The 58,203-nt window shown below is 39.1% G+C and overlaps 1 protein-coding gene and 1 long non-coding RNA gene across 2 annotated transcripts; both read left to right on the top strand.

The window, feature by feature from the left end:
* Positions 1–24,193: 24,193 nt before the first annotated feature.
* On the top strand, positions 24,194–24,951 carry LOC117944930. The gene is made up of 2 exons (XR_004656699.1): positions 24,194–24,280; positions 24,891–24,951. It is a non-coding gene; the product is annotated as an uncharacterized LOC117944930 (long non-coding RNA).
* A 6,019-nt stretch (positions 24,952–30,970) lies between these two features.
* On the top strand, positions 30,971–46,669 carry muc15 (mucin 15, cell surface associated). The gene is made up of 5 exons (XM_034872122.1): positions 30,971–31,195; positions 37,331–37,492; positions 37,550–38,237; positions 42,847–43,017; positions 46,247–46,669. Exons 2-5 carry the CDS (start codon positions 37,352–37,354, stop codon positions 46,360–46,362), a joined length of 1,116 nt encoding a protein of 371 aa, XP_034728013.1. The 5' UTR covers positions 30,971–31,195; positions 37,331–37,351; the 3' UTR covers positions 46,363–46,669.
* Positions 46,670–58,203: the final 11,534 nt, after the last annotated feature.

Here is a 58,203-nt window from a genome sequence, read left to right as displayed (position 1 = left end):
AAACGACTAGCTAACTTACTTTAAATGTGAAGAACTATAGACCAAAAATAATCTTAAGTGAACTGACAACATGAGTTAAACGACTTACAGTTCTCAAAGACTCTCACACACAATCTCAGCTGGTTATCCTCCGGACAGCTTGTCCCCTTTTCATTTCTCTCACTCTTTTCTCCGTGTGGCGCGCGCACCCGCTCGCGGTGTGTCGCGCGTGTATGCGCTATTGTCCGACATGACAACCTCTTGTAAAAACTAAAGTAACGAGCCAATTTTGTAAAATGTAAGGAGTAGAAAGTACCGATATTTGTGTAAAAATGTAAGGAGTAGAAGTAAAAAGTCGCCACAAAAATAAATAGTAAAGTAAAGTAGAAATATCAGAAAAATCTACTTGAATACAGTAACGAAGTATTTGTACTTCGTTACTTCCCATCTCTGTATCTCAGTTACCTTGAACAACAAGTACGGTGTGAGCTGAAGGACAGCGAGGCGACGCTCACCCAATGTGACTCTGAGGAAAGAGTTCACTTTATCATCTGAGAGGACTTGCTGGCCAGTCTCCTCGATCAGCTCCAACAACAGAGAGAGGGCAGCAGTTGGAGCAATGAGAAAGAGCTGACGCAGAAGGAGACGTGTGAGTTGAAAGTTCAGCTTGCTGAACGTGTCCCCTCCCCAACCAGGGAAACAGAGCATCTGAAATTCCAGCTGGAAAAAATCAGCAACCGGCTGCGAAAAGCCCAAAAAGATCTGGACCTGCAGTACTTCTTTACTGAAGACCTGAAGGTTGAATTGTAGCAGATGGAGGGAGAGAAGGTGGCCCTGAAAAAGGAAGTGGAGAATCAGAAGACGGAGCTTTGTAAAGAGAGACAGAAGCTCAAGGTAAGTAAGACCAATGTGGAGTTAGAGTTGGAGAGCTTTCTGGAGATGGAAAGGGTTCAAGCTCAGGAGCTGAAGGACAAATTGAGCAAGATGGAGGAAGCTCTCCTAGAACAGGAGAAAGAGGCAAAGGAGATAGGGGAAAGATCCCAGGCTTCCCATAGAGCGCAGCTGGATTAGGCTCTGGCTGAACGTGTCCACTCCCCCTCCAGGGAAACAGAGCGTCTGATATACCAGCTGGAAAAAGCGCAAAAAGATCTGGACCTGGAGACCTTCAGTACTGAAGCCCTGAAAGTCGATCTAAAGCAGATGAAGGGAGAGATGCAGGCCCTTAAAAATATTGTGGCAACTCAGAAGTTGAAGCTTCGAGAAGAGAGACAGATCCTCATGGTAGGTATGACCACCAACGTGAGGTTGGAGAGCCATCTGGAGATGGAGAGGGCTCAAGCTCAGGACCTGAAGGATAAATTGAGCAATTTGGAGGAAGCTCTCCTAAAACAAGATGAGGAGGAAAAGGAGATTCTGGAAAAGATCCCGGGTTTCCCATAGAGCCCAGCTGGAGATGCAGAAGCAGGACAACAAGAACTTCATGGATGCTCTTGAGAAAAAGTATGAACATCAGCTGGAGAGTCATTTCCACCAGTGGAAGGAAGACAAATCATCCCTTCTTCAGGCCACAGAAAGCCTTAAGCTGACTCAGCAGGAAAAAGAGCAGGAGTGGGAGAGGACTGAGAGCACCTTGAGGTCCCAGCTGGTAGAGCTTCAGAGCCAGATAATGCAAAAGCCAAAGAAGAAGTGGTACAAAAAGCTTCTGCCTGGCTGAGGAAGAGAAAATGCATTTGTACTGGTATAGTATCTGTCTGTCTGTCTGTCTGTGTGGGTCTGTCTGTCCGTTTGTGTGGGTCTGTTTGTCTGTCTGTCTGTGTGTGGGTCTGTCTGTCTATGTGTGTGTGGGTCTGTCTGTCTTTGTGTTAGTGGCTCTGTCTTACCATCTTTCTGTGTGTTTGTGTCTGGCTCTGTCTATCTTTGTGTGTGTGTGTGTGTGTGTATTTGTGTTGGTCTGTCAAGAACTGCCACCGGACAGCCCTTTGTTTTCAGGGGCAGAGAGAGGAGCCGAATGTGTAAGCCTCCTCCGCCAGTACATAGCCTCTCCAATACCAAGACCTCGTACACGCCTCCCCGTGGCGCACATGGTCACACTTGTCCCTTGTGGTTCCAGGCTAAGTTGTACAGGATCTCGGAGCAGCACTGGGCCCCAGAGACGCGGCATGCAGGCCCATCAGTGGGTAGAAACTTCCTGATGCCCGTCAACCACCTTCCCAGATATGGTTAAATAGCCCCAGCTTTGGGTAAATAGTGATGCCCCAACATCAGTGCAGGTGGAAGATGTTGGTGTGAGAACCACCACAACGTCTTGGAAGGAGGAAGAAGGCACCCCCACAGCCACGTGGGTTAAATCGGGAGGGTACAGTGGCTAGGGGATTAAACCCTCTGGCGATGTGAGAAAACTGAAACTATTTTTCACGACTTTATAATAACAACTGCATACACACAAACACTAGCTATAAAAACTGTATTTGTTGGTGCGACGGCCCTGGGCCTGTCCTACATGTGTACTGTGGTTTGTCTTGTTAACTTGCAGGTTTAGCGGAGGCAATAAAGAGATGACTGTGATCACCTGGCTGGTCCTCCCAGACTATTTAACCCCGCCTGCCCCGAGACCGGGCAGCCGCATTCTCCCGACGGCACAGCACCATGTTTTCTTTCTGTTTGAGTTTCCCCTTTGTTAACTACTAACAACATGCAGCTCACATTCTCCATAACATCCATCCACCTTCATTCATCACTGACACTGACATCACACCGCATCATGCTCTTGTTTGTATCATCATTTAATAAATGTCACTTTATTATTGTTAAGTTGCTGTGCATCTCCGTCTTTTGTTGTGGCCTCTGAGCCGGTCGTAACAAGTTGGAGGCTCGTTTGCTGTGAGTATAAAACCAGGACCTTGTTTGGGGCTTTATTTAATTAATCCTTGTTAGTTGCGGTTGAGGTAATTTGTTTAAGTTGAGCTGGTCTATCGTTGTTTAAATGTTAAGTTGCACTACAGTCATGTTTAGTATAGTTTGATGTATAAACCAGGGAAACGCAAACGCTCATTTGCATCCCAAACCCCCAAAATATAAATTTGCTCAAATAATTGTATATGTTAATTATAATATACTAAATATAGTTTTTTGTCCGGAGGTACATCTTGGTCATCCCCAAAAAAAAATTAACCCTGCTGTTGTCCAAAAAGTTTCTAATACAGAAATTTGGGTTTCCTTTAGCCAAACTGTAAAACAAAACGTAGATGGTTTAATACAACGCACATCACAAGTTAAATAACTGATCAGTACACTATTTTCATTGAATTTGGATGTTTTCATTTCATAGTTTTTTAAGAATAAAAAAAATAAAATAAGAACACTGAAAAAGTCACAGAAATGTAGGAAAAAAAAAACCAAAAAAACATAAAGACATTGTAAAAAGTGAGAACGAATTTTGGGAAAAGTTAGAAAACGTCAAAAAGTGACAACAAATGTCGGCAAAAGCTTCAAAAACTTGGTCGAAACAACAAAAATGTCCCAAAAAAATCGACAAAGTACTTTGGCAAAGGTGACAAAAGTGTTTTAAAAAGGTTTTGACTTAAAACTTTGACCCCGAAAAACTAAATCTTGGTCTATGGGCAGACAACACAAGGGTTGAATTAACAACACAGGGGCATTTGTTTCAGGACATTTTGCAGATTTACTATGAGTCTCATGTAACTTTAGACTTTAGGACAAAACAGCTTTATTTAGGGTCACAAGTTTTATGAAGAAGAAATGCTTTAGAATCTACACTGGTTATTGTCAAATTAGCTTCAAACTTGAATTTTTTGGTAAATATCAATTATCAGTTGACTTCTTTATTTTGGTAATAATCAATAAATCCAATGATTTTAATCAGGGTTCGTACACCTATTCCAAGGTCTAATTCAAGCACTTTTCAAGCACTTTCAAGGTCCATTTTAAAAGCTTTCTAAGTAGACTTTGCTTGCTATCTGACCTTTGATCAGGTCCAAGGTTTGATCAAAATCTGAGACAGTGAAGACAACAACCTGTAATTCCAATTTAACCTAGAAGACTGACAACACAAAGTAGTGTTGTGTCATCTTCTAAATAATGGCCAAGATTGAACAATTGTTTTCAGGAGTTTTGGCATTCTCAGCGCTGATGACACACAAAATAAGTTTATTCATAAAAACAAAGAAGCTTTGGGTGCTTATGTATGAAGTGGATGATGACAAATATAAGAGAAACCGATCAGTGAGTCAGAATTAACTCATGAACACATTTTTACAATCATTAGCATAAAACATAGGTTGAATATGAGTGGTAATGAACAACACTCAACCATCTTTGATTTTATGGATCCAGTGTTGGGCATATAGGCATTTTTCACAATGTGTTGGGTGAATATTAAGAAATAAGTCAGAATGTAAAACACACATCTCCAAAGTGAAGAATGGAATAGGAATTGTTTAACTGACAGATAATTCATTTCACCACAGTGACTCAGTCTGGGACAAGTTTATACGAACCATAGAATCACTTGGACACAAAAGACCTAAACACCACAGTGCATTAAGGGCTGTGTGTACATTTACAAGTTGTGATAGGGACAGGTATGGAAATCCCCAAAGTTATACAATATGTCCAGACCTGCAGACCAAATCTAAGTCAGGCTGCTTTCATCGAGGCTTGACGTAAACAAACATGGACATTGATTTTTTTTTTCTTTTCTACAAATCAGGTTCGAAAGACAATCAAAGATGATTGGAAATCATTTCACATTAAAGTACATGTGTCTCTGAATGGCCTTGGAATTCAAAATGTTGGACAGCTGTTCTGTGACTGCAGCAGTAAACATGGCTGCACATCACTGTCCTTCGCCACTGCTGATTCTGCCCGATGTGACAGAGGAGCAATGCAACTTAATGTTATGGCCTCCAGTGCGGGAGGATACAGCTGTATTCCTTATCTTTGCCTGCAGCTCTGTCTTTATTTTATTTTTTGTTAGCATACTGTGCACACTCATGTTGTCACCACAGCATACATTGGAGAAAGCCTAATGATGCCTGTACCCAGAAAATGGACAATGGACACAAATAACAGCGTGCTCTTAAGATTAGATTTGATCTTCCTCCTGAACATGAGGTTTAACATTCACAAAAGTGCTAAGAGAGTGTGGGCACCTGAGTAGAAAACCTTGGAAAATCTGCTTTAAAAAACAAAGCACTCATTAAAGAAGTTATTAATTATTACTTCTTTGACACAGTTTTGTTTAAACCCACAACCTGGAAGCTTTAAAGGAATACTTTGAAAAACATGATTTGACAGATTTGATTTCTTAACAGTAGTTAAATGATAAGATTGATAGCATTTCCAGATGTCTGTGCATCAAGTCTGGAGCTGACCTGGGAGGCGAGCATATGTACTGGAGGACACAGCTTGCCTGGCTTTGTCCAAAGATAAAAGAAGTATGCCTACCAGCCTCTATATCTCACTGACCAACGTGTTGCATCTTGCGCTTTTAAATCTAAAAGGAAGTTTTGTTCACAAACAATACAGTAGGTAAAGCATCTCCCATTCTCTGAAATGTTAACGTTTGACTGAATTTTCAATATTGTACCCTAAGTTATTGTTTTACCAACAAAACTGGGTATAAAATGTACAGGCCCTTGAGCAATAGTTTAATTACGTTTGTCCACATACTCCAAAACTTCTCATTTAGCAAATGTGTTTTAAGGTAAAACATTATGTTACTGTGAAATGGAAAAGAAAATCTCAACCATAATTTGCACAGTCAAAGTTTTCTGAAGTCAAACATATGCACGTGGCTCCAACAGTTCAAAACATGCCTCAGCAGGTTGGTTTCATTAGATCTCTTTCAACAGTAGGCTATGGCTCCCATCCATCTCATATATCTGAACACAGAACTTTGTTATACAGACAATATTTCATTTCCAGAACAAAAGTACAATATCAATCCTCCAGATCAATGAGGTTGTTGTCCAGAACACTTCTTTAAAATTTCCCATCCTTACCAAAGGCTCCATCAGGGAAAGGGCACATTGTGTGAGGAGATGAGCAGCAGAATAAAAATCAGCCAGTACTCCTCAACCTCCTGAACCATGCCTGTTTCTTTTATTTTCCATGTTCAGTTGGTGCTTGAACCTGCTCTGCTCTGACAGGGATTGTACTCGACTGTGTCCATCTCACTTCAGGTGGTGACCTCACGAAGCACTGTTACCATTTAGCTTTTATGGGCCGTGTACAGCCAGGCTGGGGGGTCAGCAGGCCAGCAGGTGCTGAACTGCCAACCTGGCCTCCGGAGTTGGCAGCTGTTCTGTGCACAATTTCTAAATTCAATTTACTGTAAACACACCAATGGTGTTATTCTTGACCTTGAAAACAGTGGTTGTAAAAAGTCTTAACCTTCAAGATAACTAAAGATTACGTAGTGATGAGACAGCTTTAGAACAGCCAGTTTTGAGCTTGTCTGAACCCTTGCTTTGTTTTTTGTGCTCCAAGCGTCTATGAGGAACATAAACATTGCCACAATGACATGGATAGTTTGCAATTAATTTACACTTTCATCTGGGCAATGAGCAGTGCTTCTTTGAAGTGGCCCAATCTCCTAAACTGGGTGCTTACGTAAAGAGGAGCTCAGTTCAAGGTAATGGTGGATCTCACACGTAATATTAAGACTATGTCATAAAGTTTAGTTTTTTAGGGTTATGGAATTCTTGAATAATGGCTCCTATAATAGTTTTAATGATTTTGTAGATAAACAAGAAGGATTTTGACTACAAGGCCCCTGCTAACTGTTAATGAGTATAAAGTCAGGTAATCATATGCAAATCTGTCTGTCTGCTTATCTGAATCAGATCATAAGCAACCATGACAATACTAACTTTGGTCCTCCCCTTTATTTATATAGTGGGCATGTATTCACATATGTGCTAAAATAAAGGATTAACTGTTGGCAAAGAAAACATGACCTGGATACTGTCAAAGGAGTCATTTCCCAGCCAGTGTTAGTGGAAGGAGGACGAGAGTTAGTGCTGAAAGTCCTGAAAGAAACCATGGCTTATGCTTTTATTACCACGGCGCAGGGGTCTGCAGCATGTAATTACACAAGAACTCTTATTAGCCTCAGTAAAAGGTTACAGATGTTGGGACTTTGTGCAAAGAGCTTAAACTTTACTGTAACACCTCTGACTAGTTAACATCTACCTGAGAGAGTGCACTTGCGGCTTGCATCGCTAATTGAGATAACTCCTTGAATTACAACCAAAATGTGATTTGGAAGAACAAAAGAAAAGATTTTCACATGTATTTTCTCCTTTGATTAATTGTTGCTGCGGGCCGACTGAGTGCCTCTTCACAGCTTGAGAAGATGGTTTAAAAATCGCTCCGACCCTAGAACAGAATCAGAAATAGTTTCACACCAGGTGCGAGTGGAATTATTGTCGAGCTACTAATAAAACACTGCAGCTAGTAAAACACTTTGATTGAGAGCTTTCTATTCTGTGGGTACACACTTTATATACTCCCATTCAAACACAGCACAATGGAGTTGTTGACTGCCTCTTGATACTCTGCCACACAGTCACTTATTTTAGTTCAGTGTGCACGCATGCTTTCCGCATGCTGTAAGCAATTTGTGTGGTAGTTGGCAGGACAGCCGAACCGGTGCGGTAATCTCTGGACCGTGCTGCTACATGACTGGTGACTGAGTCTCTGTGAGGATCCTGACTGTCTGCCTGGGTGCCAGGCCACAGGAATGTGCCCATCCTCCCCACTGTCTGCCTGTGAACGACACCCTTAATGCCCACATTGTATTCAACGGAGACAGAAATTTCTGCTGCATTAAAGACCCCCCTTTCACTCATATTATTCTGGCGGATGTGCTTGACGTAGGCAGGACATTGGTCCTGATGTGTCATCACTTTTTTAGGGCCCCTTCGGCTTTACTTTGCAATATATTTGAGCCAGTTAACTGTTTACTAGTCTACATTGCCGCCAGAGGTTTCCGCTGGATGTCCCTCACCTTCCACTTTCTTTGTGTTGGCATTGTAAACTAGTCGCTTCGGGAAACATCCTCCAAGCTAGAACCGACTATCAAATTTGATTTGTCTTTTTTGTGAGTAAAATTGTCATCACACTCAACAGCCATTTTAATTACAGAGCTTGCCGCCCTACGTGCACTTTCCACCAAAACAAGTTCCTTCCCGTGGCTATGTTCCAGAGGCATCGTACTTGCGTCCAGCGCTTAGCTCCACCCAAGAAGATTGTGATTGGTTCAAAGAAATACCAATAAACCATAAACCAGAGCGAGGTTTTCACCTATCACGGAATGCTCTGTGGACTCGCCAGACTCTCCTCTACAGTCCTGTGGTCTGGCAATTCAAGACTAACCTAGCCCCCCCCACCCCATTTAAATTTCCATTTCCAGCCCTGTCAAGCTTTCTGTTTTCGCACAGCATGACACACAATGCGGTTTACAATGATAACACTGGATTTCCCATCAAATTTTTTAGTCATGTTTTAAACAATGGGTCCTTGAGGGAGACTTCACAGTTCTACATTTTGCCAGCTTAAATGACAGTTATTGGAGATTTTATCAGCTATCTACCTCCACGCATTAAGCCGGCAGGCTTTTTTAATTTTTCCAGCTGATATGTTTTAAAATGGCAATCCTGTTGTGAGGGGGTTTAAGTGTGCACTTGTTGGCTGCATGTATTGTGCTAAAAGACGAAAGCCAAAGCTGCACGTCCCAGGCAAAGGGTCAGCACCATCAAAGAAGCATTATTCTTGTGTTGCAGTGTAGAGCTAGTTAGTCCTAAATGTCTGATATGTAAAAATGTAAGATCAAACTGTGATTGTGTTCCAACACAACCCTGTTTGGCTGCTTATCTTACAGACTTGGACAAATACTTAAAGAAAAAGTAAAAAGGTTAAACTTACTCTTTATTTTTATTTCAGTTTTAATGCTACAAGAGAAAGGGCTTTCATACATTTTTGACCACCTGTTTTTGGCAAATTTATCGCTATTTCTGATTGTAGGTCATATTTGATCAAATCAACAGAGTTGGATTCATTCCTTTAACTATTTCTTTTTTTTTCTATTTTTGGAAAGGCTGAAAAAAGACCATCCTCACACTTTAAATATCAAGTCAACTTTACTTCCGCTCCATGCACACCACTGCAACATGCACAAATCCAAGCTTCACAGTTGGCTGTGCCCAGTCCTGGCTGCTAAGCTATGATTGGACAACAGCTGTCAGTGATTGGTCAAAGAAGCACTTTTGCAGCATTTGGCCAATTAAAGTTGAACACGGATTTAAACATCTGTGTTGCAGCTCTCAGGATTTCTCAGAGCCCACTTCAAAACAATATCCACGACAACTTGTTTTTAATTGAACGGTCAGTAGGTAATTTCCTATTAGAACGTTATTTTAGGTATAATACCTCATTCCTTATGTTGTTTTATTTGTTTTGCATGTTAAAGGCAATAGTATGTTGAAGAACTTGTGGAAAAATACCTTATAAAGTTAGTCATTTTACTGGACAGAGTAGGTTGTAGCTGGACATGTCAAAATATTATTAATGGAGAATGAGCTAATTTAGTAGGCACATATTCCTTAAAGTGAACCTTGAGGTATAGATCAAATATTACAGCAAGGTTAGCCAGTGGCCTTTTTGTTCCACATTGCTGTAAATCTACAAAAACTGGCAATAGCTTTGATCCTTTTTAACTTCTTTTACCTAATAAATGCTATTAGGAGCTCAAACGTAGAAAAATCATGAAAATCTCTAACAGTTGCTGGAGGCAAGTGACAGATGTTCCATTACACCCAAAGCAATACATTTCACTGGGAACACACTGAACCACAGAGTGCCTTTACAATGTTATCATAGTATTATTGGGTTATTTAAATAAACATCGTAAAGTTCTAACTCTAGTTAAACACCAGCTAAGACATTTATTTTACCCATTCCAGCTGGAGTAACCTGAATGATAGTTTTTTTTTTTTTTGAGGGCTTCATTTACACAATTTCCTTTAAGGTCTATGGATTGTATGTGTATTTTTAGATGAAACCATGTATTAATTAAAAATATGCAATGGTGGCAATACATGTGTGTTTGGCCTATTGGTAAAAATTCTGGACCTATATCATGTAAGGAAAGGCAAGGAGAGGCAATTTATTTACATGGCACACTTATTACACAAAGGAAATTCAGAGTGTGTTACACAAGCATACACATACAAAGCAAATACACCATAAAATCCAACAATTAAAAACTAAGTGAACAAACAGTAAATTTAAAAGACTTTCAAATCATAGAGGAGAAATTGCCATCTCTAAATGACCTCAGGTAAAGCAAGTTTTAAGTCTTTTTGCTTTTCTATAATGAAAGTAAGTCCCTGATACCTGCTTTTTTTCCCAAGTGAGCTGAGGCAAGACCAAAAGGTGACGTGAAAACCTGCAGACAACAAATTGGTCGAAGAGAATTGTCACTAATCACCAAGGGTGTAGCACAAAATTCTTGGCCCTGCAGAAAGGCATTTTCTATGGGCCCCTCCCCATGTCCACAGCTATTCATTCTAGCATAATTTAGGGCCCTCCTTACATGAGGGCCCTAAAACTCAGTCCCCTTTTCCCCCCGAGTCTGACGCCCCTGCTAATCACTGCGTCATCATTGCTAGCGACAGACAACCCGTTCTCACGCCGAACGCGTAAAACACGGACGTTTGGACAGTGGCTGTCAGTGTCTGATGCAACGAATAAAGCACCTTTCGGCGTGTGTGTACAACGTACTGGGGAGAGCAGCATCTAGACTGGGTGTAGCTAAGAGTGTGTAAGGGGGAAATTCCGCATTGGTCGGCGGGGTGGATTGGATTTTCACCCTAGAGAGCGGGGTTTGTTTCCTGCGTGGGACCTTAACCGCCCTTTTATTGCCGCGTGTAAAGCACACCCATGACTTTTTTGTAAACCCAACCGTCCTGTTCCCGCGAGTCATGGAACCCTAAGCCCAATCACAAGCTTTTCTTAACCTAACAGCGTCAAAATGGAACCTAATTGTCCCGACCAAGCGTGTTTAGATAAAGAGAGTTGAATGACACTAAAGGACATTTTTAGTGTCATTAACAACAACAAAGGCACCTGACCAAGCGTCCCTATTTTACGAGATGGAAGCGAGAAAGTGTTGAGACAGACGGGAGTGTCCTGAATAAACCTGCCATTTTTGAATAGTTAAGCCAGCGGTGGTTGTTTCGTTGCCTCCAGTTTCTTTTGAAACAAAATGTGCCTTCTGGCTGTGGCAACAACCACATGCCGAGAACCAGAAACAACACACCTTCCACGTTCTATGTATGTGTCGCGTTAGTTCACGGCAATTTCTACGACAGTAGCTACGACAGTCGCTATGACGACCAGCCACGCTTGCCTCACGCATGAAGCGGTACTAAACCTCCAATCATTTGGATGGCTCGTAACAGAGCAGCGTGTCACACATGTGACGTATTGATTTCACACCTGTTCTTTGTTACCTGTTGAGGCATGTGTGAAAAGCCACGTGCAGAAACTGCTTAGCTAAATATTACTTATTTTTAAGTTGGTCCAGAGTTTTTTGCCCCTAACTCATTTCCGTCTGATCCTTGTTTGGATCCCTGAAAGTCTTTCTGACAGTGATTGCATTTGGCCCAAGTGCTTTCTGTCCACATTTGCATGTGCACCACATTGCATCAACATTTTATTCTCTCCAAACCAAACAATTGTGACAGCTTGTCAAGAAGCAATGACAGGTATGTTTAGTCAAGATAAACAGTCCCATCTCAGGAAAGAAAAAAATGCCTGCACACTAACAAAAACAGCGGAAAACGGTCTGCTGATGCAAAAAGAATCAATGAGTTATATCATATGTGACAAAAACCATGGGGCCATCTTGAGCACAATTTATAGACCACGTCAAGGTTGGTAGTTGCTTTCTGCAAACCAAACGGCAGTGCAGTCAATAAGTGCAGTATCATTTTGACATACTTATTTACCAGATTATTTACAGGGAAAAGAAACTGGTTCACTCAGCTTGAGTTAAGTATTTTTTATGCACATAGAAAACCAGACAGTGACGTCTGTAAAGAATATAAAAACCTGCCGAATATATCAAAAACCTCATACAAGTGAAACATTTCCAGCACAGATTGGACATACTGGGCGTCCAAGAAATGTCGAAGCAACATTGGAATTAAATCCCTTGAATTCCTTTGTGCATCTTTCAAGATATGTTCTCACTGGTGGTGTGTGATGTGTTATTTCTGTGCTTGTCTCGCTCTTCGTGTGTGAGTCTGGATTTCAGGGCGGCAGACGTTTAAGCTCATGACTGGACAGTGATGTCATCTCTTTGGAAGGCCGCAGTTTTTCTGTGGAAGGTTGGGGCTTCCAACACCAGTTAACTTTCTTTTAGTCTTCGCATATTCAGTTTCGGTTAACAAAGTATTAATATTCACAGCTCTGCACGGAAAGGTTGATATGCATGTGTGTCAATATAAAAATATTAAGAAACTGAAAAATACCAAAGACTGCAGCTATCAAATTATACAAAAAAAAAAAGTTACCTGCTAAAGTGCCATTTATTCATTCTGTACTTTTAGCACTAAACAAATATAATTTTGATACTTCATAAATCTGCTTGAGATTCTGATTAAGTACCTCCCAGTATGTCAGATATTTCCCAGAGAGCAGCCATAATCTTTCAAGATGTAAGGGATTTATGTGGTTTTACCTCATCGCACAGTCATGCTGCAAACATACGGTTCCATCTCATGTCAAGTGGGTTTTATTGGGTCTGGAAGACTTCTGCAGGTCACTGGAGTAAATTACACACACTGTAATGTTCATTTGCAGAAACACAAAATAAGCATGTATCAGTAAATCAGCAATGTTTCTTTGTGCAGCAATGAAACTGGAGCAGTACATGTGAGGATGAGGTGTGTAGCGTGTACAGAGCAGACTTCTCTTAGTACACCTTAACACTCAACCTTTCCTAAGCACGTGTTTGAATCAGCACTGCTATCCTCTCTCTAAGCACAACATGACATTGTAACTTTGCATAAACATACACGCCCACTTTTCTTTTTTATGGGCATCTCCACCTTTAATGATAGGACAGCTCAGGCATGAAAGGGAACCGAGAGGGGGAAGACATGGTGAAAACCTGTACAGGTTGGATTCAAACGCTGGATTTTCTGCATCAAGGAATAGACTGTTCTTATGTAGTGCCTTTCTAGTTTTAACGAGCACTACTTTTACATAGTAATAGCGATTACTGTGTGCTGTGAATTCTGCAGTGAGTACAGGAACCATTCACACTGCCAAACAAGGTGCCCCTGCTCATCAGATAAATACATACAGAACTACGGGGTCAGTGACATGGAACTGTAGGACCAGGGATCGAACCCTCTACCTTCCGATTGGCAGGTGACCGCTCTATCCACTGAGCCTCCGCCACCCCACATGCGATATGTTCTCTACCAACTTAAGAGTTGTTTGTATTGCATTTAACGCATTTTATCGCTTCTTGGTGTGTTGTCGCCAAAGAAACCAACGGTTGAGTTTAGTAAACTTGACAAGCGGGACAAGAAGGAAATGTGAGATGCGGGGCTCCTGGGTGAAAGTCCTGTGTTTTACCCAACCTCCTTACCTGGATTTTCACCCTTTCATTCTACTCGCTACGAGGTGAATTCACACGCTATCATGTCATGTAAGTCAATGGATGCCAAACGGCGTTGATAAAAAATGAAAATACGCTAAAAAGCGAGAATGCGTCTTGATAACACTTGATTAGTATGCCAACAATGGCATGAGAATTTCATGAGATCAGTCTGCTAAGCAGCAAAAGGCCACTGCCTTTATACTGTACTCCTCTTATTTAGCCTTGAACTGCAAGATCCTTAAATTCACACAAAGAAAACCCCAAGGAATGGTTTCTTCCCGTGATGTCAGTGATGACATCTTCAAAAACATAAAAACACCATGCTTCTGGGTGACTACTCCCCAAACATTTTTGCATTATGGACCAAAAACAAAAAGGTGAGTATGAAGAAACAAATGACTGACTACTCAAACCTGTAGTTTAATATATCTAACTAATACTTCTCAGTAGTTATGTGTCAAATGAATACCATACACAATAACTAAAGCAACACGTGAAATAAATATGGAGAAGTGTCACCAGGGGACAAAAGGTGAGTACGTCACCCACTTTGTCACACAAGGTGTTGGCAGAATCTGCTCTTCATCTTTCTTCACAGAAGGTTCATCGACCTCCGTCATACGACATTCAGAACAATATAACTCTTGTGAGTTTTGTCCTCGAAGTCGTCTCGAACACTAACAAACAGAATATAAACACTAAGAAGTCTGTCAACAAACTGAGTGGTTTGTATTTCTTTACAATAACTGTGAGATTACAGAGGGTTTCCAACAGTGTAACAGTGGGATTGTTTAACCACGGAAGTTATTCCATCTTTCAAGGTTTTTGTTTCAGTGCTACACAAATATCTGTGTTTTTGTTTAACCTACTGTGTGTGTGTGTGTGCGTGTATGTGTGTGTGTGTGTGTACGGTAAAACAGCAAGTGTTGAGCATTATTAGGGTTATATAATATAAATATTGCTATATAGTTATTTGACATATTGCATGGTGGTCATAGTATGTAGAACAAACCGGTTCAGTAACCTGACCTTTACATGTACACTCCCTGGCCACTTTATTAGACACACCTTGCCAGTACCAGTTTGGGCCTTCCTTCAGAACTGCCTTTATTCTTTGTGACATAGATTCAACAAAGTGCTGAAAGCATTCTTTCTTTGTTGGCCCATATTGATAGGATAACATCTGGCAGTTGATGGAGATTTGTGGGAGGCAAATCCAGGGCACACATTCCAAACATGCTCTATTGGGTTGAGATCTGGTGACTCTGGGGGCCATTTTAGTACAGTGAACTTATTGTCATGTTCAAGAAACCAATTTGACATGATTAAAGCATGGTGCATTATCCTGCTGGAAGTCGCCATCAGAGGATGGGTACATGGTGGCCATAAAGGGATGGACATGGTCAGAAACAATGCTCAGGTAGGCCGTGGCATTTAAACCATGCCCACTTGGCACTAAGGGGCCTAAAGTGTGCCAGGAAAACATCCCCCACACCATTACACCACCACCACCAGCCTGCACAGTGGTAACGAGGCATGATGGATCCATGTTCTCATTCTGTTGACGCCAAATTCTGACTCCCACCATCTGAATGTCTCAACAGAAATCGAGACTCATCAGACCAGGCAACATTTGGGTGAGTTCTTGTAAATTGTAGCCTCTTTTTCCTATTTGTAGTGGAGATGAGTGGTACCCAGTGGGTTCTTCTGCTGTTATAGCCCATCCGCCTCAAGGTTGTGCGTGTTGTGGCTTCACAAATGCTTTGCTGCATACCTCGGTTAAAACAAGTGGTTATTTCAGTCAAAGTTGCTCTTTATCGGCTTGAATCAGTCCGCCCATTCTCCTCTGACCTCTAGCATCAACAAGGCATTTTTGCCCACAGGACTGCCGCGTACTCAATGTTTTTCCCTTTTCACACCATTGTTTGTAAACCCTAGAAATGGTTGTGTGTGAAAATCCCAGTAAATGAAAAGATTGTGAAATACTCAGACCGGCCCGTCTGGCACCAACAACCAGGCCACGCTCCAAATTGCTTAAATCACCTTTCTTTCCTATTCCGACATTCAGTTTGGAGTTCAGGAGATTGTCTTGACCAGGACCACACCCATACATGCACTGAAGCAACAGCCATGTGATTGGTTGATTAGATAATTGTATTAATGAGAAATTGAACAGGTGTTCCTAATAAACCTTTAGGTGTGTGTGGGTGCTCTATTGGATTGAGACTGTGGAGCCCATCTGAGTACATTGAACTTTCAGGAAATGTGAGCTTTGTGACCTGTGATGAAGCGTCTAGAACTACACAGGTACCAGGGCTGAATTATACTCTACCACAGAGGACTTCAGGTAGCAATAAAATATAGCAGATTGTTTAAAAAGTGTCTCTAGCACCAAAGCAGGAAATGAAACAAATACATTTTGCATTTATAAATAAGCGGTTGACAAATATAGTCCTGCTATGTGTGAAGGTGCAGCTATGCAGCGAGAGAAACAATGCTAGTTGGCCTTGGAATTTATGAAGCTATTATGTTTTCACAGAACTATTCTAAATGTTTTACATCAGCAGGGTTTTGTTATTCATGTCCTCACTGTTTTGCCATCAGCAGTTTAATGTCCTGTTGCTAGTAGCAACTGCTGGTAATAAGGTCCCGTAGGAGTTACAGTTTACCTGTCATTGTTACATCCATATATGCTTCCGTGCATCTTTAAACCACACTCATGGCACCATTATTTGTAGGTACTCCACTTATTATATCTATATATAAGAGTTTGTAGTCTGTGATGTTAAAGTAGTTTTTCAGCCATTAGTCTTGTGCTAGTCTTGCTTTGCCAGATCTTCCTCCACAGCGCTGTGGGGGAGGGTCTGGCAGCATTCCGGGATGGGAGAAAAACATGTCCTGGTTTATTGGCATTTCTTTGATAACAATCACAATCTTCATAGCGAGCATAACAGAGCTGCTGCAAAATAGCCTCGGGAAGGAACTTGTTTTGGTGGAACATGTGCATGTTCATTTGTTTTAGTCGTGCAACAGAAAACTCAGATTGGACAGATGTCACGTGTTGCCAATACGTTTTAATTTATTGTTTATGTGATGTTGCTCTTTTAAGTTGTACTCTTGTACTATGCATATTTTTAGATTAATTGCTGTGTCTTACTTACTGTGGGGACTTCATGTTCTTTTAATTGTGATGCATTGTTTATCCCTATCATGAGGAACAATTTAACTACCAAAGTTAGTCTGTACCTTTTTCTTGTTACACTGCCAATTTCATTTTTACAAAACAGCCTTTCCCATGCTCTGCAAAGTCCTCCCTGCCTCAAGCTGCAATGCTGAGTTCATTTCTCTTTTTAGCCAAACAGTTTAATTAATGTAGATGTTTGTGCTGTTTTCTTTTTGGAAATTGTCCTTTGGTAACGTGACAGCTGCCTAAAATTAAATTCTATAATAGCCTTTTCTGATTTGTAGCCATCATTGAATGCATTGTTTAATCAAACACTGTTCCCACAGTGTCAAAATTGCTTCCTTCCAGTGAAGGTGTCAATGGCCAACATACACTGTTTATTTGGTTTATCTTGCTGCATAGCTGCACCTTCACGCATGGTGAGGACTATATTTGTCAAGGTAGTATTTTTTAATGCAAAATGCATTTGTTTTACTGCCTTCTTCAGTAGTAAAGTCACCTTGCAAAAGTCTGCAATATTTATTTATACACAGTCCTCTGTGGTACTTGCCTGATATCTGATAGAATAGAGGAATAGAAGAATGGAATGTAGGGCGAGGCAGAATTCCTGGTTGAGGGTTTTATGCACAGCAAGCGTTTTTGGTAGGCTATATTTATATATGTTTTTACCTATATACCTTTTGTAAATGTAACTTTTTGTTGGACTTTTTGTCCATCTTGGCTATGTACTGTTAGTAATGTCCTCTCTCTCTGTTCTTGTATTCTCGGTGAAACCAAAGAAAACTTTTCACTTTTTGTATTTGTATGGACTTGTCAACTTGTTACACTCAGGATTCAATATGCTGTAGACTGTGGTAACCTACAGCATATTTCAGCGCTGATACCTTTACAGGTCCAGGCTGTATATCATAATTCTGTCATTCTGTGACTCTTGTACTTTGTAGTGTTTTTTTTGAAGTTCTTTGTTGTGTAATTCTGCGTCTCTACATTGTAATTGGACTACTGCCGCACCTGTCTGTGCTTGAAGAATCATCCCCCCAGTAATATTTTAGGTCAGGTTTTAGGTCCATAGCCCATAGTGCTATTAAAAACATTATTCTATCATGATCCTGAATCTACAATCTGTGATCACAGGTGAAGGTGTTGGTTGATGCTGACATCTGGTGGTGGAGAATGCATCAGCACCATTTCATCATCAATGGTGGGGAAATTAATATGTAAACAACTTTCTGTGTTTTCCTACACCCCTTGAACTAAAAAGTTATCTCTTGAACAATTTATGACCTTTATTTATACAGCTCCTTCTTATCGACTTCTCTTCAGCATTCAATACCAGAAACATCAGTGTCTTTTTAAACTGAACCCTAACTTGATTGGCTGGATACTGGATTTCCTGTCGAACAGGTTGCAGTGTGTCATGGTTAATGGTGTTTTATCATCTAAAGCCATAACCTCCACGGCCTCTTCTCAGGGCTGTGTACTTTCACTATTGCGTTTTATTTTATACGCAAATGACTGTAGGAGTAAGTATGAGAATAGGCATTGCGTGAAATTTGACGATGACACTGCTGTAGTGAGCCTTAGAATTCTGTCTATCAAGACAAAGGATATGATTATTGATTTCCACACAAACTGTTAATCAGAACATAACTGTTGAGACAGTAGATGAATATAAATATTTAGGTACCATCATTGACAAATTATCCTTTGAGAGCAACACAGATGCTGCCTGGAAAAAGGCCAAACAGAGAGATCTTGCATGAAGCCCCGGACTGAGGGAGATTGACCGTCATTTTGAATTTCATCCATTTTCTAATAATTGCGCCAACAGTTGTTGCCTTCTCACCAAGCTGCTTGCCCATTGTCCTGTAGCCCATCCCAGCCTTGTGCAGGTCTACAATTTTACCCCTGATGTCCTTACACAGCTCTCTGGTCTTGGCCATTGTGTTGGAGAAAAGGAGGGCGTCTTAAAGAAAAACAGGTCTGTGTGAGCCGTATTTCTTACTGGTTACTGGTTACTTAATGTCATGCATAAAATGCAAATTAATTTTTGAAATATCATACAATGTGATTTTCTGGATTTTTGTTTTAGGTTCCCTCTCTCACAGATGAAGTGTACCTATGATAAAAATTACAGACCTCTACATGCTTTCTTAGTGGGAAAACCTGCAAAATCGGCAGTGGATCAAATACATGTTCTCCCCACTATATATGTGTATACGTGCATAAACGTGTGTGTGTGTGTGTGTGTGTGTATATATATATATATAGATATATATATATATATATATATATATATATATATATATATATAGATAGATAGATAGATAGATAGATAGATAGATAGATAGATAGATAGATAGATATATAGATAGATATACATATAAGGCTCAGTTTCTAAATAGAGGCTGTATTTGTTGCTCTGTGAAGCACAATTGTATTATTACACAGTATTTATATGGCGTCTTGACCTGTTTTATTATCAAAGCTGACTTGGAAATCTCACTTTTTACAATATGGGACCATATAAACCAAAATGCCGTTCAGTGTTCTGTCTCTACTAATGACAGAAAACAAAGCTAGTCAAAATTCTGCTGAAAAACAAATTAAGTTACTGATTTTCTTGAATGTATGAAACAGTTCTTATTGTGAATGATGTTTGACATTTTGGTTTTTATCCAACCCAGAAAGCTTTACCTCATGTGTTCTTGAAACAGGAATATTTAAATCAGTTATTGGTGATCACATAAAGTAAGGTAAACATAAGTGAGGTTCAGTCTGAACTAGAACCTGCAGACTTGGTCCTCAAAGGAAACATACCTTCCATTTGTCACATCTGAAAGCTTTGATACGTTGCAATAATCCGGATATTTCAGCCTTTCTTATGTCACCATGAAGCCATGTATCAAAACCATAAAGTGACAAACAACTATCACTGCTTCGCTATTGAAAGTCAGCGGATAGCTTTTAGATCCTGACAACTCAATAACTATGCAACTCTTTAAACTCTCCTGGATGTGGTCTTGATTCTCTTTTTAAGTTGTGGTTAAAAAAGTGTTTGCTGCACAGTCAGAAAACAATTGATGTTTGGGAAGAATATCCATCTTTATATGTGGACTGGAGCCTTTGAAAGTGCTGGTTGTTGCCTGCCCCAAAGGGAATAAAAACATTATTACATCACATAATAGATGTTTTATTAGCCACTGTCATTTAGAGCCAAAAATAACTTATGACACACAAACCAGCTAGAGGCGTGTCTTGCTCGTCAAACAGTGTTAGCAGACATGTCAGAATATTTAGTCATCGCTCTGATATTTGTTTTGTGTGTTGTACACACTCTTCCACCTTAGTGTTGTTGTCATTCAAAGCAGTAGTTGCAAGAAGGAACATGAGACTTGTTTGTCCAAACAAGCTCTGCTTTCTTAGACACAGATATTAAGGAAAAGCAGGGTTTGCATGTTCAAATAAACTAAGTGTGAACAGAAACTTCTTGTTACTCAGCTTCCATCACACCGATCTTTTAAATTAACAATGTGTCAGTGTATAAAGCATTATGAGAAACCCACATATAATTATCACCCAATTCTGCAGCTCTATAAAGCTTTTTAAATGGACTAATTGTAGTTGTACAGCACATTTACTGTATGGTTTAGTCTGATCCCCTAATTACCCATGTTGTCAGTAGCAGCTATTTTCCGCACATAAAGTCTGATACACTCTGATAAAAGACTGCACGTTACTTGCCCAGCACCAAACAGCAGACCAAGTGAGCTACTACCTGTTGAAGAAAATCAATCAAGATCTAGATGGTTTTCTCAGGAGTGGGTAACATATTATACAAGATTAAACCATATTTGTCAGATGAACAGAAGCACAAATCATAATAAAGGCTTTAAATATATTGAATCAAAGAAAACTAATTGGGTCGACAACAACTTATTAAAATAAACAGGATAAATCAAATTATCAAATAGATTAGCCTTATAAAACTGACATTTACACTGATGTTTAATGTTTTTTAAGTTTGCACCAATCACCAAGGCAGTATTACTGTTACGCAAGTGTTACTTGGCAATAAGTCCTTTTCTAATTCTGATGGAGAGAACACAGAATTTACACAGGTTTACATCACTACTGCTTCACTGATTAAGAGTAAATGATTGGTGTTCATACAAACTTCTTTGGCTCACTGTAGAGAATAACCTTGCCATACGCGAAAATTAAAAAAGTGTTCATACATTAGCATTGGATCAAATTACCATACTTTGCCAAACTCTTCTGCTTTTTCAAGTTTTTAGTCTTTCTTTGATTTTGTGGCACATTTGCGGGTACAGTTTTAATTGTATTACATGTATTACAGGTGTTAGCCATGGTAGCTTTATAAGGTGAGTCAAAGATGTGTGTAAGCTTTTCGTGGAAACATTCTACTCCCTAGTGGCAACAAGCACACACACATACAAACAATTTATGTAACCCTGATCATACATGAATTGAATATAACATGATTACACCTTAAAACTGAGGTGTACATGGCCATTTATGTTGTATCAATAGCTTGAATAATTAGAGGACATGCAAACTTGTCCTTTGGGCCCATGCAGAGAATAACCTTTCTATTGGCTGCATTCCAGTTAAGCTGTTTACATCCACCTTCGACACCCTGTGACTGAGTCTTTCAGTGTCCATTAATAAACCAGATTATTTTTGTGCCACCTGAGGCACGTGGCCACATACACAAAACTTCCCAAGAAGAACTAGATGAAAAACAACTTCCTATAAAAATGAAAAACTTGGCTATTTACATAATGTGCTTTTGATGCCTTAAAAGACATTTTTCACACATTAGAGAAACAGTATATTAAAGGAGTAAGATGTGTCTTTGTTAACGTGGTGCACTAAAGTCACACTTTTATAACCAACGATTGGTTGGTAATGCTTTTTCTTCTTGTTTGTGCATAACTCTTCTAAGTCACCACTTTCTATTGACACAACTCCAACAAATATCTTCTGGAAGATAATCATTAGGAAAAAGAGATCCAGGAAACTCCCAAATATGCTCATTAAGCCTTCATTGATATTTCATGATAAAAAGTTGATAAGCAGCAGCTAATACATTTTTAACCTGTGTCCATTATAAAGGCCTTGAGGCTGATATAAATGTAGCTAAGTGGAATAACTGCATTTCAAACTATTTAATTGCATTTCTTAAAGGCCCTTTAACCCCACTGACCTGCTGATGGGCCCAAGAGGTCCTGGCTGCAGGCCTCCACTGAAGTTGCCAACGCCACAGGCTCCACAGCACAGCAAACTCCGGCTGTGCCACCAATATCAGTGTATTGCCTCAGGATAATGGACTTAGTATTGTTACCGTTTGGCTCAAGGTCAGCAACAAAAGGAAGATCACACACAGGGAGTTTAATCAAAAAGTAGTTTATTTAACTAAATAGACTAATAACACAACTTAAAGTGCCCATTTTATGAAAAAGAAATCACTTTTTGCGGGATTTGGGGTGTTATTTTGTGTCTCTGGTGCTTGGGTTTGTATGTAACTAGCCGAGACGAGGTGGCTAACCGTAGCTTGCTAGCACTAGAATGTTAGCTCATTCTCTGTGGCAAAAATTGCTACAACACACACTAGTTCACCATAATCTACAAAAGAACTACTTCCATGTCCCTTTTCTGCGGGTATTATACAAGTGTGCTCTCATCTAGAAGAAGTCTCCCAGCTAATCCTGCCAAAGTTGGATAAACAGTAGCCAGCTGATGTTATCTCACCTAGCTACTGCGCATGTGTGACTCCCAACAAAGATAGTATAGAAGTCAGATGTCTCATTCTGTAGCTAAAACAGAGACCTAAACACACAGGGTGAAAACAGGATCTGCAGCAATGTGCAGTACAACAAAAATGTGGTGTTTTTTGAAAATGAAACCTGAATGTAAACCTATTCTGGTACCTCAAAATGCAATTATGAATCTGAAAATGAGCAGAATGTGGGCGCTTTAACTCAACAGAAATGTAATGGTGGTGTGTAGAAGACATCAATCGGGTTAGCCATGTGTGGATGAGTGAATGAATGGTGTGATGTGTGTTGGATGGTGCAGCAAACTAAACACAAAGCAAAATGGTGGATGAATGCCATAGCACCAGCTGGCAAGGGAGTGAGACTCCCAGGTTCCAGGGGAAGGGGTCGTCACAGTATCAACACTGCTTTTCAAAAAACAATTGAACTGTATTAAACAACAGTAACAGATGCAGAGTCTGTTGGTACTAGAACAGTTTTCAGTTTGCAAATGAAAACTACTGTGTTCGCCTATACACCTGTCTAACCGGTTAGATAATGACACTGTAATACTGGGGGCTTTTCAAACCCATAGAGCTTCATTCAGGAGACCCCATAAAACGTTGTATAAACAAAACATCTGGAACATCTGTTCTTTATGGACTAGATGCAATGGAAAACATTGTGTCCTGATTTATGTTTCACCCAGCAAAATTATAAAACTTCAATTAACAGTTGAAGCTGATAGAGAATATGTATATGATTGTGTCAGTGTTAGGATGGCCGCATAGCGGTTGGATAATTACAGCAGGAGGCTTAAGGCGGAGGTATAGTGAGATCAACAGGTGTTTATTTCCCAAACAATTAACACAAACATGGACGCCATAATCACAACCAGCAAACTGAACACCACAGGCAGCATGTGGTCAGATGGAAACTGGCAGCCTTTTATAGCCGGCCACTGACCTTATCTCGACCCTACCATAATGCAAGTTAAGTCTGAAATGTACTAACAATTATACAAAATACAAAAACCACATCAAATACATTTCTACTTCTCTATAGAAACACATTAAAACAGTCCAATCTGACTACTATTCATGTCCAAAACAATCTGTTTGAAATGCACCTTAGTATCTGTTCTGACTGCACCTTATTTGCAACCGCACTATTTTATTTTTAAATATGGATATTCATGGTTTTTCCCAACTGTATGTGTCTAGTATCTAGATATTTATGTTTTTCTTTTTTTTTAAGACTTGGTATATTTATATTTATCAATCTACATGCTCTGCACACCCATATAAGCATTTATTCATTTTCATTCATATAACTAATATCTTGACTTTTCCACAGTGTTTTTTTAATTGTTTTTGTGCCGTATTCTTTTTAAGCTGTGAACTTTGCACGTACTTTTGTACGACAGTGTACTGTGGTATAAAAATAAAGAAATCTTGAATCTTATCTTAATTTACTTGCGTTATGTTACCTTATGCAATCAAACAAGTACAGTCAATTAAAGTACTCCAACACCTCTTTGCTACGTGAAACATGGTATCTTCCAGAACCTTTAAAATGGGGCTGGATACACTGGGGACTCTTTTAGCCTGAACACTCTGGAGAGGTGACACAACGGAGGTGAGTTACACAAACTTTACTATTGTATAAACAGAAAATGTTAACCTGCTTTCAATTAATCAGGCAAAGACTATACCATAATGCTATGTGTGTAGGTAACCAAAGACTATACCATACTGCACGTGTGTAGGTAACCAAAAACTATACCATACTGCATGTGTGTAGGTAACCAAACACTATACCATACTGCACGTGTGTAGGTAACCAAAGACTATACCATACTGCACGTGTGTAGGTAACCAAAGACTATACCATACTGCATGTTTGTAGGTAACCAAAGACTATACCATACTGCACGTGTGTAGGAAACCAAAGACTATACCATACTGCACGTGTGTAGGTAACCAAAGACTATACCATACTGCACGTGTGTAGGTAACCAAAGACTATACCATACTGCACGTGTGTAGGAAACCAAAGACTATACCATACTGCATGTGTGTAGGTAACCAAAGACTATACCATACTGCACGTGTGTAGGAAACCAAAGACTATACCATACTGCACGTGTGTAGGAAACCAAAGACTATACCATACTGCACGTGTGTAGGAAACCAAAGACTATACCATACTGCATGTGTGTAGGTAAGCAAACTAGCAGGGCTGACAGGGCTGGCCTCCAATCAACACCAGCTGCAACCTTCACAAAACAGATTGTTAATATTTTTCAATAAAAATCCAAAACTGTTGTGCCTCATTTTATTTACCCATAACATAATGAGCTACTAATGCTGCAAAATACTAGTGGTGAAGAGGACCTTCATTACATTCAGTGTGAAATAGGATGATTATGACAACCTTAGAACGCACTAACACAACGTACATATGTATATTTGTAAAAATAGCAACCAGTGGTATATTTGGGGGGGCAGTAGCTCAGTCAGTAGGGAGTTGGGTTGGGAACAGGATGGTTGCAGGTTCAATCCCTGTACAGATCAAAGCAGGTTCGCCTCCTTGGCACTGCCAAGGTGCTCTTGAGCAAAGCACCAAACTATTGCAGCCCCCCCACTCTGACATCTCTCCATTAGTGCATAGGTACTGAGCATGTGTGTAATAAGTCTAAATTGTAATTTCCCCTAGTGAGACTAATAAAGTATACATTATTTATAAAATAGGAAATGTTAGAATGTTTACAGTAAGTACTAAAAGACATCAAGCTTTCAGCTTTCCATCCTAACTTCCGGATCTCACTGGTACACAAACCATGGGAAGATAATTCAACTGAAAGTGAAGTATCCTCCCCAGAACTGAAGAAATACATCCTCACACACACACACACACACACACACACAAATCACTGGGTTTTCAGAGGGTCTAGGGGAGCTTGTGGTAACATAGCAGTTGGACTGTAATCAACCCTGGAGAGAATGCTCAAAGCACAAGAAAATAACAACAAAAAATAACTACCTATCTCTATCTGAAAAACAGCTTTACAACATTTATATTTATGGCTAACCCGAAATGCTCTTAAGTAGAAACGGAGTATTGTTTTTAAATCTAAATTGACACACTGTTCCTGGATTGAGAATCTCCTGAAAGCCATCTTACTGTAATCAGTACGCAGGGCGACGTGCCAGGCAACTGTGACTCAAATGTCACAAGCATGTTAAGAAATAGAGAACACCTTGTTGTTGCTGCATATGAATGTGTCTTCAAGAGGCAATTTATTGCTCAATTTCATTTTAACTAACTCTAAGGCAACAGCCATTGATAGCTCCAGTGGAAACCACGCAGGATTTGACTCAAGCAATTATACTTTTTTTTATGATCAACCGAGTAAAGACGATATTGCAAGCGCAGTTAGAATTTTATCGTTCTGCCTCTCTGAGTGTTTACAAAGTCTTTCTGTTAAACTGAGCTGCAGAATCTTAAATATACAGGGAGAGACACTCATCAAATCTACAGTTTATCCGGAGCATCTGAAAGCTTAATTTTGGAGAACTTACTAGGAAAAAGAATCCTTTCATTTCTGCACATGCTTCTTTGATTTAAAATTCTTGAGTTATTGAGTCATTGAAACAGGTGTAAATTGCTTGTAAAATCATGAAAACATTGTTTTTTTGGAAAATATCTTGAAACCAGACATGACAAACAACCAGCTTTTGAGTGTTTGCATCTACTCAGAGGGAATTGATCTTAAATACAATAATAGCTCAAATCATGCTGCTTTACGTTCAGTGCACACCCATTATGTTGTTTGGGTTGTTACGTTCCTTCTCGCAGTCATTTCCTTTACTGACTCACTCTGGTGAAGCCAAAGATGCCTTAGATCTTTGAAAAAGCTCGACCATTTCCACATATTAATATTTATTTTCTTTAATCTCTCAAAACTGCTGAGGATCTTTAACTTGGCATTTGATTGAGCATGTTTTAATGCTACTAAATTATTAATTATAAAATGGGAAATGGGGCTTGTTGAGTGAAAAACTCATATTTTGGAATTTTAATGCTTATAATTAAAAAAGGAGCTGCAATGTATTACATTTTTAACATTGTGATTTTTTTTCTGTACTGTACACAATCTGTTGTAAAGAGGTGGGGGTACTTTATTGTCACACACACATTTGAAACCAAATTTCATTCTCTGCATTTAACCTATCCCTCAAGGGAGCAGTGTAGTCTTATTGCATGCAGTGGGTTTGATTCTACTGTGAATGTATGAACTATGTGTGACCATGCAAGCATCGTGTTACTAGTCAACGTCAAACAGAATGGATGTAAAAATATGTATGCCCGGTTGAATGAGTGAATTCTGCATTCTATGTTAGAAGCTCATGTGCATGGATGAGCAACATATATGGATGAGTAACCAGATTTATCAAATCGAAGGCCAAGTCCTCACTCTACCATCATTATTTACTGTAGTACAGGTCTTTTTAAAAACATTTTTTTTAATGAACTGGGCACCCAACAGAATTTATTTACATGTATCTTACCATAAGAACTGGCCCACCAGATGGATTGCAACACTGTACAGTCAGCAATAGATGATTCAACGCTTTTTATTTCAGTTCATCTGGTTTTAGCAAAAACACATTTCACATAATTTGTTTGGGGAAAATTTCAATATTGAACCAACAACAAATAATACCTGCATGCTAAGCCTGATGATTTGGGGTAAAATATGAATCACGATCTTTTAGCTTAGAATTGATATCACGATTCTCTGCCACGATTTCTTTCTCACAAAGTATAATGTGTATTGCTCACATAAACCATGACATAAACAAAACAAACTGGTAGTACCAAACAGTTTTTTTGGCACCTATGGAACACTGCTCATCACCACAGGCCTGTAAACATGGAGGCTCCAATGAAGCATTGCAGAGCTTGGGAGCGCTTTAAAACCTATTTTATACAGTCTGTGTTAAAAAATCAAGAAAGAAATTAGTAGCGTTTGTGATGCAGTCGACTCGTAAAATTAAATGCAAATCAAAGTCATTAAAAAAATTAAGATAACATAAAAATCCAAGTTATTTAAAATCGTGAATGGGGTCAATCAAGATTGCGAGTTTATAACGATTAATCGTGCAGACCTACTGCATGCTGATGTTGTTAACAATTAACGAATGGGTTCAGATGGATATAAACAAATCTAATTATGTTTCACTAATTTTAGAAAAGAATTTCAAGGATAAAGGTACGCCATTTTAAGGAGCTACAACTTTAGATACAATCTAATTAAATGAATGCAACCAAATATGCTAAATAGTGCTAAGACGACTTGTATCTTTTGTTTCTTTTTTACCACTAGGATTCGTTGAGATCCTACACACATGGGCTTTAATTTAACTATTTACTTTATTTTACTTCATACAATCTGATATACACATAAAGTGTTTCTGAACAATGCCACACATAATGATGCCTAGTTTTGTCAGATATTCTCTTAGCTCTGTGGAGGGCTTTTATTTATTTTTTCACCATACAATATTTTCCACTGAGGTCAAGCAAGTGCCGTCTTCAATGGAAAATGGATGTATTATTTTCTGCATGCTAATTTGTGTCCTCACCATCATTGTAAACCTGGTAACGACCTCAAATGATACCTTCCGATTTACGGATTCAGTTCCTCTGTCACTGCACAGTGTTACTGCCAAAAATAAAACAAATTCCAAACTGGCTTTCACATTTCTATCTAAGCTGACATAAAGCTTGATTTGCTGTTATGAAGCTCTGCATAGTGTATTAACCAGGTTTTCAAAGTGCCCCACCTTTTTGTTGCTGTACACTTTTGTTTCGCATTGAAGTCTTAGGCCTGTTTATCCTCTGTTCAAGATTTATACGTTTCTATTATTCACGTCCCTGATGAGGCTACATGATCCCATTAGCTTCGAAGACGGGCGGGCCACGTGAGGTGCCAGCAACAGGCTGTCTGAGGAACTCGGTATGCTCGGGACAGGGAGCCTCTGTTTCCCTTCATTTATGGCAGCATATCATCAGCTTACCTGCAAACAAAGATACCATCACTACACTAATTTAAATAAATGTCATTTGGTTATAACAACAAAGGCACATGTCTACTGCAAACATATGAATGGTCCCGGGTCATTATTGTCAACTAAAACTGAAACTGAACAAGCAGTGAAAACTAAATGAAAAGAATGTACTTTAAGAAAAACTCAAACTAGCTGACTCTGAAAACTAACAAGTTAAACTGAAATGAAATGTAACCCTTGTGTTGTCTTTCCTTCAAAATTGAAAATCAACACTTTTTTTGATGCTTTTTTAATCAATGTTTTCAACTTTTTCTTACGTTTTTGTCCCTTCTTTCAACACTTTCTTCAATGTTTGTCACTTTTTTTGATGCTTAACACTACATCACAATAACTTATTAACTTTAGTTTTACAGTTATTTTTGGAATTCATGGTCAATAAACCTCAGTTTAAAAAAATTATTCCTAATGTTTGCATTGAAAAGTAGAAAGTGGAAATTAGGATTCATTTAGACTTAAATTAAAGGAATAGATGTTGATGGATAATCCAAGACTGGAATATGTCAACTTTTACTCAATACTATTTCAAAAACACTTGAATTTTTTTATCCAAATGCTGTAAAATTGAATAAGACACCCCAAAATCAATAAAAGTAGAGATTTGTACTTGCCAAAGAGCATTGTGTGGAATCAGTCATGTTATTTAGGGTTGTGAAAAAGAACATTGATATAGGAAAACGGATCAATTTGACCCGAGGACAATATGAGGGTGATAGGTCAAAACTAAAATATAACATCTAATTCATAACTAATGTAGCTCAGTGTACATCCTTTCAGGAAGACCTCACTCTTTATCAATGCCCTACCTAACTCCAATCAGCTGTTGGAGGCGTTCACCTTTCTGCTAAACCAGTAATAATCATAAACAAATGGAAGGGGCCAATCACAGAGTCACAACCCTGATTTAAATGATCGTTTCTCCCTGTGCCATTCAGCTGTCATTGCAGGCGAAGAGAGCAACCATCCAGTCAAATATAACCTCAGTCTAGACATGAATGTGAATGTTTTAATTGGTGGGTAACGCAGGCACGCACGCAGGCTCATTGATGAAGTTAGTAGTGGATAAGTAGAAAGCTATACTGTACATGGGAGGTATTGAGCTGATTGCAGTGTTTTTTGATTCACTATGTTTGAATTTGACATAGGTTGGGCCAGTAAAAGACAAAGATTTGAATTGTCTTTTCTCCCCAGAATTTAATCCCTGACAATATGAAGAAGGCTTTGAAACGGGCTTTAGACATTCCTATTGGATAAAAACCTACATTTGATGGAAAGAGAACAGTTACACTAATAATAATAAATAGTGTTGAAAGATTTGAAGGTTTTGAATGATTGTTTTTATGTGAATATTTCTGTAAAACCCACATAACACTGCACTGCAGTAATTATATACAGTACATTAAAAATCATAGAAGACAAATATAAAATAAACCCAAAAGCTTGTTTCCAGTTTCAGGTTCCTGGTGTGCATAATCGCTCACACTGTCACACTGTTTTTGGTTTACAGGGACACTTGAATATAATGGAGCCTTTGTTAATGTGATTAGTAATAACTGTAAGGAAATGCTCCTGCAGGTTGTTACAACAACCTACATCACTGCATGGTTTGGAGGACTTGTTGCATCCCCTGTATGTTGGTTTTCCTTAAGTCATTTCTTAACCACAGGAATTTTAACTTTCAGATTCATTAACAAAACGTGTCCAACCACTCCTTGTCCTTGACTCACCGAAGCACATCGGCTTTGAGTGCTACTTCATCTGTCTCACTGGTCTGCTCAGATGAGTGCAGCCGCTGCATGACTCAGTGAACTCTGGAATGAACAAACAAAAAAACACTCCCGGCTCACCTGACGCACAGTAGCTGTGAGTTCACAAAGTGACACGTCACTCGATAGCCTGATATAGACCAAGACACAAAAGCATGGATGAAACCCGAGCCAGCCTCTGTTTTGTTGCCATGACGACAGAAGCCGTTTCCGGCGCCTCGGTGAGGACAAAACAGAAAGGGCTCAGAGGACCTGTGGCCAGAGGCTCCACCCACTGGGGGAATTAACGGATCTAGCCTGGCAACACGGCAACTTGGCAACCCAGAATTATTATAATCAACATTTTAAGCTGGCAACATGAAATTGGGTGGTTTTTCCTCTCTCTTGCCCACTCATAAATTTACATCCCTGTCCTTTGTGATCCTTTACACAGAATGCAGAGGGATGCGGTTCAGGGCGTGTTGCTATTGCTGGCAGGTGGAGAAGCAGGTTGGACAGGTTGGCTCCCTGAATGCAACTCTGCTGAGCCCTCCTCCCTCCTTCCCTCCTTGTCTCTCCGGGCCGACTGCTGATTCACTCTCATATGTTGGCCCAGTGAAGAGCATTTGTTGCCTGTGCACCTGTTCTCACCTGATATACCCTTTACGAATAAGGTAAGGATTTACTGAGGAAGCTCTTTTCTTATTTAAGGTTCTCAGGAAATGTGTGATGGATGATTTTTTTGTTCTAAATATGCTTAATAAGATTTGGTTTGCTGTTATATTTTCAAGTTGAACAAACTTTTTATTATAATTTGATCATACCTCGCAGTTTTCTCAACACTGCTTTCTTTTTTGAAAGTTTAAAAATGTCTCAAAAACAGAAATTCTTTTTGTGGGTTTAAGTGAAGAGTTTGTCGCCGGTTGCAAAAATATCACACAAGGACGTGACATAACCTAAACATGGAAATACTTAACTCAATTATACAATATGAACTCAAAAGTATGAGCCCTAATGACTTTGGAACTTGGGGCAAGTGGTTTTAAGAAGTAGTTTAATTATTTACATACATTTCAATCAAAAATCTAACTAAAGGAATACTACATTAAAATTTCTTCAAAATGTAAGTAAAAGTACATATCTACAATTATTTATTCAGAATGGCCTCTGTCAGTGTTATTTAATTTTTTTAATCATTAGTAAAACAGAAATTGAGGTTGTATGATGCAGGAAATGTATATCGTAAATGACGATATAGGTGTTGATTTGAGTGATTTGCAAAATGTCAGGTCATAAGAGTCTGTGTGTGGATTGAAGGAGTTCAACGTGTTTACAGTGATGATCTCCCTTTCTTTTTCTTTGGCTGCACCTATGGCGTTTAGCAGTAATTGCAGGTGTGTTTTTAGATCTTACATCCCAGAGATCTAAACACTGTCACCTGTGTGACGTCAGTCAGTTGGCAGGGACCAAAAAAATCTGTATGCCGCTTCACACACACACAAATGAGTTGAAGAGCGAGTCTGTTGTGCTAACTCCACCAACCTCTGCCGGTTGATAGAAAACTCAACCCTAACTGGGCTTGTTTCCCAGGAATGGGGCCCAGTTTGTAATATTATATCAGTGGGCCATAGGCTCACTCATCATTGTGTTAACTCATTAAGCAATAGATGCGATCTTGACAGAGATTTACTTGAATGAATGTTTTAGGATTATCACTTTAAGTCCATGTGTGTGTTTATGTGGGACTGGATCTTTTTAAATGGACAGCTGAGAGAGCTGTTGAGGTGATAGCTGGTGCAGACTCTGACTGACCAGCAGAGTGGGAACTCTTTTCAAATGACGGCTTTTCTGAGTGCAAAGGGTCGGAGGTAAATATCGACCACAGCGGCGCAGAGACTCTTTGGTGGGATGCTGACAGCCAAATAGCCTTTCAGCAGGCTGGGCAGTTTTCCTCTGTTATTACTAAAAACAGGTGAAAAGTTGTTCCACACAGCTATGCCCAATGTGATGACAGAGGTGAGGCTATATTTACTAGCCATAGGAAGTGACAGGTTGAGTTTACACAAAACCGTAATCACTGGCTTGAAATCAGTCAATATAGGTCGCCCACAACATTTTCGAGATTAAAGATCAGAGTCATTAATTGTTGTATGATCTTTGCGCAATCTTAAATCTTCTCTCCCCTGACCATGATTTAGTCTACACAGTACAAGTGAAGACAAACCAGATAAATCTTGGATCTGCAGAGCAGCCTGTTATACTAGTTGTCTGGTACTACGTTTATGACAGGATTCACACTTCAACATGCTGTGTTACTGTGGTCAAACAAACATGTTAAAATCTAGGGGTAACATAACTTGTCCTTATTTGTTAATTCATTTATGACTATTTTTAACAGTTTATAGTCAATACAGACAATGCGGGAGAGAGAGAGGGATGTATTTTTAATGACATTGGCATAGAGTTCTTAATTTCCAAACTTCACATAGAAGGGTTACTGTGCCAGTAGTAGTAACATTTACACTTGTACACATGTATATAGTCTAATTTATTACATGTACTGTGCTAGTAGTAGTAACATTTACACTTGTACACATGTACACAGTCTAAATTATTACATTCATTCTGTAATACACGACAATTAAGTGCTGAATTCGAACTGTGGCATATTTATTACACATTATCAGTTCAGAAGAACAGCACCGGAATCTGAAATTTCTGATCATTTAAAGTTTTGAATATAGAATTAAGTCTTTACAAAGTGTAAGCTTTAGCTACTGCTCACTATAAGTGGTGTACCCAGGAGAACTTTAAACTTTATTTTGTTTGGTGACAACAGGTGAGTCTTTTTTGACTCAACCTTTGACTTAACCTTTGACTTAAGAGCGCCAAAGATGCTAAATAGCAATTTTTAGCCAGGTTCACAAACTTTTAATCTCTAGCTGCAAATGAACTGCTCAGTTTATTCCAATTTATTATGTTTCCCTGGTGCAGTGTTATAAACTCTAAATTGTAATTGTAGCTCTTGGTGGATTGAAAATGACACGCTCGTCTTATTAGCAGCAAACTAGCTCCGTTTGATTGCTCCTGCCTTCACACAGCGGTCTGCAACATCAACAGGTTTTTATTTCCCACAGAACAGACGATAAACACGCTTGTTGAGAAACAGAGCACAGATGAACATTACTGGTTTATTGGCCATTGACAGTCAATCCAATTTCATACTTATTAAAGAGCGGTTGTTTCATCTTTAGAAGGTAAAAGTGGCTCTTCAGAAATCCCAACTCAAAGTATGTATATGATGTTTTGGCTGGACCACGGGGATTAGCCCTGGGACTTCAAAACTCTGTCCCTCTGTCACTCTGTCACGAGTGGAGGAAGTTCCACCATGGGTCAGAGTGATTGTGATGATGTCAGTGTTGGTGCTTCCTCATTTGACACTGCCCTTTCAAGATGTATAGGTTTTTAACTCTGCTATCGCCCATCAATCAGCTGATTAACTTCCTCAAATACCTCAATACATGGTTGTTGTTGCTGTTTGTTTTTTGTTCATTTCATCATAGAAAAATTAGGAACATCAGGGACAAGGTCTGGATAATCTAATGGGTTGGCAAGCAGCGGATGCACATTTAATCATTTAACGTTTAAATCATATAAAATACGTCTTCTGTATTGTTCAAATTAGATTATCAGTGTGTTTTCTTGCAAGAGCCACTCAAAAAATAAAATTGACGAGACGCCTGTACAATTGCTAGAGATCAGCTCTGTGGCACATTGTTATGGGGTGCAACCTTCATCTGGTCTGTTTAATGCTACAGTGCATAGTTTTTGACTCCCCCATGAGGAATTCTGAGTAATACCAAGAACAATGTCATGATAAAAGCTTTCTGTGATCTCAAACATGCCCCCACCCCTCCTGGTAGCCAAGGAGGACACGGAGGATTAAAAAAACATGATGGACTCTTTGGAAGAGGTCATCATCTTCACTCGAATTTCTGTGTGGGAAAGTCGCCAGACAACACAATCTCCCTACATAGTCATACTGAGAAATACAGAGAGAGATGTGTGGAGCTGATAGTTTTCATGAGCTTTGTAACTCATTTGGTTATGGCTTGAATGTAACGGACGTTCATTAATATCAAACGTAACGCAATAAAGCTTTAACAAAAGTTAAAGCCAAACTTTTTCTAAAATTTTTGAGATGAAAGGCATTTTGGAGATAGGTCTATAATTTGCGGCAGATGATGGATCTAGATTGGCTTTCAACAACTGCATGTTTAAAATACAGTGGGACAGAACCAGTTTGCAGAGATGATTCAAAATTGATGGCCGAGGGAAATGAAAAGAACATGCAGTGGCAGAAGAGCTGATGCTATTCCTGACATCTCTGATCTTATTTTCAAAGAAAAATGGAAAGTCACTGAAGTCTTTATTTGAAAACACTGTCACGTCAGGAGGAGAACGATTTACAATGTTGTTGACTGTGTCAAAAAGGATGTTTGGGTTACGCTTGCTGGAAGCAATAAGGTTAACCATGTTAGTATATGCAGATAATAGTTCTTTGTGATGGATCGATGGAACAAATCGCATTGTACTTAAGGACACTTTATCCAAAACTGATGAGCAATATGTGTTGAAGGAGTGGATTAAAAGACAACACTGCACTTAAGTCAAAAGCTGCTGTAGATCTAAACTAAAAGACATGCAGCTCCTCGGAGCAAATAGAGTCAAGATTGAGACCAAGTGTAAAAAGTATGACCCCCAAAGTGTGTGAGACCAGAGCTGGATACAATTGAAAGATTCAGTGTCATTAAGAACATATGAAGCAAAGATGAGAAGTAGTTTTTTTAAATGTATTTTAATTTTGGTGGTACCCCAGTAACATGTGTTATGACAGGTAAAACCAGAAATGTGAAATCCCCAGATTTTCATGTTCAGATCTCTGCAGCTGCAGGCCACAATGTTCTCAACATTGCTCTGTAGAAAGAGCCTGTTGCAATGCTTCTGAAAAGAAGCAGCTCAGAACAAAGCAACCAATCCAAATAGTGAGTGACAGAAGTCCCTGTGGAGAATAACTAGAGCTGCAGTCATTTGTGTATTGAAGTGAAGCCAAGGGGAGAACACATGACTTACAAGGCACTTGTTTGCCCTTTCATAAAGATCTCATTGGAGATTGTGTTTAGACCATGTTGCAATGTGGTTGCTCGCTGTGTGTGTGTTGCAAATCACCAACAAGCTCCGGATGTAGCAGCAAGGGGATGTCATGTACATGAACTAGAGGCCCATGTTCACTGTTCCATCAACTGAGCAGTTCCCTGAAAGACGGGATGTGGGACAGGATTAGTGGTTGAAGGATTTTCATTATGTTACCTGTGTCAGTGCAGCTGACCTGAGCTGTTGAGGCAGGTGACTTTGTGCCTCTGGAAAATGGGAACAACCACAGATGTCTTATTGCACACTGAGTCTTTCTATTTGGTCAGGGAGAGTTTGAAGGCTGTGATAAACACAAGTTTACTACATGTGGCTGCATCCGGAGGGTGTTTGTCCAGGACAAGTGGTAAACACACTCCTCAGTCGCTGGGAGGAAGTAGGGTTCAGGGTGCAGAGTTCTTATCATATTTATTGTTCTTAGCAAATATATCTTCATCTGTGTATTTTGCGATAGATTCAGAAAATGTAAGTTATTTTGACATAGCATTCAAAACAGCACATTCTCAACATACAGTGATGTAGAGTTGGGTGATATGGTGAAATAAATATAACAATGAAAACAATACAATATAATGACAAAATGTTCCCTGTTTGAATGTTGCAATCTAGCAGATGTATGCAATACCACATTAGAAGTTGAGCGAACAATGTCCAATGTTTGGGGGGTTTCAACCATATCACATAGTCTTCATTAGCAGATGTAGTTTGCTTAGTTGCCTTAGAACTGTAGGTGCTAAAACTTAATATCATTTTGAACCCTTATTGACTTATTGAGACCTTGATGGAAACAGCAGTTTACAAAACAATTTTAGTTCAAGATCTACTTACTTACTTGTTATGGAGCTTTGGACCAACTTGAGGTTTCAACCATTAATCTCAACCTTTAAGTTGACCACATGCCTGAAAAGTGTCCCGTATAATGTTTGAACATCTAAAATTCTCTGACGACAGAGGTTCACAGAGACACCCAAACTCACACAGAAACTCAGACTCAGGAGTATATGAATGAAAAAGGGATTTATTGCGGATGATCAGCAGCAATTAGGGTGCAGGATAGAGCAGCGCAGTGACGCGCCCACAGACACATACAGACAGGAACACACAGGAAAGGAAAAAAAACAAGAAACACAAGGAAACACCCAGTCGACTTGGACTTTGAGTGGTGAGACTTATTAACAACTGCTTTCAGCGTCAAGAATGATGTGAAGACATAAAGATTTTTTAATTGCCTTGAACTGATTTTCAGAGTAACAAGATGTGCTCCTCATTACATCAAAATAATCTTGAGTAAAACACACGAGTAGGACAATAATCCAAATTCCAATTTTTTATTTTTATTAACCATCTGCTGGAAATGAATTAAGACAACAAAAATGACAACACAATCATTTAGTAAAATCGCCATCATAAGATTCCACTGAAGGTTGAAAATTCCTTTTCACTATAATCTGTATTAATTAGTGAGCACTCAGATCTAAAGTACTATCAAAATGTTCAATCTCAACCTGCTTATTAACCTTAGGCACTTTTAAAACAACAACGAATTATATTTATTTCAAGAAACATAACAATGTCTAATGCTCTCTCTTGTGTTTCAGAGTAAACCCCCCAAAAAGGAAATGGGACTGCATTTAAAAATCACAGCAGGCCTCCTTCTGCTTATCCAGGCCTTTCACCTGGCATCGCTCCAAAATTCAACCGACTCTCCGGGGCGGACAATTGATAAAAGTTGGCTCCGTGCTGGCTTACTTAAACATCTGGTACCGCTCCAAAATTCAGCCGACTCTCTGGGGCGGACAATTGATGATAGCTGGAAGTCTGAAAACCAAAACGCTACAGTTACTGAAGAGGAGACAGAGTCAAGAATTGAATTCAGCAGTGGGATAGCATCTGGCTTCATGACTCATGAAGACGAGGAGAATGTGGCAGGCCAAGATACGGGTGCAAATGAAACATCTGATGAGCGGACTGCTGACAATAGAACCAATGGTCTCACATTTCCCACCAATTTTACAACCAATCAACCTAATTGGCCAGAAACCACCATTTCTCCATCTAATGCAACTTCAGTTATCACAAACTCAAGTCAGATCAACATTACAGAAAGTGAAGAAAAATCATCGACCATGAGCCCTCAAAACTCAACAACTCATCTTAGCGCACCAAACTCGACCAGCTTTTCAGATAACTCCAATCGCACCGATTTGCCGACAACCACCTTGTCTCCAGAGATAAATGCTACTCAAGAATCCTCGAAACCCGGCACAGATACAGGGTTAACTAATGCTACCGGATCTACCAACACAACAACTGTAATAACCACAATGAAGCCGGAGATAAAGGAAACATCCACCACATTTACCACCACATCTTCATCTACAACGGTCTTACCATCCAAAACCACAGAAACGAGCCCTGAGATTACAACTCCCGCTGCTCCGATCACACATGAGAAGGCCAACAATACAGACCGAGATGCAGCCTCAGGGGGCAGCGATGAACGAGGTACTGCTGCCTTTCATGTGTCACAGTATCTGGTGCACATTTCTGTGTCCAAACTGCTTTTTTGTCTTCTTAGCAATATGACATCACTTTATCGACAGTAGAAAAAAACATTAGAAAAAGAGTGTGTGTGTGTGTGTGTGTGTGTGTGTGTGTGTGTGTGTGTGTGTGATATTCTAAGCCCTCCTGACTAATGTGTGTTGAGGTTTGAGCAACAAAGCAACCAAACAGGCACAACGCCCTTTACAAAGCGGTTACCGTGACTTAAAGTAACCGTATCATTGCTCAAGAGCATCTATTAATGTTTCTTCTTTTACACGTTGCTTTTGTCCACTCTTTCCCTGACCCACATTTGCCTGCATCTATTTTCCCACTGGCAGAAGACAAACTGCCCTTCTTTCAAAGGAAAAGGTTAGATTGGGTTTCAGGTGCTATCGATGTGGCGAGTGAGTGAAAGGCTCTATTACAACCACGTTTTTAGCACAACAATGAACCACTGTTTTAGTAGCAAAAGAATCTGATAGAGGTGGCCTGAGACTGAGGTCAAAGATACTTTTGCTGTCACTGTGCAGGGGCGTGAGACCAGTCTGTGGTGTAAACCACAAGATCAAGCTGACACTTTAGGACTGGAAAAGGCTGTTAGTCTTTTTGCAATGCAAATGTCAAATCTATCTATCTATCTATCTATCTATCTATCTTTGAATCTATCTATTCAATTCAATGTTAGTTATAGTATTAATTCCTACCAAGAGTTATCACAAGACACTTTACAGATCAGGTCCTATAATTTACAAAGAACCAACAGTTCTAGTAGTTCCCTCCAGAGCAAGCAACCGTGTGACAGTGGCGAGGAAAAACTCCTTTTAGGAAGAAACCTGGGACAGACCCGGGCTCTTGGTTGGTGGTGTCTGACGGGCCGGTTGGGGTTGAAATGAATATTGGCAATAACAGTCACAGTAAATGCTAACGGAACAGTGACTAAAAATAGTTGTAGTCATCACACAGCATTACAGGGAACAGCGGGGCGTAGCAGGGCACCGCAGAGCGTAGCAGGATGTAGCAGGCCATCGCAGAACGTGCAGCAGGACCACAGCAACAGCTGCAAACATAATTTTGGAGCCTCCCTGATCCAAGGAAACATGCTGGGGGAAAAGAACATTAGGACTCCAGGGAATGACTCCCCAGAGCTAGGTTAGTAACAGGCATTTCTGGGACATGGATGCACACAAATGGAAAGATAAAGGAGAGAGGTAGCTCAATTTATCAATGGAAGGAAGTCCCCCGGAAGTCTAAAACTACAACATCATAACAAATAATAAATCATAATCATAACGATTCCACAGGAGAGGAGCGTGATGGTTTCTAAATCCTGACTGAAAGTCCTCCAATGAACTATTGCTATGTAGAAAATCACATAACTGAGGAGTGACTACCTTCTCAAGGATCTTGGAGAGAAAGGGAAGGTTATATATAGGTCTATAGTTTGCAGAGACATCAGGGTCGAGGGAGCTTCACAGCTTCTTTAAATTATAATATTACGTAACTCTTTCATAGAGACATATTGTTCACATCTAGTCATGGAGTGCTAACCACGGGCAATGCTTCTTTAAGCAGCCTCGTTGGAATGGGCTTTAAGAGACGGGTAGATGGCTTAGCTGAAGAGACCTTTGACATTAATTGTTAAAGGTCTATAGGATAGAAGCAGTATATGTCAGGCATTGTCATTCTATCTAGTGCTACTGCATTTAAAGGCGGACCATTAGAAATTGCGGGCAATAGGTGATGAATTTTATCACTAATTGTCATAATTTTATCATTATAGAAGCTCATAAAGTCCCCACTATTCAGACCTAGAGGAATAGATGACTCAATAGAGCTTGGACTATCTGACAGCCTGGCTACAGTGCTGAAAAGAAACCTTCGGTTGTTCTTATTAGTGAGGAGTATTAGTCTGATCTGGCATTTCTGAGGGCCTTCCGTTACATTTTCAGACTGTCTTGCCAATCTAAACAAGATATTTGCAGTTTGGTGGAACGCCATTTACTTTACATTTTTTGCGAGATTTGTTTTAATTTGCGAGTTTGGGAGTGATAGCAAGGTGCTAGTATTTTTTGCTTTACCATCTTCTTTTTGAGAGGAGCAACAGAGTCTAAAGTCGTCTGTAGGCAGGTCGCAGCACCATCTACAAATTTATCAATTTGGGAGGGACTGAAGTTAACATAAAGGTCCTCTGTTATATTAAGGAATGGAATTAAATGAAATGCGTTTGGAACATCTTCCTTAACCCTTGTGTTGTCTTCCCTTCAACAATGAAATGTTTTTTTATTTCAAAAAATATTTTTTCCCAAAATTCTTGTCACTTTTTCAATGTTGTGGGTGCTTTTTTATGTTTTTTCTAAAGTTAATTGATATTTCTAATGTTGACATTTTCTGCGCTTATTTTAAAGGCCCATTTTTTGTGACAAAAAACTGAAAATAGGTCAAATTTGACCTGAGAACAACACGAGGGTTAAATTTAACTATAGCACTGTCAGAAAGGCATCTAGTGTAGACGCTTTTATTTACTTTAGTATAGTTGTGTAGTAAGAATTCAAAAGTTATTAGAGAATGGTCTGATAATAAAAGATTCTACGGAAATACTATTAAATCTTCAATTTTGATGCCATATGTCAGCACAAGGTCGAGGGTGTTGTTTAAACAGTGCATGGTCTTATGCACACTCTGACTGAAACCAATGGCATCTAGTAGTGAGTTGAAAGCAATACTAAGGCTATCATCAACATCCACATGGATATTAAAAATATAGTCTAACTATGGTCCTAAAGCTCGGTATATAACAAGAAATATAATTGGCTGTATCTATCTACTCGAAAAGTAGCTTTTCCTGCATAATATATGCAGCTCACTACCATGTACCCCATAGCAAGTCAAAGAAAAAGGGGGCTTTTAGAGAGCTGGCGTGAGGTCTGGATTAAAATAAAACTCGGATCACACGGACAGATGTGACAGCGGGACATAATACTAACAGATGATGGCAATAAACAGTTGGAAAACAGTTGTGAAACTGCTGGCAACGCAGAAAGAAAGAAAAAAAAGCTCCATAGTCAACATGACAGGCACAGCGTGTGCACACCAACCATTCAAAAACACAGACGGTTGAGTACAGATAAACATAGTCTATAAATATGAGCAGAGGGAACTTTGCTGTCACTGTCATCAATAAATAAAATATCCACTTACTCCAGCTGCTTGACCGAGGCACTTTATGAATCTTAAATTGTTTCATTAAAACACACCAAGAGTCTAGTGCCATGCTGGCAGCTGTGTGAGGCACAGCGATGCTATAAGATCAATGGAGCATGCTAGTAATATATGCACACATTCTCAATGTTCCTGTAACGTGCAGATGTTTATAACATTTTCCCTATCTTGGGTTACATTAGTGTGTTAGCATGCTAATATTTGCTAATTAGTACTAAACAGAACTTACAGTTGAGCATGATGGGAATGTCATTAGCGCAGGTATTTGGACATAAAACAATCTACAGTGCGTAGTAGTTGGTGAAATTCGTGTTTTGACCGGAACCGCTACATTTAAAGTCAGGGAATAACCAAAATTATTACACTTCATGCTGAAGGGAACAGATATGTCTGTACCAACATTCATGGCAACAGTTAAAAGTTGTGAAAACATATTTTCATAGACTTACAGTAACCTCAATTATATTTGTGAGCCAACATTCAGAAGAGAGGGGAATAAGATACATATTAGTACACACAGTATATACAATATATACTTCCGCTTATATCTTGTTTTGGCGACTTTCAAACAAAGAGGGATTGAGGCTATAGTAAACACTGCCTGAAGAAATTGATCTTTTGGTTCAACTTGGTTAAAAGAAGATTTATCCCACTAATTGGGTAAATGAAGTCATATGTAGATTAACAGAGCCACTGAATTATTTGTGTATTTAGTAGTTCAATGTCAAAGGATAGTGAAATCAATTCTGTCACTTTCAGAAACTGTGATTTTTCCACTGCTGTTGCCGTGAAAACAAACTGGGAAACAGAAGAGTAGTAAATGTTCTTAACTTCAACAATTACACAACTACTGCATCATGTCATACTTTTTTTTCCTCACACATGTACAGCTGTCATAATGTGAGAGCAAAGATGTGAATCTCTGCAGATGATTAGCTGACTGCCATGTATACCTGTAAATAAGTGTAAGGGATCTTGATTTAGAAGATGAATCAGTCGTGTAATTCAAATTCAAAAGTGATATTATAATGGGAGCTTAAGTAATGTTCAGTCACATTTCACCTTATTTAGATGATGAGCACAGCCTGCCGTCTTTAAATATTCAAATGTATTCAAGAAATGATCATGACTTTGCCTTGTTAATTGCATTAATTATCGCAGCGCAAATTTGACAACAGCTGACTAATTGGGATGTGTATCTATGCAGCGTACTGCCAACACAAATGTGAAAACAAATTTCTGCTATAATTATCTGACAATATCCCTCAAAGATAGCAGTTGATATAAATAACTTTGTTGTTGACATATTATTTATCTCCCACCCCCGCAACACCTCATTCCTCCAATGAAGGTTTGGCAGCGGAGAGCAACATGAGAAAAAGAAACCAAGCGTGGGGAGCTGTTCTGGGAACGGCGGTGGCTGTGGCCGTCGTGGGACTGGTAGCCTACATCATCCTGAAGAAGAAACACCAGAAGGGCTTCTCTCACAGGAAACTGGTTGAGGACTATCCTTCAGACCCAGGTAGGTCCCGACACACTCTAATCCAGCCAATCTTAAACCTTTTTATCATGTTAAAGGAAGATTCCACACTAGGACAAATGTAATTACAGTGTTATCTGTGACTGCATGATCGGGATTTAATTAGGGTTGCCAACTTGACCTGACGTTGTCTAACATATTTTAACAAGTTAAAAAAATTTGGGGAAATAGTGTGATAGATGAAACCCTGAAAACCATTTCACATGGGTATTGTCTACACTTAATTTGGATCAAACAAACAAGATATAATGTATAGATGTACATAAAATATAACTGCTGGCTGTAGGTTAATATTCAACAGACAGGCATGAGTTGTTCTGATCTTCTCATCTTACTCTCAGCAAGAAAAGAAAAGTATTTCCCAAAATGTCAAACTTTTCTTTTTAGCCCACGGTTCCTCTGCACCTCTCTTTCTTGGTCACACACAAACACACTCTAAGTTAAGCTTAGCATGCAAAATGGGATCAGGTACTATGACAGTTTGCAATTTGTCTAATTCTTGCCATGAAGAGGAAGACAGCATTTTCTTGTCACAGTTTCCCCTGCACGCCCTCATTTTTAACCTCTCTGTTGAGGTCCAACTGAAATGAACCTGCATGTTTTATTTTCTCCTGCAGCATATAAATCAGATTGCAGGATAGATTCTCCCTTACATATTTTAGATGAGTCAGATTACATCCTAAGTGGTAAATCCTTAGGCCCATTTCATCCATACCTCCTCAAACTCTGGAGGAGCTGCAGGATGCCCTTCACTGGGAATTGAACCTTGAAAGACTTTTTCCCCTCATGATTCAAAAGCAATCTTCCAAAACAAAATGGAGGAAAGGCTGTGTTGTGATAAAAAGATTTTCTACAATACAACTTTAACAATGTAGAGGGACACATCTCTAATCCAATTACAGTAACTATGAAGTTCACCATTATGATATAAACATAAAAAATGCTTAAAAAGTACAGATAAAAGGATTAGAATGCCTGCCACTTTGAATCATATGCATAACTATCTCTTCATGTAGACATTATTATTCAATACCACTGTCCTTGACGTGTAAGCCACAGTTACAAGCAAGTTCTTTTAACATATTTTTTATTTTGTGTCACTGGCTAAACTATCAGAGGCTTGGTGGCTAATGGAGCATGATCCCCAAAGTACGGTGGCTGGGCAGGTCAAACGTGCTAAGACGGCCAAAAACACTTTAATTAAGAGAAACAACACAAAGAAACGCTACAATTACACAACTGAAGTTCTCAAGGTCTTTAGTAAGAGTGCTGAGTGGAACAGCTAGAGAGAAAGAGAGAGCTTGTTTTTGAAGCATAAAGAAAAGTGGTGAAGGTCCATCCACTTTTTCTTTTTTTTAAGATTATTTTTTGGGGCTTTTTTCCCTTCAGTATAGTAATAGTAGATTGGAAAAGGGGAGAGAGATGGGGGATGACCTGCAGCAAATGGCAGCAGGTCGGATTCAAACCCTGCACCGCTACAGGACTCGGCCAACAAGGGGCGAACGCCCTCACTGTGTGAGCTAGAGGCCGCCCCCGTACACTTTATCTAATCTTAACCATTTCCATGGCTAAACTTAACTGTCACACAGGCCTAACCGTGACCGGTCAACAGGGCTGGGCAAGTTACTTTTGAAAAGTAATTAGTTACAGTTACTAGTTACTTGTTCTAAAAAGTAACCAAATTAAATGCTCAGTTACATATTACAAAAGTAACTAGTTACGTCAAAATGTTATGTAAATGCGTTACATTGAAGTCAATTTTTAAATGCTCAAATGTGACCCCTCTCCACCCCTCTTTAACGGAACATAAAATACATGTGCATGTTCAATTATTGATGATAAATCTGAATATTATAATGAAATGGACACTTAATACAAGACATTATTAACAGAAACAATGTACTTATCTAAACCCTTTTAATGTTGCTGTAGGACAAAGTGAGACTAGCCTCCAATCAGATGCCATGTATGTAGATGTTATGAGCTAGTGGATCAACGCAAACAACAACAGCGATGTTTTGGAACTTTTGAATTATTGCCCCTCAACAGACCACAACTGGGCAAAATTAAATAATCCTTGTTAAGCAGTACAGCAAACATAAAATTTCAAATATGTAAACAAATACATACAGTCTTTGTAGTGCAAATAACACAAGTGACCTGATGTTTATTTTGCGCTGGTTTGTGCGTGTGTGTGTGATAGAGTAAAGCTGTGACAGCGATTAGCTTCGAAGCAAGTAGCCAGTCTAGATTTATAGTAAGAGAAGCAAAGTGCCCCCCCCCTTTGATTTCATAACCCCATACCTGTTAACCCCATAATCTCAGCCAATTGTCAGCCTTTATGCGCTTGTCTGATGCACGGCCACTAGCCAAGGAAGAAAAAAAGTCTTTACCTCTAGGCTCAGAGTTCAAGTTGGTCTGATGAAAAAAACAGCCTCAATTATAGTAACCCGCAGCATTAGTTGGCCGTAATGTTAACAACGTTAAGATGGGAAGAGTGATCAATTAGATTACTTGTTACTAAAAAAAGTAACGCAGTTAGTAACGCCGTTATTTATAATGCTGTTATTACCATCACTGCCAGTCACTGGAATTTTATAGATAGCCTTTCATACAAATTGTTGGTCATACGTTTTCTTATAATACCATACAGACCAGTTGATGAGAATAAGTTGCACACATTACCTTCTATTCTTGGATCTCCAGCTTGGATAAGAAAGAAAAAAAAACGCACACACCTTAGCCATGTATTTACAGTGATATCATCCTATGCTTCATTCTAACATCAACCTGTCGAAGAATCTGTTGGGATTTATTATTTTGTCCTCTCAGGAAATTGAGCAACCCTATCTCTGTGTTGCAGTTGTTATTTGGTAGTTAAGAGAACTCAGTTCTTCGGTGTACCTACTTACCTTCAATCTGCCTGGTTTACTCTAGCCTCTGCTAGTGATTTCCTGCATTTCCCCAAATTACTTTCTAAAAGCTCTGTAAATTGGGTGGGAACCTGTTGCATTCAGTACTTTTGGTGCAAAAAACAACAATGACAGGAATGATGATTGTTTGCTCAGGACTAGAGCTTTTTTACGATTGATTTGTCTCAGGAGGGAACCCTGGCTCCTTGGCTCTCTGGGTTTTCTTTCAACATAATGAGGCTTTAGAAACAATGATCTCTATAATAAAAATCTTTAATGTTAACTTTTCTGATTTCTAGTCATCAGATTAGACAACAGCGAACCTTTGGACTTGAACTTTGGTGGCTTGGCCTATTACAACCCAGGACTCCAAGGGGACAGCATCCAAATGACCAACTTCCCAGGACGCCGCTGAAACTGAAACGACTCCCGAGACCAAATTCATGAACTCCAAGGAAAGAAAGTTGGCCAAATTGGCATCTGATAAACAGCCGATATTGCTGAGTTTTGTAAATAAGACATTTGTGGATGGAAAGATGTTTGTGGAATAATGCATTATGTTGAGTAGATTTATATAACAGAGGGATCACTGAAGGCAATCTATCTGAACTATACCGTAACAGCCAAAATTAAACACTGTCAGACATTTATTTATTTTGCCAAAGGGTATCCAATGAAAACTTTCATAATGGAAAATATGATTTGCAGTCAATGAATGATGTCAAATAATGTATATTTGTTATATCTTTTTTTAAATAATTTTGAATCAGCTTGAATGATTCAGAGCACACTCTTACAGCTAAAGAGAACAAACCAGAATGCGGGCCCTGATGATGCAAATAACATTCATAGAACAAACAAAAAGGGCTGTTGCTCTGCGGCCTAAACAACAGATGATGCAGCTGGCCTGATGAGGCGTTTGTAACAAAATTCTGAAAACCAATAACAATAACGTCATCCATAGCAACAATCACCTGCTGTTGTTGCATAGGGAAGGCAATAAAAAAGGTACATTTGAACCGTGCTTGCAGATATTCCACAATTGGCAGTCATAGCCAGAGTACGAGCATTAAACCATCAAACCGAAGACTCAAGTTTGCTTTGCGACACCAGCGAGGGATGTGGAGAGAGGCTGGGTGCCGTTTTGTTATTCATAGACTGAGATTTTGGTATTCAGGAAGGGAGTCGTGTATTTGGTCTTAGCATAACTCCATAGCAACAACTATATCATCATAATGTACTGCTTAAATCTTCTGACCTCCAGGTGTCCAAACACCTTTATCCTTTTTCTAAGTTTGCTTCAACTTTGAGTGACAACCTTCAGCAAGAAACATCTTTTTTTGACTGATATATTGTGGTTGGACAAGAAAGAATAGACCGGGATAAACTACGCTCTCTCCTCTTTGTATGTATCTAAAGCCTTTGTACAGTAAAATCAAATTCATAACTGTTTTTTCATTTAACTTTTCTTATTGTACATTGTTATAAAACACACTTTTATCATTGTGTATGTGAAGAAAACACATCTTTCAGCTCCCTTGATCCTTTCACTCATCATTAGCTGAGTGAAGCCCCACACTTGATGAATATCATTTCGACCTAAGCAGCAGGCGGCAGGTCTACTACCTTCTTTGCTCTGATTTCAGACATCAGTCAGCCAAGAAACATTTTGTCTGACTGAGAGAGGAGTGCTAAAGAAACACTGATTACTGCAGAAACAATGCAGGATGGATGGATACTGGAAGATTTCTACATCAGTTACCACTGCTTGTGAAATGTAATGAAATTTGAGGATGATGCCTTAATAAAAAACCAACCCCAAATAAGTTTTTCTTCATTCATCGCTCTCACATGAGTTTGTATTTCCTTCGAAGATGTTCTGACTGAAATGGTTCTTTTTTCATTAAACACAGACACACACGTTAGTATATAGAACATATTCGGACAAGCTAGGGTTTTCTTTCATATATCACAAAAACCTGCTCTGTCTCAGTTTTAATTAACAATTTAGGATGTGACTGTTGGCAGGCTGCTCTAATTAATTAACTGATACAGAGCCCTTGGTAAGAAATGTGCATATCTCATTGGGGGGTGTAGACAGGTTAATTCATACTTCCAGCACAGCCAAATTAATTTGAATGAAATGAATCGATTGCTATCTAAATTGAGGCTATGTCAAATCTATTATTGGCTAAATTCAAATCCATTTTCTTCCTACTAACTCGCCTTTAAGCCCAGCCAGAGGCAAATTGTGGTGGGAGAATGAACAGCTTAAACTCCAGTTTGACAACATATTTAAAATGCAGTTATAGTACCTGGCACAATATTCAAGGGTCCTCATTTGGGGAAATTACACTCAAATCTCAAAATTTCCCACCCCAAATATACTTGAATCCATCCTTTTTTGTTGTAATTGTTGTACTACTCATAATTCCGCATTGCTCTCATATTTACATCAAATGTTTAATTTCAGTTTAACCACTGAGCTGCATGAGATATATATGTAATGACCTCAGATGCAGTCATAGAATAGCATGTTGCCATAAACGATAGCAGAAGTCATAGTATAGTATGTCAAAAAGAATCACAGAATATTATGTCAAAAAAAGTGATGAAAGTCTTCAAATAAGCATAGATTTTGCTATCTGTTATGGAAACTAAGACACCTGTAAACACCTGGCATGTCAAGGAAAAGTGATACAAAAAGCATAATGTAGTATGGCATTAACGCTTTTTTAAACATACTATACTATGACTTGTTTCTAACTTTTTCTACACACTACACTATGACTTTAAAAAAAAACGTTTTCAACATTCTATTCCATGACTTTGACCTCAGACTTCGCACGACTCCCAAACAATGGGAAGTCTAACAAAAGTAGTTTACTGGGTAGAGTTTAAACCAAATACAAGAACACTCACAATGAGGATCAAATTTCAAACTGAGAAAAACGCTCACTTGGAGGGTCCCAAAATCACACACAAAACCTGATGTCATGGAAATCTGAGAACGAGACCGAACAAGACGAACTGGCCCAAGACAAATGGAGACAAGGACCATCAGGTAGGGAAAACGGGTGAAACCAATCAGGGGTGGGGTAGACAATCACAAGGTGGGAAATTCACACAAAGGAAGGAAGTCAGGCTCTAAAACGATGCGGGAAAAGGTGAATACAATATAAAACAGTAAGTGTACAGCGAGACTAGACATGAGTAACAAACTTGACGAGACACAACAGTGTAGTTATACTGCCTTGATTGTTAAATACTGTAACAGCATTGGCTTTTGACTATTTTGACAAAGGTCTGACAGTAGTAACGTTAAACCACACAATGCTTAACAGTGTCTTAAAAATCAACATTAGGAAAAGAAATTGAAAAAATGTGTGAGATGGGCTTTGTTCAATGTGTGGGAATGTCTCCCATGTAGCATTGAGCATGTTTACTCTATATTGTCCCACTTGTTCCATCAATTACTAAATAAATTGATAATTTGCCAAATTGTGCTAAATCAACATACAGTGTATGAATGTGTGTGTGTCTGTGTGTGTTTGTGAGTGCAATTGTAGGTATATTTTGCATTACGTTTTTAACTTTAACTCTGCTTGGACATCTTGGCTGCTAAGGTTAGTTTAGGGTTAACTATAAGGAAATGTGTGTAAACATTAGCTGTAAACCTGTGGTTCAGGATCACCCAAACAGAAGGCATTTTGCATTTTAGAAGTACACCCACAGCTCAGACTGTTGTGACATTAAAGACATTCCTGGGGTGTAATGCTAACTCAGTAGGCATAGAGAGTGAGAACGAGACCAACCACCAGGTTAACATTCTCCCTCTGTCACTGTCTGGTTGCACAGGTCGGCCGCTCACTGCAGCTTATACATTACCCATGTGTCTGACAGCGTATTGTCTGCCAGTGATCCCTCCACACTGGTTGCTGCTGTTGGGTCACTGGGGTGGATCTGAAAGGTCAGCGTTCTCCACTGACAGAGCCCATTCTGGGAAAGATAAACAAATACGAAAGGTTACAAATATACAGATGAGACAGGGGAGAGATATTTGCATAGACAGGCAATGAATACTGAAGAGCCCCGTGTAAAATAAGCATAGATTTTGCTATCTGTTATGCAAACTAAGACACCTGTAAACCCATGGGAACATGGCAACGGAATTCAAAGCATGCATCCATTTTAAACAACAAACAGCGCAACCTCCAGGCACTGTTGGCAGGTAAAAAAGAGTTTGACTTTCACTTAGCCTTTACTTCACTAAGCCCCACTGACATTCAACTTTTATTAAAAAGATTGTGTAAATATACTCAAACAAGCACGGAGTATAAATGCAGTCAATCTTCCCAAGAAAGCCAAGATTTAAATACTGTGTCTGAAATAATAACCAGCATGCTGTGTCCAACGTGAACAAAGCGTCATTAATAAGGGCTGGTTAAAACACACATAAAGGTGGAGGAAGGAGAAAGCCAAGTTCATATTGTAAATTTAGAATAATTTCCATTAACATAGCATCAATTTCATCAATACAGTTAAAGAGTCATGTCATATTCCCTACTCTGCTGCTCTAAGTTTCTAGTTTTAAATGAAATTTTAGTTTAATCAATTTTGTCTCTTTCCACTTCCACTATCCGTAACGGAACTCCTGCCCATTTCATTTTTCACATGAAAAGCCCCCATTAAAGAAAATGGTGGAAGGGTGATGATAAGAATTAAGAATTTGCAGGAAGTGTTAAACGTGACTGATAAAAAACCTCCACACAGGTGTTTCCTTCTCAGGTTGGCAAAACAGAAAAGAGAAGCGGTGTACCAAAATTACACATGGTTAGATGACACCAGCTGGCATGGGTTGGGTAACAGTATGGCATGACAAAAATCAAGACTTTAAATAGCAATCATCTTCATCCTTTTTAAATAATTGTATAGTGAGGTCCAACTACAAGAGTGTATTTTTAAAAGCCCTTTTATCCAACCATGCAAAGACTCAGGGAAGATAATAGGAACATGTCCTGTGAATGTAGCGTTAGCCAGACTTTGGACAAGTATAATCAAAAAGATATGACAGAAAGTGGGCCAAGAATGGACTTATAAATAAACTATACAATAGATTTTCCACAAGGAGGCAGAGACTGCCAGCCAACTCTTGCATAAAAAGGTAAAGTGATAAGTGTGCTTTCAATCCAATAAAGTCTGTAAGGCCAGATAATAAAGCCTAGCAGCCAAAGATAATGGCATAATGCTTTTATCATACCCTTATAATCAATGAAGCATAGAAAGAGACGATAATAGGAAAAAAAGGCTTTCTCTTTACGCGCCATTACATAACTTTTACCTCCTCTCAGGACAGGGTGGAGCAGGTTTTAAACCATGGAATCTTAACAAGGTCAAAGGCTGTCTGAAGAAGGTTTCAGACTAGGTGATTAAGGAGCGTGCCATGTTGTTGTAGATCACTTGGCTCGGTTCCAGTTGCTGTGAAGCATGAGTGTCCTCACAAGGGACAAGAGCTGATGAGGACTGAGTCCCCTGCAGGGACCAGATCTAACTAATGAGAACACAAAGTGCTTTGAGTAAAATGCAAGTCAAGTCTCAAGTCTTTATATGCAAATTGGGAGTCACACTGCAAGTCTTTCAAGCTTCTGAATGTAGTCTATGTTCATAAATGGCACAAGACAAGACTGTAATGTGACAGAGATGACAATTGGGGCTCTGAATAAAACGTTTAAATGCTCAAACCACCACCTGTCCAGAGCAAATTAGCATACGTCCCCAAATGTCATACTCCTATTTTAACAAATACGTATGTATACATGGCAATGCCAGAATATAGCACGAGTAGGAGGTCGAGGGTATTAACCGAGTAACAGTGAGACATGTCATGTGTAATATGGCCAACCGGGGACATAAAACCTTTTGATTGTTTTACATCTATGTGGCCAATGCTGTCAGTCTACATTTATACAAGTGGAGGTTACTGGTCATGCATCTGACTGTGAAGGATGAATGAAACAGCTGATACAGTATGCACACGGCGGATGTCCCTTATCTCCCGCTTACTGTGTGTGTCAAGGTGTCCTAACCAAGTGACCTTATGAGACAAGATGGGAGTGAGAATGTGTTGGAGTGAGTATGGAATTGATATTTGCCTGATAACTAAATGATTCACAATGAATGCGTTTTTGCAGGATTTGAAAATACATGACACACCTTGTTCCCATTATTAATCCCCCTAAGTGGCAAAAAACACCACTTACTCTAGGTTTAACCAAGCTGTTAATTGATACTGGACTGAGTTTGACTCTAAAATAAAAGCCACCCAATTAAGCTCCCACAGTTCCACCACACATCCTCCTGTGCTGTGTGGTTTATTCTCTTTAGCTTATTCTGAGCTGTCTATTTACAGCTCCGAATAAATGCAGACTATTGTTTATTGAGTTCCTCTCAACAGCTTGTGCAGCCCAATCCAAGTGGGTTGCGTACAGATGTTTGCAGTGTGGGTTTAAACGTCCAATATTTACATCATTATTTCTGTAAATCTTAGTTTCAAAGCAAGCCAACTGTCAAATAGAATCTGAAAGGAAGTCATACAACAGAGGATTAACTGAGGGAGATTCAAGGAAACAGGTGGTAGTCTGACATGAAAACTACATTTTGGGGTTAGAATGGTGGCTGGGTGGTGGCTAGGTGGATGTTTTGGGCTTTTGGATTCAACTTCAAAGTATGCACTCGTCATGGTCACTATATGTTCTTTCAACAATGAGCGGATGACAGGTGTGTGCTTACTAACGACCTGAAATGGGAAAACCTGTTTAACTTGGCAGCAGAGACAAAGAAGTAACATTGTTAAGAATATGGTGACATGTAGCCAGCGCAAGAGAAATTCTATTCAACACAGGCAACTGAATTAATTCAGTTAATTTAAGTGAAACTATTTATAGGCAGAATGGTCACCGGTAGACAACGGCAGCTCTGTGTCTTTAAATGGAGGTAAACCTGCCGTTTTGGAAGCTTTCCAACTCAAATGCTGCAAAACAGCCTGATTAGAGGAAGTAATTATCCAGTGAGGTGAGTCAATCAAGACCTGTTCTTGTCCAGTGTCTTGAGTTGAGTTAATCATAAACCAATAAAATGGAAATCTGAAGTCCAGCTACAGTCTAAAGTGGCAATAAATTACATCTCATTCTGTAGATTACATTACAATCATTGCAAATTTAATTCAGTACCTTGGAAAAAGCATTTGACAAAATAAACCACCTCACTATCTCAACTCATATCACATGATTTCTATCAGCAGATGGAACTTGCCCAGTTGCCGTTCAAATTTAATGTAATTAACCCGAAATCTCAAGCTTTAACATTGCTATTTTGGGCATCTGCCACAGTAGACACATGTTTCAAGCTTAGCCCGGACCTCTGTATTTGGGGGATCTCTGGCACAAGATCTATTTTTATGTTGTTTTTATTATGCAATCTGGCACCTTACATACATTCATAGTACAAACATGTGAATTAGAAAATAGTTGGTGGGTCTCTAGCACCCTTTCACAGGCCAGATTTGGCTTTGCTCAAAGCGTAATTCTCACCAAAATGCAACCTAGGGTCTTTTTGTGAATTACCCGAGTCAAACTTTCGTTTAAAGGCATAATTAGGACGGAAGCATCACTTTTAAGATGTACCGTATTCTCGTTTTTCACAATGTTTTCAATGTTCGCTTTCATGTGTAGAGCCCCTGGTGATACTTTGAGCAAAGTTTCATGTTGTGTCAAGTCTTCCTATAATTTTAGAAATAGCTATTTTGAGTTACGCTTTAAGTATCACTGGTGTAGGTGGTGCACAATGTAATGTATTTTAAAACCAACCAAAATGTGTAAGGCCTCAAGGAGACAGAGTGAGTTTGAGTGAGAAACAAGAAAACTCCACAGGGCACCTCAAAAACTCTCACCATAACACCAACTCACAATGTGTAAAACCAAACTAAGATAAACATACTGTATATACAATAAAATAACAAGAATAAAGAAACTACTTTACAGGTAACTTATCATAACCTTCAATAGATTTTAAGTCACTATATCTGTACAAATATGTTAACAATTGTTTAGCATTAAAGTGGGATTAAAAAATTAACAATCAAGCATTCTATCTATAGAAAATGATACAATGAGGAGGAACATTGAGCCAGGAGGTGCTGTTTAAAGTGACAACAGGCCAAATTCCATCTATTGATGAATATTTTGTGCCATGATCAAAAAATAAAGATCAGCTATTAAATAGACCTTGGGCTAAGACTGTCTTTTGTTTTTTTCTTCCTTTGTTTCAACGTGTTTTTTGTAGAATCTGTCAGTGTTGATAAGATTCATTAGCTAGGCTGATATCTGTATAATACTACTGAACACATTACTGACTGACTATCCAGTACTAATTAAACCCATCGCTGACTGGGAATACAAATTAATTAGGAGAGAAAAGCAACCTTTTTTATTTCAAATGTGGTTCAGGAAAGACTGTAAGCATCCCCCACTAATGACAATGTAACTCATTTACACCTTGAAAGAAATTAATGTGAGTTCACTTGTGAGATTGCGGGTGTCGGTTGTGTTGACTTGCTGCTGGCTCAGTGCTTTTGCACTTTTCTTTTTCTTTTAAGTGTCGTCCTCCTGACAATATTTGAGGTTTGGGCAGATAAAGAAGCAACTGAATACAGAATAAAACAATAGATGGTTTGTGCCAGTCAAAGTGCCTCTTCAAGAGTAAAATGTCTTTTTTCTCTGCTTTCCCCCTATTATTCCTGCATACACACACACACACACACACACACACACACACACACACACACACACACAGACGCAGGCTGACACACAGAAGATCTTAGGCAAGAGAACTGCAAGGCTGGCAAAAAATCTGCCTCCGGTCCTCTTCATCTTCGCTCCACTCCTCAGCAGCACAGTCCTGGATCTCACATATAAGTAGATATACATAAAAGAAGTTTTCACATTAATATTTTAACTAACTTTAAGCGAAATTTGTTTCTCTGCAAATGAACTGATTTAGATGGCTGTAATGAGCAATTAATGTGAGGAAAATAAAACATCACTTTAGGTAAAATGGAGTCACGTTACAATGTTTGGTTACTGCTCTGCATCTTGATACTCTGAATTTATGGCTCTTTTTGGGTTCTTGAACATTATATTCTGTACATGATTGTTTTATTACAGTGAATAGTCCAAAGAAAGCTATCAGACCCCTTTACTGTAATACATTCAGTATGTAGTAACCGTAGTCTGAGTTTGGGATGTGTTACCAAACATGTTGCTCCTGTGGCTTCTTGAAAACCAGTATGGGGATATGTACCGTATGTCTAAGTGCATAATGTCACAAATCCAAAATCATTTGCTAAGAAAACAAACAGATCTGCATGTCTGTATAAGGGTTTAAGTGAGATAGGACTTGAAGGTTGACTCAGCAAGATTCGCACTAAAGTAAATGTCTTAGCAAAGGAGAATTATATCCTCGTATCGGCCCTAACCAAATGTGATGCATGGAAGCAGCATGCCTCAGCATCTCGTGAACAGCTCAATGAAAAATGTGGCGTATCAGAGTATCGTGGAGAGTGAACTCACTGGGGAAAATGTAGAGCAAAAGTAATCAATTATATTACACCTCCCACCACATTCCCATTGCAGAGGACCCTTGATTATTTAAGGGAATTAGCTATCGATCAGCAAAAGTGAGTCAGCGGGAACGCCACCAGCCAGCCAGCCGGTCAGCAACACTTTGGTCAGCAGCCACTGACTGCACCACTCCACCTCTCATCAGGCTGCTCAAACAGGTGAAGGCTGCCTAGGCACTTGCCTGTTCCCACTGGGCACCTGGCTCAACATGACTGGAGAGGAAAGCAGAAATTAATAATTACTAATTATGCATGGGAGGCAGGCAGGCTCAAATCAAGATCAACACATGTTGAGGAAGCTTTGAAGTCTACTTATTTATTTATTTCAGGTTGATTTAACAGGGACAATGCACACTAATAAGACATATAAAAATGTAAAATGTGCCAGAATTAGCCAAAATATTGTTTTACATCTGCTGGACAGGTAATGTCACACCTAAAAAGATAAAAGAATTATAATAGTACATATACTGTAGGCTAACCCAATACAAGTAAAATTAACTATAAATGTAAAAAATAAATACCATAAATACCAATATCAAACAACAACAAAAGTGTAACCCTTGTGTTGTCCTCCTGGGTCAAAAACGGACAACATTTGAAATTTTTGTCCCTTTTTCAGACTTTTTTTTTAGTTTTCACTGACACCACCTTATCACCACTAGTTTTACAGTACATTTTGGAATTCATGGTCCATAAACCTCATTTATATAGCATTGTACGTAATATTTGAGTTAAAAAAGCCGAAATTGTGAATTACTTTGACTACTAGTAAAGATCAGAGGAACGTACGGATGAGTATAGTCAGGAAGGAAAGAGATCAATTGTATTTGCAAAGAGCGTTTGTGGTAATTTGGTTAAAAAGAAACTCATATTTCAGATAGATACATTTTTTAAAGGGGTCAAATTTGACACAAGGACAACAAAAAATGAACTTGACGACCACATAGGCATAGCACAAGTGGCACAAACAGGCAGGACAGGAAAGACCAGATAGCAGCAAGATTTAGTGTCTACATGTTATGACAGTCCTGATTACCTGTTAGCCACTTCTTTAAGTTAACTTTAAAAGAAGTTTTAAAACTCCTAATGTGAATTGGAAAGAGGTTCCATTCACAAGCAGCCCTGAATGAAAAGCTGTTTGACCAAATGCAGTTTTCCTTAACGGAACAATGCAGTCACCTCTCGCTGCACTCCTTGTAGATCTGTAAGTAATTGGTACTGTGTTTGTTAAATGGCTCAATCCATGTAAAATTGTGCAATTAAAACAGAGATCTTATGTTTAACCAAAAATTAAAAGGTTATGTATTTTTTTTTTAAACATGACAATGATGATAGTGCATGGATTTCCTGTCAAATATTTTAGGAGTTTTTTTGCATAGCGAGAGTAGTGGTTTGAGAGAAGTGTTGCTTGCTTGTGACCAGGTTGTCAAACAATAGGTGATATGGGATATTACTGTTATGGTTTAGATATTTTGCTTTGTATTTTGGGGATTTTGGATTTTGCATTTTTGATTTTGTCTCGCATATTTGGATCTTTTGTTTGTTGAACTCTGGTGTTCATAAACCCTTGTGAAACTCTTTCCTGCCTGCCTCTGCGTGTTGGTCCTCACTTCTTTAAACCATCACAGTTGAGTGCATGATCATCATAGCGGCCCTTGTTGACATGCAGCTGCGGACATGTCTGATGTTTTCCAGGTTAAACTCAATGTGAATACAATCCTACTCAAGGTTTCTTAATCATGCCATATGCCAGACTGCTGCAATGAAGGGTGTGCTCCTGGATCATTATCACCATTATTGTCCAGGGCGTTCACACCAGAGCAATCAACCGCGGTGTTCAGTCATTAAAAGATACATTGTGCTTTACACAAGTGGTCTCACAGAACAGATTACAACAATACACAGCTTCTTGTAAATACGTTGTTGTCCTCAGAAGATTCAATTATGTGCCTGGGAGAGCTACGGGGTTTAAACAGACATTATTATTATAAAGGCAATGCATACGAAATGGAACATGTTCACGGAGACGATATTACAGTAGAGACAGATAATTTGATGAGTGTAACTTTGTTGATCAGAAAGTAGGCTACACAAACTATCCTGTATGGAAGACGAAGAGCCTGAACCTCTCTAGCTGCCAGTCCACAATCCGTATATATGGTGCGTTCGGGGACTTGAACTGGTTCACAAGCCAAGTCCCCACGCACTGAGCTACTGCTGCCTCAAAGTAAGGGGGCCATGGATGGTAAGTTGTGTTAATGTGAATGTTTGCAGTAAAAATTACTTTCAAACTTCACACTTTTTTGACCACCACAAACACTTTTCCTAGTTTCAATTAGTTCCAAGCTGTGTCATGAAAAAATGTTTTTCTCACTTTTTGCAGTATTAGGTGTGTGCTTATGGACACAACTTTTTTTACATTAACACTTTATTAAATGACTGAGTGTGAGGTGATGGGGTTGCTGTTAGTGAACTAACACTATGAACATTTGACTCTGCAGCTTTACAGATGTTGTTAACCTCTGTTAGCTTTTTACTGTTATTGTCCTCCACAACATTTTTTTTGTACATTTATTT

The sequence above is a fragment of the Etheostoma cragini genome, chromosome 1, assembly GCF_013103735.1.
Source record: "Etheostoma cragini isolate CJK2018 chromosome 1, CSU_Ecrag_1.0, whole genome shotgun sequence".
Lineage (NCBI taxonomy): Eukaryota > Metazoa > Chordata > Actinopteri > Perciformes > Percidae > Etheostoma > Etheostoma cragini.
The sequence above is the reverse complement of the archived record's forward strand: the minus strand, read 5'-3'. Positions and strand labels throughout refer to the sequence as shown.

What these genes read in the sequence shown, in the direction of transcription:
- muc15 (XM_034872122.1), top strand. Translation starts at nt 37,352, where the DNA reads ATGGGACTGCATTTAAAAATCACAGCAGGCCTCCTTCTGCTTATCCAG. An exon ending in AGGGGGCAGCGATGAACGAG is followed by an intron (nt 38,238 to 42,846) that starts GTACTGCTGCCT and finishes CCTCCAATGAAG; the next exon opens with GTTTGGCAGCGGAGAGCAAC. An exon ending in GGACTATCCTTCAGACCCAG is followed by an intron (nt 43,018 to 46,246) that starts GTAGGTCCCGAC and finishes TCTGATTTCTAG; the next exon opens with TCATCAGATTAGACAACAGC.